Here is a 72,089-nt window from a genome sequence, read left to right as displayed (position 1 = left end):
ATGAACATTGACAGCTTTTCAAGCTTTCTACATATGTTATTTTTTATACTGAATGTTCCAAATAAGATTAAGACAGATATTATAACTGATTATTATAGTCAGTCATTTGAAATGTTATATTAATAATTTAATATTAGTCTTATTACTGAGATTCCTCATAATTTGCAGAGGCAAGATATTATGGAACAGGCCCATAGAACTTTACAACAATATTTTTATAATAAAAGAAGGGAGAATTACATCTCTATATACCACAAAAATTTAAAAATTTTAATGCCAGGGAACTTTAAGTGTAGAGAAGAGGCATGTTTGTGTTCTTTCTACAGGATGCTGAAGGAACATGCTAGCTGCCAGAGTATGCTGATGCTGAGATTTCACCCTGGCTTTCCACCTTGCTCTCCAGCCTTTTGGGGCCCCTCCTGGGTCTTTTGTTGCTTTTGTCATTTGGCCCCTGGGCCTTTAACAGATTGACCAGTTTTGTTAAATCACAGATTGATTCTGCCTTGACAGACATGGAGGTAGCAACCTTCGGCTTTCAGTTTTCCACCCTTACTGCAGGCACAGAACTTTCTTGGTTCCCTAAGCAGTAGAAATGCCAGGGAGGGTGACCTCCGGCTCCTAATAGTGGCTGAGGGCCATAAGCTGTGGAGTAGCCAATGACGAGAAATATTGTGGTGCCATGAGCCAGATGCACACCGCCTCTTGGCTGCAGGGTGACTCCATGACGGGATTATTGTGAGTCCGCTACCTGGATGCCCGTCACACCCACCAAGGGCCTGATTAAGCCATTGGAGTAGGATGTGATGCCAGGAGTGGATGCAACTTACATAGCCTAAGGCAGAGGCCCTGCCCTACTAGGATCTAAAAAGGCCTAGTTACTGCGGTGCTGGACGTGGGGGCAAAACCACATAGCCTAAAACAGGCTCTCCACCGACCCTCTTTCCATAGCCACCCCTCAACTTAAGAAAGAAAAAAGGAGGAGATGTGGGAAGCCGTCCTGAGCTATTCGGACTAATGCTTACTCATGGCCCTAAGGTGGTGGCTGCTAAAATATAAGAGCAATTAACTAGAGCCTCTCCTTGAGCTATCCGTGTGAGAAGATCCCGAGAATACCACAAGATGTTCCTGCCCAGTGTGAGAAGATCCCGAGAATACCACAAGATGTTCCTGCCCTAGCCACGGAATGTACCTGCTGGCGTTATCTCTGGGTGTCCTCTCCAGATGACCAGATGACCTCCTCACTTGCTTCCTGCTTCGACCCCTAGGGGTGTCTCTGCCCTTCCCTCCTTTGGCTGGTGTGAAGGTTATTTCCTTCTCTGTAAGCCTTAAAACCCACTTACCTCCCCGACATTAAACGAAGCCTTGACATAACCCAGATTGACTCTGACTTTGCTAGCGTGCTTGGCTTCCTTTCTCTCTTCCCCCCATTTTTGACCCTCAGGTAGTGCCTCTTCGGGACCCTGGAATAACTGGACCTGCTGGACGGGTCAGCTCTGGGTAATGTAGTCTCCATCCACTCTCATCAGGTTCAAGAAGCCTCTCTGATGACCATTGCCTTAGCAGGGCATCATTAGACCAGTCACTGTTTGGCCACCCCCATAAGTTCTGAACCACTATTGCACCAATACATCTTGCAGACAGGAAAGGTTGTAGGTCAAAGGTTATGTGGCTGGGTTGGTGTCCTGTAGTAGGGTAGTCTCACCACTGGACGCCCTGCCTGCTTACAGAAGTTAGCCAGATCAGGCTTTGTAGCCTTCATAACAAGGAGTTCTTCCTAGGGTCATCCTTATAAGTTGTGGAAATTTTCCACTGCACCAGGTTTCTATATAGCCCCCTACCAAGTACCCCAAGTTCCATTCATGTCTTTCTGTACTGTCTCCCTCTGCTGTTCTCTCCCTCACGGGATCTCCTACTCCCATCCACACATGCCCTCAGTCCACTCACAACATCTGTCCCATTTCACCTTCCCAGAGCCATACATTCCACCTAGAGCCCTCCTTGAAATTTAGCCTCTCCTACTCTGACACTTTGACGGCAAATTTTAAAGGGGTGTGATTCAAGGAACTCATAAGTCAGAGTAGTTATATATGGGATGAGAACTATTGAATCCTGTCTATTAGACCTCTGTCTTGGTGCATGAAGACGTGGTTATAGAAAAACAGTACCTTCATTCCTCTGTACTTCAGGTCATGGGGCCTGAGAATTGAAACATTTATTTGACTTGAGTGATATCACTGTAATATTAATAGAGGAAGCTGCTCTGCAAGAGAAAATACCTAAGAATAGCAACTTTTTTCATTGTACAACTTTTTGTATGTTTAATTTCAAGGTATGCAGATTTAGATAATCTATAGTAGTAACATAATTTTAGTATGGAAGAAGGCTGAAAAACCAGGTCATAGTTCTTTACTTAATTGCGTCTGAATATATACAGACTCTTCTTCAGTTTAAAAAGATTGAAACTCTCCAATCCTCTATGTGCATGTATGGATGGATAAAGGTAAGAGGAAAACATACTACATTGAATAAATTGTCAGTAAAAGTAATTGACATAATTTTGTGTTCTCTTTGTAACACATGAATTTCAAGTTTCTAACCTGATAAATTTACATTGGGGTTTTATATGGTACTTTATTAGAAACACGATTTCTCTCCTGTGAATACAGGGAGGACCCATACGCGTGCCAGCTGACTATATCTGGGATATTGCTCTGACTGGGAAAGCATGGACTCTTTCTGAGACTTGACTAAGTCTCATAGTGTGGGGCTTAGGAAAGCGGGCTGTGATGTGTGGCACAGAACTGGAGAGCTGTGTGGCTGCTGTCATAGTCCTCGTTTGTCAAGTGTTGTTCCAGTTTCTAGTCCTTAGTGGTATTCTGCCAGCATGTGGTCATCACCTATGGTGCCAGGTTCTTACTGCATGCGTGATATAATGCTTGGCTTTTCAGTGATTACTGAAATCCTAACCAGGCCACTTGTGTAGAAGCGGACTTGTGCTGCAGGAAGTTAAGCTGGAGAGAAATCTTACTATTCCTGCTCTTCACTTGGACTCAGTAACTGAGCACCATAATTCTAAACTCGTGTGTGGCTTTTGGGTACTTTATGAACCCTTTTATAGTAACTCAGAAGCAAGCAACTGATCGAATTAATATATTCCCATCAAGAAGTGATTCTGTTAACCTCTCCTACCCTGTCTACTCCACGTGTGCTTTATGAAGGAAGGGCTTTAGTCATTGTTCAGGTTGCCCCAAGTAGCAGAGGTACAAGTTCATGAATGTGCAGGGTTTCTGTGAGCCTTAGCTACTTGCAGTCTTTAAAACAAAGAAAAAGAATAAACTAAAACACAACAACAAACCCCTAAACTCACTACTCAACCAAACCACAACAAGAACACCTCCTCCACCCCAAGAAGGCACCCTTCTGTGATTCTTAGTTCTGGCTTGTGTGGGATTCTTGCTGTTGCTGTTGCTGTTGTTTTTCAACATCAACAGGGATTCTCTGTGTAGCCCTGGCTGGCTTAGAACTTAGAGATCAGCCTGCCTCTGCCTCCTGAGTGCTGGGATTAAAGGTGTGCACCTCCACCACTACCTGAATACCTTCTAAATTTCTGAATTAAAGGAAGGGTTTAAATCGTAGACATTTCTTTTGCTATTTAATAGTCTCAATTTTTTTAACATGACTTTGACAGGAAGGATACAAAGATACAAATATAATTAGGAAAACCAGGGAGAAAAAAATTAGTGCCACCATGTATGTGGTTATTTTATGAACCTTTTGTTTAACATCTTTTCATTATATACATGCACATTCTCTGTCTCTCTCTGTCTCTCTGTCTCTCTATCTATCTACCTATCTCTATCTCTATCTCTATCTCTATATCTCTATCTCTCAAGTTTGGAACATTAGAGCTACTTTAAATGATTATGCTGTTTATGTTGTATGTTTTTGTGGTCTTAAAACACAAGAGTGCCATAGATGTGTCTTTCATTAGCAGGATAGGGAATAAAATTCAGTGTGTGTGCTAAGTACTCTCATGCCTAGGGTTAGTTTCTAGAACCCTACTCTTCTTTTATTTATTTATTTATTTATTTATTTATTTATTTATTTATTTTTATTTGATATATTTTTTATTTATATTTCAAATGATTTCCCCTTTCTTGGCTCCCTACTCCCTGAAAGTCCCATAAACCCTCTTCCCTCCCTCTGTTCTCCCATCCACCCCTTCCCACTTCCCTGTTCTGGTTTTGCCCTATACTGCTTCACTGAGTCTTTCTAGAACCAGGCCACTCCTCCGTCTTCTTGTATATCATTTGATATGTGAATTATGTTTTGGGTATTCCAATTTTCTAGGCTAATATCCACTTATTAGTGAGTGCATACCATGATTAATCTTTTGAGACTGGGTTACCTCACTTAGTAGGATGTTCTCCAGCTCTATCCATTTGCCTAAGAATTTCATGAATTCATTGTTTCTAATGGCTGAATAGTACTCCATTGTGTATATATACCACATTTTTTGCATCTGTTTTTCCGTTGAGGGATACCTGGGTTCTTTCCAGCTTCTGGCTATTATAAATAGGTCTGCTATGAACATATTGGAGCACGTATCCTTATTACATGCTGGGGAATCCTCTGGTTATATCCCCAGGAGTGGTATAGCAGGATCCTCCGGAAGTGACATGCCCAGTTCTCTGAGGAACCGACAGACTGATTTCCAGAGTGGTTGTACCAATTTGCAACCCCACCAGCAGTGGAGGAGTGTTCCTCTTTCTCCACATCCTTGCCAACACCTGCTGTCTCCTGAATTTTTACACTTGATCTTAGCCAAAAGGCGGAGAAGCGATTGTGAATTTTTAATCTTAGCCATTCTGACTGGTGTAAGGTGAAATCTCAGGGTTGTTTTAATTTGCATTTCCCTAATGACTAATGAAGTTGAGCATTTTTAAGATGCTTCTCAGCCATCCGAAGTTCTTCAGGTGAAAATTCTTTGTTTTAGCTCTGTACCCCATTTTTTTAATAGGGTTATTTGGCTTTCTGTGGTCTAACTTCTTGAGTTCTTTGTATATATTGGATATTAGCCCTCTATTTGATGTAGGGTTGGTGAAGATCTTTTCCCAATTTGTTGGTTGCCTATTTGTCCATTTGATGGTGTCCTTTGACTTACAGAAACTTTGTAATTTTATGAGGTCCCATTTGTCAATTCTTGATTTTAGAGCATACACTAAAGGAGGAACTTTCCTCCTGTACCAATGTCCTAAAAGGTCTTCCCCAGTTTCTTTTCTATTAGCTTCAGTGTCTGGCTTTATGTGGAGGTCCTTGATCCGTTTGGAGTTGAGCTTAGTACAAGCAGATAAGGATGGATCAATTTGCATTCTTCTGCATGCTGACGTCCAGTTGAACCAGCACCATTTGTTGAAAAGGCTATCTTTTTTCCACTGGATGTTTTCAGCTCCTTTGTCAAGGATCAAGTGGCCATAGGTGTGTGGGTTCATTTCTGGATCTTCAATCCTATTCCATTGATCTGCCTGCCTGTCACTGTACCAATACCATGCAGTTTTTAACACTATTGCTCTGTAGTATTGCTTGAGGTCAGGGATACTGATTCCCCCAGAATTTCTTTTGTTGTTGAGAATAGTTTTAGCTATCCTGGGTTTTTTGTTATTCCAGATAAATTTGAGAATTGCTCTTTCTAACTCTATGAAGAACTGAGTTGGGATTTTGATGGGTATTGTGTTGAATCTGTATCTATATTAATCCTGCCAATCCATGAGCCTGGGAGATTTTTCCATTTTCTGAGCTCTTCTTCCATTTTCCTTCTTCAGAGTCTTGAAGTTCTTGTCATACAGATCTTTTACTTGTTTGGTCAGAGTCACACCAAGGTACTTCATACTGTTTGTGGCTATTGTGAAGAGTGTAATTTCCCTATTTCTTTCTCAGCCTGCTTATCCTTTGAGTACTGGAAGGCAACTGATTTGCTTGAGTTGATTTTATTACCTGCCACTTTTCTGAAGTTGTTTAACAGTTGTAGGAGTTCTCTAGTGGGGTTGAACTCTACTCTTCTAAGAGAGAGTAGAAGATGGGAAAGAAGGAGAAAGAGAGGAAGGGTAAGATGTGAGATAGACAGAGAAACTATCTTTTTAATCTAGTCTTGTACTATTGTATAACAATTGATTCAGTCAGTTCTTGGTTATTAGACTATTTTAAAAATAAAAAATTGTACTGCAGTATGAATGTCCTTGCTTGGATTTCTATACTTTCTTCCTAATGATGAATTCATGAAAGTGATATTGCTTAGTAAGGAGGCCTAATTTCTGCATTGATTTAAATACTGGGGGAGTGAGTTTGGGGTGTAGGTCAGTCAGTAGAGTATCTACCTAGCATGCGAGCCTTGTGTTGGAGAGTTAACAATATTACTAGTGTGGTAGAGCATGCTACAGGAGTCTAGCACTTGAGAGGTAGAGACAGAAGGGTTAGAAGTTCAAGATTACTCTTGACTTTTTAGCAAGACTGAGGTTAGCCTGTGCTACATGAGATCCTGCCTGATTGAAACACAAAGGATGGGTTGGGTGATACGTCTTTTCTGTGAACTTCATGTCCATATATGATTTCTGCAGTAACTATTTAACTGGTAGGCAACAGGGCTGCATTTGGTCCACAAATTGCAGTTTAATTTCCTCTCATTTGAAACAAATTCAAAGCTGATTAAGGGTGGAGCTTCATCCCAAATAAGCTGTAAGCTACTTTTATATCATTGCATATTAGAAATCTCTTCCAATTTCAATTGTTTAATTGCTCGGTGGTTTAATGGGTGGATCCCTTTCTTTCCAAATGCATCACAATCTCAATACTTATTTTCAGATACTTGTTAAGGGGAGGGGGGGTTCAGACAAGCCCCTGTTCTTGAGCCTCAGTCAATTTCATTTGAGAAGCTATTGATGTGCGTTCATATTTTCATACACTTTATATTTCAGCACAGGGTAACAATTTGAGGGGTTAAAAAAGACCACTTTAAATTACATTGTAGGGGAGACATGTCCATTTCCCTCACTCTGGAAGATTTCTTCATGGAATTGGGTTCTAGGCATATCTGGGAATAGTAAGGTTAAATAAAAGTTTTAGGGCGGTGGTGGCACATGCTTTTAATCTCAGCACTTGGGAGCCTGAAGCAGGCAGATTTCTGAGTTCGAGGCCAGCCTGGTCTACGGAGTGAGTTCCAGGACAACCAGGGCTCGAAAAAAACAAACAAAAAAAATGTTTAGTCAGAAAATAAATGATATCATGTCCACATCTGATGAGACCCATCTCAGCAGAAAGATACTACAGAATTAATTATTGAACTTTTAGTACTATTCACATAGCTAATGACTTTTTTTGCATTCCAAGTTTATATAAAACAGCAGTTATTGGTCTATTTCTGCCTTAGAGGTATATGTTGAGCATCAGGTAGTTAAAATAATTGTCTTTTGTGCCACTATGAATTTTAAGAGATTTATGCATTATTTCTTGAATATATTTTGATTTACTGATATGGAGAAAGCTATGAGGTAGGTGCATTGGAGGAATAAAGCTGAACAAATGAGTTATTGCTCTTAGTAATAGAAAACCTGCCTTAAAATTTAAGGATGGCCAGTGAGTGCCTACCTAATGTGACTTAGAGAGCTGGGGAGGAGGAGAGCCCTTTCTCCTCAGCATCAGGCGATCTCGTATAGTAGTTGTCACTGGAAAATACAGAGACTTCTAAAGCAGAATGTGTATTTGTGTGTGGGGGTGTGGGGTGGGGGAGGGTGGAGACAGCCAGAGCAGTCTGTCCAGTGAGGAGAGCCAGGCCAGACATCAGAGGCATCGGATAGACTCACTAGATTCTAGACTAAGTATTCTTGAGGAAAGAGAAAATAAAACTGAAGAACAGGTCAAATTTGGATTCTTCAAGGTCTAAGAAGAACTTTAATGGATAATTTGTGGGGAACATTCCATTTAATGTGGGAGAACACATGTGACCATTGGTGGGTGTGGCACTGGTTTAAGTGAGGAATGAGCCACACTTATAAGTTAAGTGGTTATCACTTAACATTTGTGCAAGGGCCTAGTGGATACGTTGTAGAATTGATTATCTACCAGGCAGTAAGGTACAGCGAGGAGACTGAAAACCAAGATTGGACAGACTTTCAAAATCAGTGGGTTTGGGAAATAGGGAGAAGACTTTCAGTTATGAAGTATGGCTCTGAGTAAAATTTCTTAGTGAGATTTTGGTGATAACTTTGCAAAATGTAGTGAATTAGGGGTATACTTTAGCAAAGAACCAAGTGCAGCACACAGCCCTAGTTTGTTTGATAAGCGAGATACTAACTTGATACCTAAAAACTTTAGAGGGAGCATGACAGTTCAGGTTAGCATTTACGTGAAACAGAGAGGGTAGGTTCGGTGTATCTGGAGGTAACAGATGAAACCTAGGTAGCACATACCATTGAAAGATTACAGAGGGAAAAGGGTGATTTGTAACATTACTTATTATTAAGTGTTGTCAGATAAATGTGAGGTAACTAACACTCAGAGACACACAGACACAGACACAGACACACAGACAACCTGACACACACAAGCACTTACTTGTGAAGTATTCTGTTTCCAATCAGCCTTCTTTCCCTTTAAGTTTTCAAAGCTACTAGATTTCAGGAATGAAGCGTGTTCACTTAGGGTGAACATACAAGAATATGTCCACTGGAAACTATAAGAAACTCCTTCTTGTTTTATTCCCCACTTCTTAAAATCCTTGGCAACAAAGATGTCACTGGTGGGACGCATTTTCCTGTGTCCTTTATCTAGCTGCAGAATACACAGCTTTTCATTTCCATTGCCTTTTCACACCCACAGAGATCGGTGCATTTGCAGTGGGCATACAGCATATTTCATAGAAATCAGTTTTGTACCTATGTTCTCTTCTTAGTTCCTTGGCAGGCTTTGAGGGAGGATTGGACCATGGAGAGTCTAGTTTGTGTTTTAGTTGACAAAGTTTCTACAGTATGGAACAGCAGGTCCGAGTGCCTCTGCATCCTTTCTCCTCTTAACTTTTTTCAAGTTCAAGTTTCGTATGCATCTTAACTTTTTTTCAAGTTCAAGTTTCGTATTCAGAGGAAATCAGCTAGGTCCATTATTCTCTGGGCATAATTTCTTGCTCTTTGGCCACAAGCTATAGTCTCTGGCTCTCTCATTCAGATAACTGGGTCTCCTCTGATTAGTGGAACCCCTCTTTAGGCACAGTCTTGATTGTCAGCTTTAACTAATTAATTTCAAATGGGGTGTCAGGGTTCTTCAGAAGTGTTTGCATCTCCAGTCAGCCATTTGTGTGTTGAATCTAGTACTATTTGCCGTCTCTATTTTATTTCTTAAGCCATCAACTGCTACTTTATTTTTTAAGAACAATCAATTATTCATGTAGATGGTTCAGTGGTAACTTGTGTTCTTTGTGCTCCTGACTTTGAGATGTCTTCCTCCCAGCCCCATTCCCCAGGAAGAAGACTCGAACTCAAAATATATTTATAAATACACTCGTCATATAGTTAGGCTCATTTCTCACTTATTTATAACAAAAATTAAGCAATTTAGTTTAATTGATATTCGGCTGGGAGTCTGTTTACCTTTGTTCAGATAACTTGGGCTTGTTTTGTCACATTTTCCCAGGCGAATCTTCCACCTGGCACTCTCCCAGAATCCTTTCTGCCTCTGTATGCCCTGCCTCCTACATTGTGCCTAAGCTATAGGCCATCAGACTTTAATTTACAGGTGCCTTATCCATACAGATAGAAGATATTCTCTCCACACAGCCCTCTGGGCTTTTCCTTCCCAATAAAATTTTTGTGTGAGATTTTTGGGCTGTGTGACTCTGTAGAATTCCTTGTCTTCTGATTGCCAGGTTACGTTTCTATCCCTGCTGTAACATGTACAGGGGGTTCCATCTCATATGACATGGCCTGAACTCAGATTGTTAGGTTACTCCCACATCTTTTGTGTCACTATTGTTGTAGCATATTTTTAGTCAAGATATTAAAATATTTTTACATTTCTTGGTTATGTAAGCGTAAGTATTTTGCATGAATATTTGTGTGTGTGTGTGTGTGTGTGTGTGTGTGTGTGTGTGTGTGTGTGTATGCAGTGCATACCTATTGGGTACAGAGGTTAGAAAATTGTTTCCAAGTCCCTTGAAAATACAGGAAGTTAGAGGCAGTTCTGAGCCATCCTATCAGAGCTGGAGCCCAAACCAAGGTGTTCCAGACAAACAGTCAATGCTATTAATCACTAAGCCAACCTCCCAATCTGTCTCTTGTTTTCTTTCTGCATCAACTGAAAGATACTTAAGGCATAAGAAATAGTATTAAAATAAAATAGATGATCTCTACTTTCTTACTTTGGACATTACACATAGAAAAACATGATCATACAGGTTACCTAAAATGAAGAGCCAAGATAACATGCATAGGAGAAAAATGATATTTAGATATATTATATTTGCTCTGTTTACTCTTTGGTGTTTATCTCTGACTGATTTTAGTGAATCACTCTAAGTGATTATTCACTCCATGAAGATTTGCTAATTTTTACTGTTCAGGAAAAAGAGAAATAATAGCACATTTAGATGTATTTCAAAGATATTTACTACAAATTGGAAAATGGTTTCAGAATGTCATTATAATCAAGTTATGCTTGGCTCCAAAATGATGAATGTAGATATTTCCTTCCCTTGATTTCACAGTTTATGGTTTTCCTAATGTAACAAAGATAACTATTTTAACTAAGTGTAGGATCCAGAATATCAGCTGCCAATCATGAAGCAACCACTTCAGAAGCACTTTACCCCGGTTATAATTGAGAGTGATTGTTTGCAGGGCTGAGACTGCTTGGTGAACAATTAAATAGGATGCATTCCATTGTCATGGTGCTAAATGAATGACATAATCCATGTCCATAAAGAGGGAAACATTTTGTTCAAAGACTCTCAATAACAATTATAATACAGGCTTCTTCAGAAACAACTTCCAGTATATAAGACAGCAAGGGAGGGGTCAGAGAGGAAGAGGACAATGGAATTCTACCCTCTGGAACAGGCAGTAGGCAGGGAAAGATATTTTATTAATATACAAGAATAGTTATATGGAATCCATTGATCTTAGATGGATTAATTTCAACTCTCTGAAGTATTCAATAAGTTTTAATAAAATAATGTTTAAGCCTATATTTAGAAGACATCCTAAAAATTTTAAAAGTTACAACTTGTTGATGCTAATAATAATAATCCGTGTGTGTGTGTGTGTGTGTGTGTGTGTGTGTGTGAATCTCACTTTGTAGCCCTATACAGTAACTCACATGTAGATCAGGCTGGACTCCATCTAAGTGATTTGTCTGCCTCTGCCTTCACTTCCAGGATTAAAAGTATCTACCAGTACTCCAGGACAAGAGCATCAATATTTTAAAAACCCAAAGAATTCTTTACCAGGGCTTCATTAATAGTTTATTAGAACTCTATTCATTGAAAATAAAATTGTTAATTTTAGAGGTTTTCATCTGAAAATTGCATGGATAGGAGAGGAAATCTGAAACAATATTACCTTCAGTCACTTTCCTACACTTTTATACCTTTCATGTATACATCTTTAGAAAACGTTTTAGATCATCACTAATCATTTAAACTTTTACTTCCTTAGAAATGTACAATTTGTATTTACACATCTTAAGCTACTTTTTAGACCCTCACAACTTACTTGAGCTTGAACCCTTTTCATCCAATCATTTACCAGGAAGCAACAACTTTAAATAAAGTAATAGTAAAATAATTACTTTGAAACTTATTTTGTGAGTTTGTCTCTTTAAGAGGGAACTAGTTCTGCAAGGTAGACTGTGTTTGCCTTTCTCAGCATGGGGCCTACAAGTTCTAGAAAACTGTAGGTAGAAGCCCCAATTATATGACTTAACAAGGCAGCTAGTGCCTTGGTAAATAAGCTTATGTGTTTGCCCTGTTAAAGCTATAGTTTCTAAGTCCATATGCTCAAAATTCTGAAAAGAATAGCAGGAAGTATTATCTAAATGGTCTCTGTTTCCACAAAAATTACAAAGACTTGCAGTCTACCTAGATATTTGTCCTGGTTTCCATGGTCAACAAGATGGTTTCCTTGGCCAGCCTTTGGCTTTCCTACAGGAAAGCATTAAGTTTTCTGTTCCTGCTCAAGGCAGCATGGACTTTCAGCTCCCAGAACCAGAAGGTCTAAGAGAGTTTCCTATAGAGAGAACACACTAGGGAAAACTGAACTTATTTGAAAAGGCAGTGTCAACAAGTGTCCACAGTCTTGACAAACCCTGCTGGAGAGAGAAGCTTGTGCACAGTTCAGTCTAGTGGTTACCAAAGTCCAGGTACACTGTTATCATGCCCATTGGTCAATTAAATCTCTGAAGAGATGGAGGATCATGTATTAAGTAACCCCCATTTTAAGTAAACTTTACTTGTTTTATGTAACCGCCAGCGGCTACATGTGAACCAGGTTACCTGTTGAAAGAATCTTGGGGAACAGGGACACAGACAAGGGATTTGAGTCAAGCCTAGGATTCTGGTCAAGACTGCTTTTAATAAATTGAAGACAGGTTTTATAGACATTTGGGGGATCGGCCAACCCCCCAGAAGTCGGTAGCTTCAAAGGCGGTGCTGTGAATCTTCTGGCTCCAGGTCTCAGCGGGTCGTCTGCCTTCTGCCTGGAAGCTCAGGTGAACGCCGGCCTGGGGGCGGTGTCGATAGCCGAGGTGTGGAGTCCCTTTGTTTGTAGAACAAAGGCCGGAGGTAGCCATCGGAAGAGTTGGGTGCCCGCTAGCCAACTAGTTGCAGGGGGGGGAAGGGTACAATTCCCCCTTAATTATTAAATTTAAAACCACTCAGTGGAAATGATTAAGTTCATCCAATGGATGACGGGCATTCATCAGTGAGTGAAAGCATTGGCCACAGCCCCCTTAAGTGTTACCGACATCTTTTTTCAGGGGGGGGGCTAGACCGCCTTTTTCAGGACGGTCTTACGATGTCAAACCCCCATGCAGCTGGGCGTGCTTTTCAGGGAAACTCGGAGCCAGGAATTTTTTCCCTTTCCCTTGCAGTGCCTCGCCTCGCACCTCAACTGATGCCCATGTTTGTTGTGACAACAAACACGCATGATTCCGAGTATCAAGCAGCCTCATCTCCGAGGACTTCCACTGGCAGAGTAAATTCTCTGCGGCTAAGCGTTGGCTAGCTGAAAAGGCAACCCATCTTCCACCTAGGGCCATTGCTGAAGGAATTTCGTCTTCTGAGTGTTATCTGCTTCAAATATAAAAGGAGATTAAGAGAACCTGTCTGGTTAGTCTTGGGAGGTCAAACCGGTTTTTGGTTTAATTGAAATTCAGTGGCCTCAGGGAAGAGCCCTGGCCGGCAACTTAGTTTGCATGAACACAAAGGAACTATGCCTCCCCAAGCAACTGGGAGGTGGCTTGAAAAACAGCCTTTGAATTAATTATACTTACCTACAGTTTGGGGGTGGAATCCACTCAGGCAAAAGGCCTGGCTTGCAACTTAATTTGCAAGGAGACAAAGGAACTATATCTCCCCAAATGAGTGGGGCGGCTTGGAAAACAGCCTTCTGACCTAAATATACTTACCAACCGTTTTTGGGGTCGAATCCACTTGTCTTACCAATCTTTCTGGCAACCAACGCGCCTCGTCCTGTTCTTGTGAAAAAACGCATACCGCGCCTCTTCCCCATATCAAAACGGGGTCTGGGCCTTTCCAAGAATTATTTAAAGGATCCCGCCACTTAACCATGGCGTAGGAATTGGAAGTAGCCGGATGCCAATGCCTGTCAGCGGCAGACTGGCCTTCCGCATCCGTTTGGAGAAAATTTAAAACGAATAAAACAAAGGCAAGATGTGACTTTGGGGACCGAGGGGGATATAAATTTCCCTTCTTAGTTTTAATAAGCCAATTTTTAAGCGTGCGATGGGCGCGCTCCACTATTCCTTGCCCCATTGGATTATAAGGAATTCCAGTTTTAAGTTTTATATTAAATTCTTTACAAAATGAGATAAAGTTCTTACCAGTGTAGGCTGGTCCATTGTCTGTCTTAATGACCTTGGGTACTCCCATGGTATTAAAGGCTTGTAAACAATGATCAATTACATTTCTAGAGGCTTCTCCGGTATGCAGGGAAGCAAAAATAAGTCCTGAGCACGTATCAATGCAAACATGTATAAATTTTAATTTCCCAAACTCCGCATAGTGAGTTACATCCATTTGCCAAATTTGATTGGGCACCAGGCCACGTGGATTAACCCCTAAATGGGGCACTGGTGCTAAAGTGAGACAATTAGGGCATTGCTTTACGATCATTCTAGCTTGTTCTTTTGTGATCTTATGGCGGAGTCTCAACGTATGACTCGAAAGATGAAATTTATCATGATCACGTTTTGCCAATTCTATGGGTGTGAGTGCCAAGACTTGACCAATTAGTGCTTTGTCAATGCATTCATTGCCCTGAGCCAGAGGTCCAGGGAGACCCGAGTGAGATCTAATATGTCCTATATAAAAAGGATTTTTTCTAGCAAGAATGATACCTTGCAATTGTGAAAACAAGGATCCAGCTGGCGTATTAAAATTAAACATGCCACAGGTTTCTAGTTGCGGTATCGAAAATGCAACATAAGCACTGTCAGTAAAGAGATTAAACGTACTATTTACAGTTTGAAAAACACACAGCACTGCTGTAAGCTCTGATAACTGAGCAGATAACCCAGGCGTTTCTACGACCACCTGTTGATTGTTAACACGATATCCGGCTTTTCCTTTTGATGAACCATCTGTGAACACTAGGAGTGCATTCTGCAGCGGCTGTAGAGATGTCATTTTTGGAAATACGACCTCATGCATATTTAAAAACTTTATTAACTTGTCTTGAGGATAATGATTGTCTATACACCCTTTAAAACCAATCTGAGCCAGCAGCCAATCTGTGCTATGCTGTTTTAGCCATTCATCCTGATTTACACTGTAAGGTTGTATAATAAAGTCCGGTTCCTTACCGAAATAAGTCAATGCCTGCTTTCTACCAAGCATAATTACTTGGGCCACTGCTTCAAAATATGGCAAGATATTACGCCTAGAAGACACCCTCAAATGAATCCACATCAGAGGAGCCTTTTGCCATAATAATCCTGTAGGCGAATGAGTAGTATTAAAAATTAGCAGATGCAGAGGTAAGGAATAATCTATATAGGTAATAAATTGGTTCTCAATAGCCTTCTCCACTGTCTGTAAGGCAAAAAGTCCTTCTGAAGTTAATACCCTAGGGGATGTCGGATCGGCATTTCCTTTAAGAATATCAAATAAAGGTTGTAATTCCCCTGTGGTAAGTTTTAAATACGGCCGAAGCCAATTAATGTCACCCAATAATTTCTGAAAATCATTTAAAGTTTTCAAATTGTCCCTGCGGATAATTATCTTCTGGGAAAAAATTGACTGGTCCGTAAGTTTAAAACCTAGATAGTTATATGGCTCCTGAATCTGAATCTTCTCTGGAGCTATCTGCAGCCCTTTAGCGACCAGGGCTTGCTGCAAATCTCTAAAACATAAAAGCAAGGTCTGAGGATTTTTTCCTGCAATTAGAAAATCATCTGTGAAATGGATAAAGTAAATATCTGGCCATTTCTGTCTCACAGGTTGAATGGCCTGTGCTACGAATTTCTGGCACAAGGCGGGGCTGTTTGCCATGCCCTGGGGAAGCACGGTCCATTCAAACCTTTTCATAGGCTCTGCAAAGTTAATAGAAGGAACACTGAACGCAAACCTTTTGCAGTCTTCAGGGTGCAAAGGAATGGTAAAGAAACAATCTTTTAAATCTATGACTATTTTATGAAACCCTTTTGGAATAGCCACGGGAGATGGAAGACCCGTTTGTAAGGTTCCCATGGGCAACATTGTTTCATTTACCTTTCTTAAATCCTGTAACAATCTCCATTTGCCGGACTTCTTTTTAATTACGAATATCGGCGTGTTCCATGGAGATAATGACTCTATCAGATGTCCTGCCTCTAACTGTTCCTGCACCAAAAGCGAGGCAGCCTCCAATTTCTCTTTAGTTAAAGGCCACTGATCAACCCACACTGGAATGTCGCTAAGCCATTGAATTTTATCGGCGTGGGGTGCAGGAGAGATAGTGGCCATTACTGAAAATGCCCCAGACTTCTAGAGTTAGGGTTTGCCTGGGGGTTTTTAAACCTACTAGTGCCTTGTCCTTCATATCCAAGCCCCCGAGTAGGCTCGGATTCCTCCGACACTGTCTTTTGCTTAGAGGCAATTTCATTAGGATTACACAGAATTAAATTCATCTGAGATAACAGGTCTCTGCCCCAGAGCGTGGTAGGCAACTTCTGCATCACGAAAGGCCGAATTTGTCCTGAATTTCCATCTGCATCTTTCCAAGTTAGAAGTCTAGCGCTCTGTTTCGGATTATTTGCATAACCAATTCCTTGCAGATGCGTTAGGGTCTCTGTCAAAGGCCAATTAGACGGCCAGTCCTGTCCCTTAATAATTGTAACATCAGCTCCCGTATCTATTAATCCTTCAAAACTCTTTCCTTCAATAGTCAATTTAAGGTTAGGTCTTTTATTAGTAATAGACTGAACCCAGAACACTCCGGAGGAGCCAAAGCCCTCCTCCCCTCTCTTATCTTTAATGAATTTGGAAGGCAGTGCATGTAAGGGCACCAAGACTAACTGGGCAATTCTTTGATTAGCTGGAATACTTATGACACCACGAGAGGAAGCAGCCATAATTTTAATTTCTCCCTCATAATCACTGTCTATGACTCCTGGATAAATCTGTAGTCCCTTCACAGTAGAACTGCTTCGTCCTAACAACAATCCCCAAGTACCTTCAGGTAATGGCCCAAAAACTCCCGTGGGCAAAACCTGAACTCCCATCTCTGGAGTTAGTACGGCATTGCAGATGCAACAGAGGTCCAGCCCTGCACTTCCTGGTGTAGCTCTGGTGAGGTCAAGGATGGATTTCCTTGGCTCGGCAGTAGCTGTGCCCCACAGACAGTCTGATGCATCGGGGCCTGGGGCTGGCCCCTCCCCCCGTTTCCCGACACGGGTCTACCTTGGAAGTTATTTTTTGACTTGTCTCTCTTAACCCATTGATTTCCTTTTCTACACTTATGGCACGTTCCTGGTGGACCACCTGATTGCCCGTTTATACTGGGCTTATTATCAGGACAATCACTCTTAAAATGACCCAGACTACCACATTTAAAACATCTCCTATTTCCTCGTCTTTGTGACAGAATTCCTTGAATAGTTGTTCCCTGCAGCGCTGCAGCTATAGCTAAACCCTGATTATAAGAAGGACCGATCTCAGAACAAAGGCGAATGTAACCGGCTAGGTCTGTCTTTCCTCTCTGGGGTCTAATGGCCTCTCGGCAGGCCGCATTAGCATTCTCATAGGCTAGTTGCGTAACCAGCGGATTCTCTGCCTGAGAGTTTCCAAAAATTCTATTAGCCGTTTTCAGCAATCTGTCTACGAAATCCTGAAAGAGTTCGTCGGGAGCCTGTTTCACAGCTGTTAGATTTCCACTAATATCTCCCTTAGCTGGTAACAGAGTCCAAGCACGGCGGGCGGCCACCGCAATCTGCGCATACACTGCGATGGGAAACCCAATCTGGTTATTATTTCCTTCAAATAGGCCTTCCCCCAACAACATCTCCGCATTCCATTCTGGATGGCCTGCTTGAGTGTTAGTGGCAGCGGTTCTTTTGCAAGCCTCACGCCATTCAGAACTCCAGAGCAAGAAATCTCCCCCCGACAACGTAGCTTTACACAGCGTTTTCCAATCCTGTGGAGTTAGATTCGACTCAATCACAGTATCCAACAACGCCTGTGTAAAGGGAGCTGTCGGGCCGTACTGGGCTACGGCTAGCTTTAACTCTTTTATCACCTTAAATTCCAAGGTCTGATATTGTCTGACCACATTGTCCTGGTCTTCTATCTCAAGGACTGGAAAAGCTAAGATTTCTGACGTATCCTGCCCCTCTCCGCGGGCCTGGTTTATAACTCTTTCTAATGGCGACTGGCGGGTCTCCGAGTTATTGTTCTCTCTAGTATTAGAGACCCTTTTTAGCTCCTGTAACTCATTAGTCAATTTCTGCAATTTAATTTCAAACTCTAACTTTTGTAATTGCATATCCTTCTGGATTTCGGCCTCTGCCATCAAGGTCACAGGCGGCGCGGATGGCGCTACAGAGGGCCAAGTTTCTCCATGAACTTCAATTGCTCCTTTCTCGGGATGAGCTATTTTTTTCCTAACCACAGACTCATCAGAACTGTCTCTTTGTTTACGAGACTCAGGTTGTGGAGAATTTTCTATAACAGGGATCCTCTCCACATGGCCTTTTACTTGAAAATCCTCACTTTCATGAATAACACCTAATTCTTCCAAACTCCCTTCATCTATGATGTCCTTAATCAGAGTCCAAAGGCAGAGGGTGATATTGTCTGCCTTGGCTGCCTTTAGCGAATTACCAATTCTCAGCCAAGTTCTCTCATTTAACGTTCGTTTTTCTCGAAACCAAGGACAACAGGAATATATCTGGTCCAAGAAATCTTCTAATCTTTCCTCTTCAAACCCAATCCCTTTTGCCTGAAGCAACTCTTGAATGTTGCGTGCGCAGATCTCGCGCGAACTTTCCTGTCCCATTTTTTCCTATCCTTTTAACCCAAGCAACTCCTGTGTCGGGTGCACACAATATGCTTGAAAAACTGTATCTCTTCCTTGCACTCACAACGATAGACACGAATTCACTAGCGCTAGTTTTAACTTCTATGTTGCTTACCGTGCAGATACCATTAATTTTCACCTTTTTTCTGCGAAGCTTCGCTGGATAGGGCCACCTCAGGAATTCTCTCGTGCCAGGTCTCCCACGTTCAGGCGCCAGTATATAACCGCCAGCGGCTACATGTGAACCAGGTTACCTGTTGAAAGAATCTTGGGGAACAGGGACACAGACAAGGGATTTGAGTCAAGCCTAGGATTCTGGTCAAGACTGCTTTTAATAAATTGAAGACAGGTTTTATAGACATTTGGGGGATCGGCCAACCCCCCAGAAGTCGGTAGCTTCAAAGGCGGTGCTGTGAATCTTCTGGCTCCAGGTCTCAGCGGGTCGTCTGCCTTCTGCCTGGAAGCTCAGGTGAACGCCGGCCTGGGGGCGGTGTCGATAGCCGAGGTGTGGAGTCCCTTTGTTTGTAGAACAAAGGCCGGAGGTAGCCATCGGAAGAGTTGGGTGCCCGCTAGCCAACTAGTTGCAGGGGGGGGAAGGGTACAGTTTTATTTACCAGTTTTAGGATTAACCTTGAAGACACATACAGGAAGCTAAATAAAGTTTGTCATTCATAGGAATGACATAACAGTTTACAAATTAGTGGCATTCATAAGAGTAAGAGTTGATAATTTTATCCCTGTTCAACTTGAGCTTTATAATTTTGAGTTGAAGATTTAAACTGGAGATCTTTTGCCATTAAAATATAATATTTAACTATAGATATGCTGCATAGAGGGCCTGGAAATTTTTCTTGATCCTTTTTACAGTGCAACATTATAGAACATCATAATTTCTTGTATAACTCAGTTTACCCAAACAGCTAAAGCTCAGTAAAGTTAGCAAACAAATCATACGGACATCTATTTTTAAGTCAAATACTTCTTTTTTTTATTTTTTTATTTTATTCGATATATTTTTTCTTTACATTTCAAATGATTTCCCATTTTTTGGTCCCCCACTCCCTGAAAGTCACATAAGCCCCCTTCCCTCCCCCTGTTCTCCCACCCACCTCTTCCCACTTCCCTGTTCTGGTTTTGCTTTATACTGCTACACTGAGTCTTTCCAGAACCAGGGGCAACTCCTCCATTCTTCTTGTACCTCATTTGATGTGTGGATTATGTTTTGTGTATTCCAGTTTTCCAGGCTAACATCCACTTATTAGTGAGTGCATACCATGATTGATCTTTTGAGACTGGGTTACCTCACTTAGTATGATGTCCCTCAACAGAAGAATGGATGCAAAAAATGTGGTATATATACACAATGAAGTCAAATACTTCTAACCAAGTAGATCTTAGGTATTTATCAACCTTACATATCAAATACATATTGTTCCTCAGATTAATTTAGAAGTCTGATATTTAATATCATTAGCAAAGATATAAGCATTTTGAAAAAATATCCCTAAGTCTGTTTGTGTTATCCTGAGTATATCTTTATACCTTTAGGAACTTATCATAATACAGAAATACCCTCCATTATAATTCCAATACTTGGTTTTGTTCCTATATTCAAAATCGAATTGCCTTAGATGGCTTACATTATAGGGTCATCTTAAAATGGTGATGAAATCAAATGGATTAAACCATTTAAACTTAGTAAAGATTGCTGCCAGCTATGTGCTTGCTATTTAATACATCTATTTTTTTTTAGTAAGTCTGATTTTTGAACAAGAGTTGAATCCAAGTTTCATATACAGTATATATATTTTACTGGAAATACATGTGTCCATTTCTCATAGGACTGGGAATAGTCTCACCTCGAAACACAGCTGTATCATTCCTTGGAATATACTTAAAAGATGCTCCACCATCCCACAAGGACACATGCACAACCACGTTCATAGCACCTTTGTTAATAATAGCCATAACAGTGAGCATAATAATATAATATATTATAACATATTATATTATATTATATTATATTATATTATATTATATTACAATATAATGTGTCCTGCCAACAAATTGCGCAGAGACAATGATAGAGACTGAGGGAATGGTAAACCAATGATTGGCCCAAATTGATACCAATCCCATTGGCAATAACCAGTCCTGAAATTATTAATGATACTACTTTATGCTTACAGACAGGAAGTTACTCTAACTGTCCTCTGAGGGACTATCACCCAATGGAAATAGAGGCAAACTCGCTCCCAAACTTTAGATAGAGTTTGTGTAGTCATATTGCAAATTTATCCAACTATGAAGATGCTGAATTTAATATTGTACTTTTATCCACAGAGATGATTCGAAGTTGCATGAACATAGAAATAGAGGAACATGCAGAATGCCCACATTATCATACAGTTTAGGATTAGTGGGGACAACATGTACATTGCACTTTTCAGTGGTTATTGCATTTAATATAAGAATTTGAGTGTTATTCTTGCTACCTGTTGGACACTATTGGTAACAATTAAAAAAAAGAAATGTAGTATAAGTTATTTAGTTCTCTTACATAGCAACAAAATATGGCCAAACTTATCTCAGAATCCATCTACGTCCAGGATGTCTTCTCTATTAAAAACTCAAAAACAAACAAATAAAGAACAATAACAACAACAAAAAAATCAGAAGAACAAAACAAAGAAAAAATGAAATAATCAATGATATTTTCTCTCATACCCTTATTTATTTCCCTATATCATCTATGGTACTCTACAGAACATATCCAGAACCTACCATCTCTTTTTGTAAGGGTACATGATTCACCTAAAAGGAAATCCTGCACTCTATTCTGTATAAGTTATTCTGTATAAAATGTATACTTATTCTGTATAAGTTCAACATGCTGGGGTCTCGCCATTACCAAGATAGATGACCAAGTGAGCTTGCAGGCAAGATTTAAAGCACATTAATGTATTCCAGGATAGGTGACCTCTATCTTACTCCATCTTTAAAGGCATTCATTACCAGGCATGGCAGCTGGAACTTGTTACTGGGGAGGTCTGGAAACTTGCCTAACCAATGTTCTTGCTTCAGGCTAAGTAACTGGGCACTTTCTAGTCTTTGACAAACTGCCTGAAGCCTGAGATTTTTTGTACCTGACTTGCCTGGACTTGCCCAGTTGTTTAGTCTTAGCCTCCTAAACTGCCAGTTTGAAACCTGTCATGGAGTCAGCCTAGCCTTCTCACATGAAGCCAAACACTATTCAAACGATTACAATCTCTCAGTCTGCCATAGCTACTCTTTTTCTTTATTTCTTTACATTTTTCTTTTATCAGGAGTTTTTTAATGCACAACTTCTAAAGTTTCCCATTCTCTCACAACAACAGCACTTTTGCCATACTCTCCTAGTAGTACCTGTGCCTGGGGCAACGTCACCTGAAATTTGCATTTGTTTAGCTCAATGCGCATTTTGTTACCCTTTCTTCTCTGCAGACTCTCAGATTCCACCTTTTCAATTGTTAAACATCTCATTGAAGACTTTGTGACAACTCTGTGTAAACTTGAAACCAGAAAAGCAAGTCTCTGATTTAAAATCACATCTCTTGATGATAGAGATCTTTAAGAAGGACACAAATAACTAACTCCCTTAAAGAAATACAGACCCAGAAATGGACCCACACACCTATGGTCACTTGATCTTCCACAAAGGAACTGAAAACATCCAGTGGAAAAAGATAGCCTTTTCAACAAATGGTGCTGGTTCAATTGGAGGTAAGCATGCAGAAGAATGTGAATTGATCCATTCTTATATACTTATACTAAGCTCAACTCCAAGTGGATTAAGGGTCTCCACATAAAACCTTACACACTGAAACTAATAGAAAAAAAACTGGGGAAGACCATTGAGGACATGGACACAGGGGAAAAGTTCCTGAACAGAACACCAATAGCTTATGCTATTGACAAATGGGACCTCATAAAATTACAAAGTTTCTTTAAGGCAAAGGACACTGTCAAAAGGACAAAAAACATCAACCAACAGACTGGGAAAGGATCTTCACCAACCCTAAACCCGACAGCGGGCCAATACCTAATATATACAAAGAACTCAAGAAGGTAGAACCCAGAGAACCAAATAACCCTAATTAAAAAGTGGGGTACAGAGCTAAACAAAGAATTTTCATATGAAGAACTTCAGATGGCTGAGAAGCACCTTAACAAATGTTCAACATCATTAATCATTAGGGAAATGCAAATCAAAACAACACTGAGATTTCACCTCACACCAGTCAGACTGGCTAAGGTTAAAAACTCAGGAGACTGCATGTGTTGGCAAGGATGTGGAGAAAGAGGAACACCCCTCCTGGTGGAATTGCAAGATGGTACAAACACTTTGGAAATCAATCTGGTGGTTCCTCAAAAATCTGGGCATGACACTTCTAGAGGACTCTGCTATACCACTCCTGGACATATACCCAGAGGATTCCCCAGCATGCAATAAGCACACATGCTCCACTATGTTCATAGCAGCCCTGTTTGTAATAGCCAGAAGCTGGAAAGAACCCAGGTGTCCCTCAACGGAGAAATGGATACAAAAAAATGTGGTATATTTACATAGTGGAGTACTATTCAGCCATTAGAAACAATGAATTTATGAAATTCTTAGACAAATGGATGGAGCTGGAGAACATCATACTAAGTGAGGCAACCCAGTCTCAAAAGATCAGTCATGGTATGCACTCACTGGTAAGTTGATATTAGCCTAGAAACTTGGAATACCCAAAACATAATTCACATATTAAATGATGTCCAAGAAGAACGGAGGAGTGGTCCCTGGTTCTGGAAAGACTCAGTGCAGCAGTATAGGGGAATACCAGAACAGGGAAGTGGGAAGGGGTGGATCGGGCAATAGGGGGAGGGAAGAAGTCATATGGGACTTTCGGGGAGTGGGGAGCCAGAAAAGCAGAAATTATTTGAAATGTAAATAAAAAAAATATCGAATAAAAAAAATAAATACAGCACTACACAGGTTAACAGGTAGAAGCCCTTACAGAGGAAATACAAAAATCCCTTAATGAATGACAGGAAAACACAATCAAACTGGTGAAGGAATTGAACAAAATTATCCAGGTTCCAAAAAGGGAAATAGAAACAACAAAGAAATCAGAAAGGGAGAGAACCCTGGAGATAGAAAACCTAGGAAAGAGATCAGGAGTCATGGATCACCAACAGAATACAAAAGATAGAAGGGAGAATTTCAGGTGAAGAAGATACCATAGAAAACCCTGACCCAATAATCAAAGAAAATGCAAAATGCAAAAAGCTCCTAACCTAAAACATTAAGGAGGACACAATGAGAAGACAAAAACCTAAGGATAATAGGTATAGAAGAGAGTAAAGATTCCCAAGGTAAAGAGCCAATAAATATCTTCAACAAAATTATAGCTGATTCTATCCTTTCCTCATGGGCCCAAGTCAAACCTTACCCAGTTTATGATATCCCTCATGATCAAATTCAACAATTTCATCTGATTTTTCTGTACTGTTTCTTCATAATCTGCTTTTATTATGATTTTCTAACCTATGGCCTTTGTATTTATTTGTTGTCCATTTTACTGATGACAGGACCAGTGTCACCTGGGAACCCAGGAAAAATCACTGATGTAATCTTCCTTCTAAATCAGCCAAGTTCCTGGGGAAGGTGTTGTTTCTACTTTCTGCTTTCTCAATGATGTCTAAATTTAGATGATTAGAAACAAAAGAATGTTTGTGAATAGAAGAGCAATGGAGAATGGAAAATTTTTGCCTCTACCAAGTAAATCTCTATTCATGATTTCTGTGTGCAAGAAATTTCACTTTATTTCCCCCATATTAGATATGATGCTTAGCTGTCATTTTATAATGAAATAAATTCTTTTCCTTTTGACTTTAAAATAACTGTTTTCAACATGACCTCTTTGTCAAAACATTTCAATATTTAGCATTATTCTTACAATGAAAGAAAACCTCACGGAGTTTAGTTTTTGACATAAGGCACACAAATCCTTTTGGACCAGGAACATCCAGACATAAGGCAGTGAAAAGCTTTGGGTGCTTGATGAAGTTGCTATATTCCAGTCCAAGTAAATGGAAAATGAACACAATTCATGAGTACTCATGATAACTGTCTAGAAGAAATCATTTAAGTTTCTAAAGCTGATTCTATTCACTGCAAAAATAAAGATGAAACATTTTAGACACTTAATTTGTACCTAATGCTTATAATACATCTACTTCAAAACTTGAGCTTTTGAGTATGTTTGTGGAAAAGCATAAGAGGGATTTAAGAAATATCAAACAGCTCCATATGTTTAGAATAAAAGAATTCTTTAATAAAACACATGCAGCATTCACTAGAAGAATGTAAAATGATTTTTTTCAGTTTTAAATTGAAGCTCATTTGGATGGTAACAAAAATATGCCTGTATTTTTCCTTATCAATAGATGTGCATGTTAAATACATGGTTGTTTTTATAGATTCTCTGTCTTCTGTTATATATGCGTTCATTTTATGTATATTTTTTTCTGGTAACTGCCCAATATCTTGTATATTTAAAACATTCTTTCTGTATTTCTCAAATACAGAAAATGTGGTATATTTACACAATGGAATACTACTCAGCAATTAGAAACAATGAATTCACAAATTTTTTAGGCAAATGGTTTGATCTAGAAAATATCATCCTAAGTGAGGTAACCCAATCACAAAAGAATACACATGGAATGCAATCTCTGATAAGTGGATATTAATTAGCCCAGAAGCCCAGAATACCCAAGGCACAAATTGCATAACAAATGACTCCCATGAAGAAGTATGGAGAGGGTCCTGATCCTGGAAACGATTGATCTAGCATTGGAAGGGAATATAAGGACAGAGAAAAAGGAAGGAGGTGATTGGAGAAGGGATGGAGAAAAGAAGGTTTATGGGAAATATGGGGAGGTGGGATCCGGGAAAGGGGAAATCTTTTGGAATGTAAACAAAGAATATAGAAAATAAAAATATTAAAAAATAAAAAAACATTCTTTGTTTAATTTTGAAGACATTTTAATAACACTATTGCCAATAAATCATCTAATATTAAAGTTTGAAGTCATATATAATATGTACATGTAATACAATTTCATGTAGGAATGCACTGAACTAAAAGAGTATAAACCAAAACATAGAGAAATGTATGAGTTTGTGTGATTGTCTCTATGATGTAGATATCTCCTTTGATACATTTTAATGAAACCTAGCACTGTTCATAAACAGCACTAATTATATTCTTAGTAGCTATGCTAGTTGATGAATTATCATGATTTTCCAAAACACATTTATTTGGTAGAATTCAGTTATGCCATTTGCAGGTATACTATGTACTATACAGGGTTTTTTCATATAAAAATGTTAGTAGCAATGAGTCATAGGTTCTAGGGGTAACTTCCTTTGGGCTTCCACTGTGATAATTCTTTTTACCTTTTCTGATTTCCTATTTTATTTATAGATGGCTACACACTTACAAGAAGCTTACAGAACACCAAGTAGATTGGATCTGAAAAGAAAATTCTTCTGCCAAATAATAATAAAAATACCAACTGTGTAGAACAGAGAAAGAACATTAAAAACTGCAAGCAAAGGAACCTAAAGTCCAAGCTGTCAGTACTACATCTGACTTCTCAAAAAGGCTCTAAAAGAGAAGATCCTGAAAAGATGTCATGTAGACCCTGAGAGACTACAGATGCCAGTCTCCCCAAACTCCTAATCATCATAGATGGAGAAACATATATATTCCATAACAAAACCTAATTTAAACATCTTAATACTAATCCAGCCCTACAGAGAGAGAATACTGTAAGGAAAACAAGACAGGGAGGATAACTACAGTCAAGAACACAAAAGGAATTAACAGTACACCCAAAAGAAGAGACTCATACACATACCCAGTACCATCTCCAATATTAAAATAGCAGTAACTAACAATCATTGGTCACTCATTTCAGCAACAAGAGACTTGTATCACTAATGAAAAGACAGAGGTTAACAAAACACATTTTAACAGGATTCATCATTATGCTGAATACAAGAGACAAGTATCAAAGGTAGATACTATCTCAGAGTAAAGAGCTGGTAAAAGGTTTTACAAGCCAACAGGAAAAAGAAACAAACTGGAGTAGCATTTAAAATATTGTATAAAATAGACTTTCAACCTAAAGTAATCAAAAGAGATGGAGTAGGACATTTCATACTCATCAAAGGGAAAGCTCACCAAGAGGAAGTCTTCATTCTGAGCATCTATACCCCAATTACAAGCATAAAAATGTTTATTAAAAAACATTAGTACAAGGAGATAAGAACGGATCAATTCGCATTCTTCTGCATGCTGACCTCCAATTGAACCAGCACCATTTGTTGAAAAGACTATTTTTTTCACTGGATGCTTTCAGCTCCTTTGTCAAAGATCAAGAGACCATATGTGTGTGTGTTCATTTCTGGGTCTTCAATCCTATTCCATTGATCTGCTTGCCTGACATGGTACCAATACTTTGCAGTTTTGATCACTGTTGCTCTGTAGTAAAGTTTGAGGTCTGGGATACTGAATCCCCCTGAAGTTCTTTTGCTGTTGAGAATAGTTTTAGCTATCCCGGGTTTTTTGTTATTCCAGATGAATTTGACAATTGCTCTTTCTAGGTCTATGAAGAACTGGGTTGGGATTTTGATGGGGATTGCATTGAATCTGTAGATAGCCTTTGGCAAGATGGCCATTTTAACTATGTTAATCCTACCAATCCACGAGCATGGAAGATTTTTCCTTTTTCTGAGATCTTCTTTGATTTCCTTCTTCAGAGATCTGAAGCTCTTGTCATATAGGTCTTTCACTTGTTTGGTTAGAGTCACCCCCAAGATACTTTATGCTGTTTGTGGCTATTGTGAAGGGTGTCATTTCCCTAATTTCTTTCTCAGTCTTCCTATCCTTTGAGGATATAAAGGTCACATTTTTAAAACAGTGCAGAAAATCACATACATAAAATAGTAATGCCGAATCCTTGTGAATTTTAACCATCTTTTATCAACCAATAGTCAAGTCAATTGATACAAAATCTTTTGAGGAAGTAATATTTGAATGATGGGTTGACATTATAATAGAGCTTAGTCTGGAAACACACATTCTATCTATTTATACTTTATGTGTTATGTTTAAAATTCAGAGTAGCCTTTATTTTCAGGCTTAAGTATGCATAAAGCCCCAATATCTATCTGGATTTATTTCAATTAATTTATTATAGATTTACTTATACACAGAGATATACAAAACATGAAGAAAGATATATAGAAAATTCAGATTGCAAGAAAAATGCAATAATATTCCCTCTTTTCTCTACCATTGTAAAAGTTCATATGGAAATAAGTGTTTGCCAAGGTTGGTTTCAAAATGTTTTCATCAAGCATGTATTACATGAGAAAATTATAAATAAGAAATTCTGAAGCCCTTTCCTCCACTACCCTGGCTCTAACCCTAAAAATGCCACAAGGAAACATATATAGCTTGTAAACACAACAAGTAGCAACCTATAAAATAAAGAAACAAAATGAATATTTCTTCTGTGGAAGCAAATAACACCCAAGAGGAGTAGACAGCAGGAAATAATCAAACACAGGGCTGAAATCAGCCAAGTAGAAACAAAAAGAACTATACAAAGAATCAAACAAACCAGGAGCTGGTTCTTTGAAAACAACCAACAAGATAGACAAACCCTTATCTTGGGATTACATTCTGTAAATTTTTTTTGGCCAATATCCACATTGAGGACTCAAAGGGCAGACCTTAGATGAAATGCCTTAGAATCAGGGGAGGGAACTTGTGGATCCCACTTCCAGTAGAAAAAGAGGGCATCAAGTAGAGGGGTGGGGTTGCCATGCAACAGTAAAAAATTCTGACCCAGATGAGTTGCTGTCTGAAAGAAATGCAGGGACAAAAATGGAGAAAAGCCTGAGAAAAGGATGTCTAGTGACAAGCCCAAACTGAGATCCACCCAAGGGGAGTCTGCAAGGCCTAACACTATTACTCATGCTGAGTTGTGCTCAACAAAAGGGGGCCTATCATGAGTCCTTTGAAAGACCCACCAAGAGGCTGAAAGAGTCAGATGCAGATATTTATTCTGAAGCAATGGAAATAGACTGAAGACCCCATTGGTTGAACTAGAGAAAAGCTGGAAGAAACTGAAGAGGAGGGCAAACCTATTGAAAGACCTGTAGTCTCAACTTACATGGACCCCAGACCTCTCTCAGACACTGAGCCACAAACCAGGCAGCCTACACCAGCTGATATGAGGCCCCGAGGACATATACAGCAGAGGGCTACCAGGTCTACACTCAGTCAGCCAAGATGCACCTAACCCTAAAGAGACATGAGGCTCCAGGGAATTGGGAGGTCTGGTGGGGTAGAGATTGGGGTATCTCCCTGTTGGAGATGGGAGGAAAGAGGAGGTATTGGATGTAGAACAATCAGAGGCTAGACCTGGAGAGGGATAAAGTCTGGACTATAAAAAATGATTAAATAGTAATAAAATGATGATGATGATGATGATAATTTCATAATATTATTAATAATTTATAATAATTATTGTTATTATAAAACAACTAAGACTAAGATTTAAAAACTGCAAGAAAGAATCAAAACACAACCACTCACTGTACACACCAGTACACCCCAGATTAAGAGATGACAACAAATAGCTTCACGGCAGCTTGTGATTTTCAAGCAGAATATCTTCTTTGTTAACTAGAGGTACCTCCAGTTTGCAATTTTCTGCCTCAATTTTGTAAATTTCTGTGACTACACATAGGCATTTGGCAACTTTATATAATAACCACACAAATACAAAGAAACAAACAAAAATAAAAATTATGTGTATATAGTCATCATTATGCAGTTATTAACATGATATATTCTGAATATTATGTAAATTGTTAATTTCTGTATGTGTGTGTGTGTGCATCTGTGTGTGTGCATCTGTGTGTGGTTATGTGTGTGTGTGTTTGTGTGTGTGTGTGTGTGTGTTTGTGTGTGTGTGTTTGCACACATGCTTCTACTTAGTAGCATCTGTTCTTTCCTTCCCAGTACAAGGACTTACTGGGGGCATCACATTTGTCAGCAAATGGTTTTAACTTCTAAGCCACCAAACTAGTTCAAGGCTTGGAACTTTAAAAATCCAGTTGAGGTTCATAAATGGAGCCAGGTCTCACCTCAGGACATTAGTGCACACCTATAATAATTCCACCACTTTGGATATGGAGACAGGAGGATTTATAGTTTCATGATAGCTTTGTCTACATAGCAAGACCCTTACTCAAAACAAATTAAAAATGTCCACCATAGTAGATCACTTCTGAGATGTCAGTACTTAATAAGCTGTGACAGGAGGAACACCACAAGTTTCAGTCTGAAGTATCCAATTACTGTATGTCATAAAACTTCCCTTCTCATAAAGAGCCAGACCACTCCTTTTTACTATTTCTTAAACTTAACTAATGCCCATCCACTTGATTGAGAAGGGTAAAACCAATGTCTACAATGAGGAGGCTGTGCCACATAGTTCAGCCTATTTGTCAATTCCCCACAGGCAGCCTGCTGATCCATGAGGTCAGTCCTGCTGTGAACCTTGTTAGAAATTCCAGGAACCACATTGGAAGATGTTCAACACCCTCCTGAGGAGGATCCCATGGTTTCTCACAAAGATGTAATGCCAAATGGGATTACCTCAGAAAGGTATTATTCATGGACTTTATCATATCCACTTAAATGAAGAGTATCAACAGGGCCCTGTTCAACTTTTCACAAGGTAATTAAAGACCCAAAAGAATTCTCTCAGCAGACAGGATCTCCTCTCTCTACAGGGCATTCCATCAACAAGACAGAAAGCAAGTCCCTGAGGCTATAGGCACCTTACTGCTGTTCTGTGAAATTCCCACTTTACCAATGGCTCCCTAGGTGGATACAAGAAAAGAAATATCAGAATCATGGAGAGAGGGAAGGAAGAAAATAATGTGGTTTGGAGAACATCTTGAGACTCTTCCTCTTCCTCACCCATATGGATTAGGGTGAGCCTAAATGGAACCTGTGATGCTATTGTCTTTTCCTATTCCTATTTGGGCTGGATCCTGAGAGGGCTATAGGCATCCCTTTTATTCCCTTTGGTCTTTCTTCCAGCACATTCAAAACACAGTATAGAATACAGAAAGCAAGCTTAGGAGAGAGGAAGTTTAAACAATCTTTAGTTTATCAAGAGTGCTCTACTCTGCAGCACTTGGGGTTCCCAGTATAAGCTTCACCTGATGGGGCGGGACCTCAGCAAGCTTCCAGCCAATGGGCGGTCTGGAGGCGGGGCATGTGGCGTGCAGGGCCTATCCCGGAAGTGTGGCTGTGAGGGTCGGGGTGGGGCCTGGGGGCGGGGCGGGGCGGGCTGTGGTGAGAGCCTGGTGCTGGAAGCTTGGTGACCTGGTCCAGTCTCCTGAACCACTCCAGCTGTGCTGCAGCCCAGGGACTGGAGGTCCCTGGGAAGATGTGCGGTGTGGGCCTGAAGGTGAAGTCCTGTGGCCGGGCCTGGGGGGGCGGCTGTGAATGCAGGAGGTGATGCCGGGGTCCGGGCGAGGTGAGGAGCCGAGATGCACGGGAACTAGAGGGCGGCGAGCTCGGGACCGCCCGGGCTTGGGCCCTTCCCCGCTGTGCGGAACCTCGATCCAGGGCAGCGCCGCTGTGGGTCCTAGGCAAGCTGAGGGCCAGGTGGAGCCTGCGTGTGCTCGGGTCCCAGTTTTCCCTGAACCTGCGGCCTGGCTGATGCCGCGGCAGCCGGGATGGAGTCGGGAGAGGCGCCCGGCCCTGCATTCCTGCACAGGAAGGTCGTGGGCTCTTCTTGAGTAGGGTGGTGGGGACTGGACCTGCTGGCCAGGCGCTGGTGTCGCCTTCACTCTACTGCTAACTCTTCCCTCCCCACCTCCTTTGAAGGACTGCCGGCCCTGGTGGTCTAAAACATTTTGTTTAGTTGAGGCAATCCAGTTCTTATAATTCTAAGAGACTTGGCTTTCACTTCTGGGGACTCTTGTTAATTGAAGTCCTGAGTTACTTAGTGTGTTGAGTTTTGATGCCACCAAACTGTTCAGGTTTTGGATACTTAACGAATCTCAGTTCTGTGCCCCTCCAACTTTTTCAAAGAAAGTAAGATGCCTTTGAAAGAGTTGAAAGGGGGCTGGAGAGATGGCTCAGCAGTTAAGAGCACTGACTGCTCTTCCTAAGGTCCTGAATTCAATTCCCAGCAACCAAGTAGTGGTTCACAACCATCCATAATGAGATCTGGCTCCCTCTTTTAGAGTGTCTGAAGACAGCTACAGTGTACTTATATATAATAAATAAGATTAACCATGTTTCCTGTTGTTCTCGCCTCTGTCAGGTATGCCTTGTTGGAATTGACATTTTCACTGGCAGAAAACATGAAGATATCTGTCCCTCTACTCACAACATGGATGTTCCAAATATTAAGAGAAATGATTATCAAGTAAGTACTGATCTCGTTCACAGTGTTTCAGAGTGTATAAATGCCCTCTTTGGTAGTAGTTTTTCAAGACTTGAGAGTAATTTTATAGAGTATATTCCTTACCAGTTACTAGACTCCTCTTATCGTACACATTAGAGAAATAGTGTTTTGTTTTGTTCTGCTTTTGTTAATATTCTGTGCCTTTTATTGTTGGGAAATAGAGGATCATATATCTCAGACTGGCCTTGAACTCCCTATTCAAGGATAATCTTCAGTTTCTGACCCTCCTGCCTCTGCCTGTGAGTGCTGAGATTATAGGTTGCATCTTCATGGCTGGCTGTCCTGTACTGGAAGCCAAACCCAGGGCTTTGTGCATGCTTTAGGCAAGCAACCTACAGTTGTGCTGTTTCTCCAGCCTCTATTCCTGCATCTTAAAAATGCTGTATTGGACCAGTGAAATGGCTGGGTTAGGCACTGTCTGTGAAGCCTTAGTCTGGACAGAGGTGTTCTCTACTTGTGAGCTGGGAAATGCCTATATCTGCATACATACACTCACTAGATAAATAAATGTAAGTGAGGCAGGAGAATCACAAAGACTTAGGAAGGTTGGAATCAGCTGCATTCACTCGATGACTTTCTTTTATTCTATCTGTCTTTTAATTCCTTAAGAAGTTTAAAGGAGATTGGTTCCCATTCTGGATCTCCATCATCCATGCTTACAGTTTGGAAAAGCTTCAAATTTTCCCCTTGTTCTCCAGTCTTCTGTACTGTTTGTAGAATATGGGACTGAGGGGGTGTCCTTTTCTTACCCATCTTCTTAGGCCTAGGCGGTAGAAGAGGGGGCAAGTAAGGATTATGATATTTAGCTGTTTCTATTTTGTGGAATAGTTTGAAGTGCCACGGTCACCCCAGCTGGGTATGGGGGTCCCTGTGATGAGGGTCCTTGATGTCCAGGTGGGTAAGGATTCAGCTGTGAGAAACAGAAACACAGAGGCAGCTTGAATCTGAGGGTATTTTGCAGCTCTCAAGCAGGGGTTTTATATATTAAAAACCAAATGTAGCAACTCTTAGAAACCGTATCCAGTGAAACAATGACTAACACCAACAAAAGTCATTTGGCACAGTAAAATACAAACATCATCTGAGCATTACAACTCTTAAAGTACATGTTTAGTGAATCATAAATAGGACAGGTAACATCATTATTATTAATATAAATCATTAAAATATAACAATTCTAAAAGGATGTATTTAATAGGGCGGTCATCCAAGGCTAATGGCATATTCCCAAGAACAGGTTAATAAATCTATATGTTCAGTGCTCTCAACCGCTGAGCTAACTTTCCTGCCCAATATGGTTAATTATTATTTAGCATCTAATGCCTGATTTTTTGTAAATCTTCAACACATAAATTTAAACTATTTTAATTCTTTAAAATTAAGGCTTTCTCTACCATATGACAAAGCCCACCTCCAATGTCATAGGTGTAGCCATATGAAATTTTATTATTGGGAAAGTTTTCATCTATCATAATAATTTTATAAATGATTTAAAAAGTAAAGCATTGATTTACCTGGAGATATGTTAGTGACCCACATCTCAAGGCATGGTTTCATAACCATTGTTCTTGCATAAGATCATGGTCTAGGCTCCCAAGAACCTGTAACTAAGGAATGAAAGAGAACAGAGCAGAAATGTTGTCATGAGAACTAGGGCTCAGTATGTTTGCTCCAGGGGAGAGTTCCACAACGGGTTCCAGTAGACCTCTTTCTTTTGAAGTTGAATTCTCAGTCTGTGGAACTTGTCAAACAGATTCTCCTGGTGTTGGTATGACATTGAAGGTTATTGGTATTAGGTCTTTGTTGAAGGTCTGATAGAACTCTGCATTAAACCCATCTGATTGATCCTGGGCTTTTTTTTTTTTTTTTTTTTTTTTTTTTTTTTTTTGCTTGGGAGACTATGAATAACTGCTTCTATTTCTTTAGTGGGTTTGGGACGGTTTAGATAATTTATCTGATCCTGATTTAGCTTTGGTACTTGATATGTTTCTACATAATTATACATTTCATCTAGATTTTCCAGTTTTCTTGAGTATAGGTTTTGTAATAGGATCTGATAAGTTTTTGAATTTCCTCAGTATCTGTTGTATGTCTCCCTTTTCATTTCTGATTTTGTTGATTTGGATATGGTCTCTGTGACCGCTGGTGAGTTTGTGCAAGGGTTTATCTATCTTGTTGGTTTTTACAAATAACCAGCTCCTAGTTTGGTTGATTCTTTGTGTATTTCTTTTTGTTTCCACTTGATTGATTTCAGCCTTGTGTTTGATTATTTCCTGCCTTCTATTGCTCTTGGGTATATTTGCTTCTGTTTGTTCTAGAACCTTCAGATGTGCTGTCATGCTGCTAGTGTATGCTCTTTGCAGTTTCTTTTTGGAGGCATTCAGAGTTATGGGTTTTCCTATTAGCACTGTTTTCATTGTGTCCCATAAATTTGGGTATATTGTGCCTTCATTTTCATTAAATTCTAAAATGTCTTTAATTTCTTTCTTTCTTTCTTCCTTGACCAAGTTATCATTGAGTAGAATGTTGTTCAGTTTCCATATGGGCTTCCTCTTGTTTTTGTTGTTATTGAAGACAAGCCTTAGTCCCTGGAGATCTGATAGGGTAAATGCATGGGATTATTCCAATCTTCTTATATCTGTTGAGGTCTGTTTTGTGTCCAAGGCGAGCATATAGTTACTTTTGGAGAAGGTACCATGAGGTGCTGGGAAGAAGGTATATTCTTTTGTTTTAGGACAAAATGTTCTATAGATATCTGTTAAATCCATTTGGTTCCTAAATTGTGTTAGTTTCACTCTGTCTCTGTTTAGTTTCTGTTTCCATGATCTGTCCATTGATGAAAGTGGGCTCTTGAAGGCTCTCACTATTATAATGTGAGGTGCAATGTGCACTTTAGTAAAATTTCTGTTATGAATGTGGGTATTCTTACATTTGGAGCATAGATGTTTAGAATTGAGAGTTCATCTTGGTAGATTTTTTTCCTTTGATGAGTATGAAGTACCCTTGCTTACATTTTTTGATTACTTTAGGTTGAAATTCTATTTTGGAACATTTGCTTGGAAAATTGTTTTCTAGCCTTTTATTCTGAGGTAGTATCTGTTTTTGTGTCTGAAGTGGGATTCCTGTATGCAGCAAAATGTTGGGTCCTGTTTACATATCCAGTCTGTTAGTCTATGTCTTTTGATTGGAGAATTGAGTCAATTGATATTAAGAGATATTAAGGAAAAGTGATTGTTGCTTCCTGTTATTTTTGTTATCAGAGGTGGAGTTTTGTTTATGTGGCTTTCTTCCTTTTGGTTTGTTAAAAGAAGATTATTTTCTTTCTTTTTCTAGGGTGCAGTTCCCTCCTTTTTGAGGTTTCCATTCATTATCCTTTGAAGGACTGGATTTGTGGAAAGGTACTTGTTAATTTGTTTTTGTCATGGAATACCTTGGTTTCTCCATCTATGGTAAAGTTTTTCTGGGTATAGCAGCCTGAGTTGGCATTTGTGTTCCCTTAGGGTTTGTATGACATCTTTTCAGGTACTTCTGGCTTTCATAGTCTCTGTCAAGAAGTCTGGTGTAATTCTGATTAGTCTGCCTTTAAATGTTACTTGACCTTTTTCCCTTACTGCTTTTAATATTATTTCTTTCTTTAGTGCATTTGGTGTTTTGATTATTATGTGTCAAGAGGAATTTCTCTTCTGGTTCAATCTATTTGGAGTTCTGCAGGCTTCTTGTATGTTCATGGGTATCTCTTTCTTTAGATTGGGGAAGTTTTCTTCTATAGTTTTGTTGAAGACATTTACTGGCCTTTTAAGCTGGAAATCTTCATTCTCTTCTATACCTATAATCTTTAGGTTTGGTCTTTTCATTGTGTCCTGGATTTCCTGAATGTTGTGGTTTAGGAGATTTTTGTATTTTGCATTTTCTTTGAATGTTGTGTCAGTGTTTTCTATTGTATCTTCTGCACCTGAGATTCTCTCTACTATCTCTTCTATTCTGTTGGTGATGCTTGTTTATATGACTCCTGATTTCTTTCCTAGGTTTTGTATCTCCAGAGTTGTTTCCCTTTGTGATTTCTTTATTGTTTCTCCTTCCATTTTTATATCCTGGATGGTTTTGTTCAATTCCTTCACATGTTTGGTTATGTTTTCCTGTAATTCTTTAAGGGAGTTATTTATGTCCTTCTTGAAGTCCTCTAGCAGCATCATGAGCTGTAAATTTAAATCCAAATCTTTCTTTTCATGTGGGTTGGAGTATCTAGGACTTCCTGTTGTGTTGCCATGCTGCCTTGCTTTCTGTTGATAATGTTCTTATTTTGCCTCTCACCATCTGGCTATCTCTGGTGTTAGTTGGTCCCTCCTAATAGCAGCTACTAATCAGGGGAAACTGCAGGCACTGAGTTCTTCCTGGTTGGTGATTCTGCACATAATAGAGAAAAGTGCTGTGATTAAATGAAGCAGTATACAAAGTTGCACTCTAACTTATGACCATGGAGGTGTTTTCTGGGACCACATCACATATATTCTCCTCTGCCCATGATCATAGCCTTCATATTATTTTAGAAGGTATGAAGTTGATACTGACATTATCAATTAAATAATTTACTGTATGTTCTCATAAGTTTGTCAATGGTTTTGATGACAGACATCAATGATACAGTTTATTCACCTTGGGGAGATAAAATTTCTGTTCATCCATAAATACTATTCCTGAATATCCACTTCAAAAATTGTGAAAAAATGAAATGTTTAGAAGAGAATAATAGGGTAAATTTGGATTTCACCCCGATCAGTCACTGTAAGCTCCCAGCATAGAAAACATTAATTAGTGTCTGACTGATGCAGGCTCAAAATAGGTGAATGTCCAGGCTGTCTGTCAATCTGTCATCCTTCTTGTTATTTCTATTCAACTCACTTTCAGTCCACACTTGAAAATACTCACAGTTTTTAGAAGATAGTAATCAACTCATTTGAATGAAAAATGAATATATATATATATAAATATATATTTATATATTTATATACTCATAGTGTGCCTTTCAAGTGTAGTTGGTATATGTGAGAGAAATTTACTTTAATTTTTGAGAGTAAAGAAAACTAAAATGAATGTTTTTCTTGAAAGACCATATATGTGTCCTGATTCTGCTGTCTAGTGAATAAAAAGTTAAATTATTTTGAGGATGTCTTTCATGTTATGTTAAGAGTGTTATTAGTTTCATAGGAGATGATCCTCATTATTTCCATTTGCAAGGAAGGTAATTACTTAGCAGACATTTAAATTGGAGATTCCAGATTTATGTATTTCTTCTGAATTTTGGTTCATATATATATGAACCAAATATATATAATATATATAATTGAATATATATACATGTATATATACAAATATATACCATTGTATATATACAATTAGATGTATTGAGGTAAAAAGAAAATATAAGTACAAATGTTTCATTTGATTTGACATGTTTGTTTGTATATGAGTGTGCATGTGTATCCTTTAGTAAATATTATACATTCCCATATTTTGACTGTTATATGGAAATAGTGTGGAAAATTTTCTCTGTAGTATCATGTTTCAAAATCATCACACATTTGAAGAGTATATGTATATGTACATGTATATGTGTATGTATATGATTTTTGATTCAGAGTTTATTTTGTGTCATTTTTCTCCTGAATCTGAGAGAGGCAGTGTAAGTGTCTTCAGTTTTGGACCAACATATTAGCTTAACAGTGTCCAATACAGATTTATATACCCAAGTGAACACACACACAAAATTTGCAGTTAAAAATGTTATCATATTTAATCCCTCTTAAATTAGAGAATTACATGCTGCAGTGGAATAGTGTTGAGCTAATTATTAATTTGTGCCAGGAGAGTTGATGTGAGGACTCACACAGATGAAGCACTAGTTTCCAGGACCTCCTGTTTTGTATGTCAATTCACCCAAGGGAACACACAATATTTTTTTTCTAAAAAGATGTTCTCCCTGCATCAAGTGTATTCTTTTTTTTTCTTTTTTTTTCTTTTTTGGTATTTTTTTTCTTTGATATATTTTTTATTTACATTTCAAATGATTTCCCCTTTTCTGGCTTCCCACCCCTCTTCTCTCCCCATATTTCCCCATCCACCCCTTCCCACTTCCCTGTTCTGGTTTTGCCCTATACTGCTACACTGAGTCTTTCCATAACCAGGGGCCACACCTCCGTTCTTCTTGGACCTTATTTGTGTGTGGATTATGTTTTGGGCATTCCAATTTTCTAGGCTAATATCCACTTATTAGTGAGTGCATACCATGACTGATATTTTGAGATTGGGTTACCTCACTTAGTATGCTGTTATCCACCTCCATCCATTTGTCTAAGAAGTGTCTTCTAAACAATGGTCATATACTTACCTGCAGTTTAGTGTGAATAATGATCCCTCTCTATGTGCCATGACCTCATGCTAAGAGGACACTGCCTTACCTATCCCTTTATACAATGAAACTAAATCTAGGAGCGATTGTTGGCCCTGCCATAGTCACACAGCTCTTAGAACACAGTCAAGTCTTGACATTCCCAACTATCTTCCACACTGTAGTCATCTTCCTGTCACACAAGTGTTCCAGTGAATCATGTCATTCAGAAGGGCAGTCATGTGGAGAATTCCATCTACACCTGCACCCTCATGATGGCACTTGGCTTTAGTAATTTTAATGAGTCTTACTTTTATCAAGATTCGAACCTTTTTTTCTTTTAACATTACAATTCAAAAGAACAGAAAGATCAGTGGTACTATTTTCTGAGAAGGTATTTTACTTGTGATTATACTTTAATTCTGTACTGATATGGGAATTGTAGTTTGTGTTTAATTTCTTTCTTAAAAATATATTTTGCAGACTGTCTTCAACCCTGGTATTGATTAGATGGTCACCGGATACTGCTTTAGATCCTTTTGTCTATCACATATTTCATTTAATGTTGAGGAAGTGCAGTCATTGCCTCCTTTTATATTAAAGTAAACAGCACTCTTTAGTATTACGTTAAATTCCACTCCATAAATGTTACTGCACCATGTCCATTAAAGCCATCTGCTACTTTAATGTCAAGCTGATTTTTGCCTTTTCCTTGTGTATTAGTCACAGAACTTTCCCTCAGAACTTATGGACTGCCTCTATATATTAAGGGAATTTACTGTAATGATGTATGGTCTGTAGTCTAACTAAGCCAACAATGAGTAAGTAGCTGTGAATGGGAAGTCAAAAAATCTAGTAGTTTTTCAGTCTATGAGGCTAGTTTGTTTCACCTGGTCTTCTTTATAAACTGGAATCCTGAAGAAGTAGATATCAACAGATGTGCTGGCAGTAAGAACAAGCAGGCAAAGAAGAGTGAATCTTCCTGCTTCCAAAGTCCTTATATAAGCCTCCAACAGAAGGACTGGCTCAGATTAAAGGTGTTTACCCCCATGCCTAGATTGGGACCTTGCTTTGTCCTAGGCTGACCTTGAACTCAGATCCACTTCCCTTAGATTGTAGAAATTAATAGTGGGTGTGTTCTACCTTGCCTGGGCCTAAAGTTTTCATGGCCACTATGCCTCAATATCTCCATATCAAGGTCCAAGTCAAAAGCCTCAAGATCTGGATTACAGGTGTGCCCTAAATTTCTGGATTGTAATTTTTTTCATATGTAGTCTAATTGACAGCAACCTTGCAACAAAAACCTTCTGAGGACTGGCTGTGTTTCCTAGATCAATGTGTTATTAACTGGCCATACCTTTGGTTCTAAAACATTTTTAAATATTCCCTAATCCAATAGTGCATATTGATAAACTGATTGTCTTATATTTAACACTATGATGGTACTTATAAACTATTAAAGTGATTAGCATGAAATAAGCTACTAGCAAATTTATTTTACTATATTGTGTGTTTTTATTGCATTTGAGCAGATCCATTAATGCATCCAAGAAGAGTATCAAGAAAGCTTTCTCACTGAAGATATTCACTGAGGACATCGCAACCTGTGACTGTATATGTGAATACAAAACCAAAACTGATATTTCAAGTTCATGACTAGGAGTGACAGGCAATTTGTAGAATAATGGAAGAGGGAGACATAGGAGGGTAGAGGAGAGAGATAGGATGAATTTTTGCATATGGTAAAGCTAAGTGGATATGGCATGCACCCATGTTTATATGTGATATGAAGAAAGCAACATGAAGCAAGATTGATCCACATGCTAAAGCAGAATAAAGAAAAAATATTTTTTCTTTTTCTAAGATGACTGAAAGTTACATCAGGTAGTTGCACCATCATACATTTCCATTCCAGGTATTATTTTTAGAATTAAACAGCATTTTTCTTTCTTTTTTTAAAAGGTATTTTCTTTATTTACATTTCAAATATTATCCCCTTTCCTGGTTGCCCTTCGGAAACCCCCCATCTCCCTGCTCATCAACCCACCCAATCCCACTTCCCTGTCCTGGCATTCTCCTACACTGGAGCATTGAGCTTTCACAGGACCAAGGGCCTCTCCTCCCATTGATGTCCAACAAGGCCATCCAATGGTGCATATGGGGCTGGAGACATGGATCCCTCCATGTGTACTCTTTGGTTGGTGGTTTAGTTACTGGGATCTCTGGGGTACTGGTTGGTTGAATTTGTTGTTCCTCCTATGGGACTGCAAAGCCCTCCAGCTCCTTGGATGCTTTCTCTAGTTCCTCCATTAGGGATCCTGTGCTTAGTCCAATGGTAGGCTGAGAGCATCCACCTCAGTATTTGTCAGGCACTGACAGAGCCTCACAGGAGACAGCTATATCAGGCTCCTATAGCAAGAGCTTGTTGACATCAACAATAGTGTCTGAGTTTGGTAAATATATATGTGATGGGTCTACATGTAGGGATGTGTCTGGATGGTCTTTCCTTCAGAGTATGCCCCACACTTTTTGTCCATATCTCCTCCCATGGGTATTTTGTTTCCCCTTCTAAGATGGACCAATGTATCCATACCTTGGTCTTCCTTCTTTTTGAGCTTCATATGGTTCATGAATTGTATCTTGGGTATTCCAAACTTCTGGGCTAACATCCACTTATCAGTGTCTGTTCTCTCATGATTAGGTTACCTCACTCAGGATATTTTCTAGCTCCATCCATTTGCCTAAGAATTTCATCAATTCTTTGTTTTCAATATCCGAGTAGTAATCCATTGTGTAAATGCACCACATTTTCTGTATCCATTTCTCTGTTGAAGGACATCTGGGTTGTTTCCAGCTTCTTGCTATTGTAAATAAGGCTGCTATGAACATAGTGGAGCATGCGTCTTTAATACATGGTGGAGCATCTTCTGGGAATATGCCCAGGAGTGGGATAACTGGGTCCGCCAGTAGTACTTTGTCCAATTTTCTGAGGAACTGCTAAACTGTTTTCCAGACTGGATGTGCTAGCTTGCAATCCCACCAGCAATGGAAGAGTGTTCCTTTTTCTCCCGACTCTTCTCAGCACCTGCTGTCCCCTGAGTTTTTGATCTTAGCCATTCTGGCTATGAGGTAGAATCTCAGGGTTGTTTTGATATGCATTTCCATGATAACTAAGTATGTTAAACATTTCTTTTTTATTGGGTATTTTATTTTTTCTTTAATTATAATTGAAATGTTATCCCCTTTCCTGGTTTCCCCTCCTAAAATCCCTATCCCATCCCCCCTCCCCCTGCTCACCAACGCCCCCACTCCTACTTACCTGTCCTGGTATTCCTCTGTATGGGGCATCGAGCCTTCTCAGGACTAAGGGCCTCTCCTCCCTTCAGTGTCCAACAATGCCATCCTCTGCTACCTATATAGCTGGAGCCATGCGTCCCTCCATATGTAATCTTTGCTTGGTAGGTTAGTCCCTGGCAGTTCTGGGGGCGCTGGTGGGTTCATATTGTTGCTCCTTCTATCTGGCTGCAAGATCCTTGCCATCAGATCCTTGGGTCCTTTCTCTAGCTCCTATATTGGGGTCCTTGTGCTCAGTCCAGTGGTTGGCTGAGAGCACCCATCTCTGTATTTGTCAGGTACTGGCAGAGCCTCTCAGGAGACAGCTAAATCAGGCTTCTGTCAGCAAGCACTTGTTGGCATCCACAATAGTGTCTGTATATGGGATATTGGTGACTATATATGGAATGGAACCCCAGGTGGGTCAGTCTCTGGATGGTCTTTCCTTCGGTCTCTGCTCCACACTTTGTCTATCTTCTCTCATGGGTATTTTGTTCCACCTTTTAAGAAGGACCTACGTATCCATACTTTGGTTTTTCATCTTCTTGAGCTTAATTTGTCTGTAAATTGTATCATGGGTATTCCAAACTTCTGGGCTAACATCCACTTATCACTGAGTGCATACCATGTGTGTTCTTTTGTGATTGGGTTACCTGACTCAGGATGAAATTTTCTATTTCTATCCATTTGCCAAGAATTTCCTGAATTCAATGATTTTAATAGTTGAGTAGTATTCCATTGTGTAAATATACCACATTTTATGTATCCATTCCTCTGTTGAGAGACATCTGGGTTCTTTCCAGTTTCCAGCTATTATAAATCAGGCTGAACCTAGTGGAGCGTTTTCTGGTATATGCCAGGAGTGGTATAGCTGGGTTCTCAGGCCGTACTATGATTTTCTGAGGAACCACCAAGCTGATTTCTAGACTGGTTGTACCAGCTTGCAATCCCACCTCCACATCCTTGACAGCACTCTTGTCACCTGAGTTTTTGATCTTAGCTTTTCTGACTGATGTGTAGCTGAATCTCAAGGTTGTTTTGATTTGCATTTCCCTGATGAGTAATGATGTTGAACATTTCTTTAGGTGCTTCTCAGCCATTCATTATTCCTCAGTTGAGAATTCTTTGTTTAGCTCTCTGAGTTCAATTCCCATCAAATACATGATAGATCGCATCCATCTGTAATAGGATCTGATGCCCTGTTCTGGTGTGTCTGAAGACAGGTACAGTTTACTAATGTAAATGAAATGAATGAATTTTTTAAAAAGTGTCTATTGTTCTAATACTTATATTATTGTTCCATTTTCACTATTGGATTTAGTGTAGATCATAAATTTAACTCTTATGTAGCATGCAGAGCATTGAAGACCATTCCTCCTGTAAAACAGAATAGAATGAAGCTCAGGGATTCACCTTCTCTCTGACTTTTTAAAATGCTAATGGCTACAAAATGTATGTAGAGTCGATATTCTAACATGTCACTGTTGAAATTGCACTAAAAACACAAGGTGTGTATAATGATCACCATGCAATTTGATTTTAATACTTTCTAAGTTATACAAAACAGTGATTAAAGAGAAAGTGTAGTATAAAAGTAATTTCTAACCAGTGACATTAAATAGAATACTCAGTAACTTAGCTAAACCAGATGTGTCCTCAGGACAGAGAAGACCAGAAGAGCAGATAGTCCTACCGGGGAATGCACTGTTGCCTCCGCTGTTTGATTTCAGCTATGGCAAATGCTCAGTATTATAGAAGAGCAATCTTCCTGATGTCTTTCAACACCTTTGTGACTTAGATCCAATTCCTTTACAGTAAACATTTTTACTGATTTTCACCCACGACTCTAGTGCTTTCATATGTTACCCTGCCATAATTATTAACAAACTTGTGTGTAGTTTAGAAGATTGGTAATATATACTTTTTATATTTTCTTTATGTGATGTTGTGTTTATTTCCCTTTTGTCCTTGAAGAAATGTTTTCAGAAAATAAAAATGTTGTTCTAATTTAAATAAATATTGTTCGAGGCTTGTCAATGCCAGCCCCTGCACTGCACCTGTGCTCACCATTGGTCTGGTTTTCGTGAGCAGATAGTGCTCTGTGCTCCATGACATTTGACAGGTATTTCCCTTTTTTTCCTGTCAGGACATCCTGTAGTAATAAGAGAAAAAGGCCCCACAACACAGGGCTTATTCATCATTTCTTCCAATGAGACATCGTGCAAAAAGCTGAAGGAAACATTGGGTTCTAGGGAAGAAGTGGATATAAAATATCACTCAGTCCATGAAGTGGCCTGGATCCTAAAGGTAGGGAAAGTCCTTGCATCATCCACCTTCAGGATTACTCTGAGTCTACATGAGTAGTTTCCTTCATCATGAATTCCCTTGAGTGATAGTACATATATATGAGAGAAATCTGGCAAGGTGAAAGGTTCCTCTGCTATTGACAATGTAAGGAATAAGGACTCAAACAGAAATCCAGTCAGAATGAGCCGTAATGTAGCTAAATATCTTTCATGTGATTTATTCATGTGGCCATGTGGAGGTCACTTCATACATGCATATGAGTGTCCCCTGGTATGCGTGCCTAGTCAGATGCATTTGACTACCAGGCTTCTTCATTCTCTGTCACTCTGTCCTTTTTTCTGAGAGGCAGATTTCTTTTCCTCAGTATAGAGTATAGACTCCTTCATGTATCTCTTTGTTATACATACTCATGATCGCATATCTCTATCTCATGAAGCATTGGTACCCAAATGTGGGTCCTCATGGCTGTGAAACAGGTATTCTTCAGTACTCTGCCATACCCTCAGCACCATAAAAATATAATTTGTATCTTATTATTAAAATTAAAATTCAATTACATCATTTCATTCCTTCCTGTCCCTTGGTCTGAGTTTGTTTCCAGTCAATATTCCACTTCTGTGAAGATACATGGCCAGTTTTCATTCATTGTTATTATCATGTAAATAAAAACGTGTCTGTAAATAGGTTCAAACAACAAGTCCAGTATCCTCGGTAGTATATGGACTAATTGTGTGAAGTTTGTCTTTACAAGATTTACTCATTCCCAGTTAGTGATGCAATCATGGATGATGCTTTGATGAGAAATTGTTTTGACAAGCCTATTATATTGTTGGACTCTCAGATGTGACGCCTTCCCAACATGTCTAAGAGGCCCAATCTCAAAGGAGATTACCTGATTCTCTGGTGTACGATCTTTCTGACTATTTTAACCAATGTTTGGAGCCCAAGGTTCAGGAGTTAGTATGCAATTTGTACACAGTTGGGCTTGTAGCCACAGGATATTTTGTTCTCTGTACCTTGAATAGCTGTGGTTTTCTGTGATACTCTCCATTCTTTACCAAGAGAACCTACTTTGATGTATGGATAAGGGCTACATTATGTGCAGATTTTAGTTTATTTATTTAGAACAGAGTAGGGAATCATGCTTGTTTAGAGAAACAGTACCTTCTTTAGAGACCTTCTCTAAGAGCCATGACCTCATGTGATCCCATGCTTCCAGTGATAGGCATGATTTTCTGATGTTCAGAAATTAGATAATAACTGAATATGGTTGTCTTTGTTATAGTTACCATAACTGTGTATTTCTGTTATTTAAAAATAGAATTTGACCTGAGGTATTGATCTCTCAGGTATGCTAGTTTGCTCAGATGTTCAGTAGAGGCACTTTGACCTAAGAAGAGATTCTTTTGCAATCCAAGCATTTCTGAAAATCTGCTCTTAGTTTTCCTCTTCTGAAGGACAAATTTTACTGACTCTACATATCAGTCAACATTCTCCCTTGGGGAAAGTTGGGAAGCTATGAAGAAAGTTGGAACTAAACTAAATTTTAGAGTTGACTGTGTTTTGAGTAATCTCCATAATGTATCTTATCTGCAAAATATATTTTCTATCTGTTTTTATATTTTAACAATATTGTTTTCTTTTTTAATTTTTTTTTATTTATTTGACATATTTTTTATTTACATTTCAAATGATTTCCCCTTTTCTGGCCTCCCACTCCCCGAAAGTCCCATAAGCCCTCTTCCCTCCCCCTGTTCTCCCACCCACCCATTCTCACTTCCCTGTTCTGGTTTTGCCCTATACTGCTACACTGAGTCTTTCCAGAACCAGGGGCCACTCCTCTGTTCTTCTTGTACCTCATTTGATGTGTGGATTAGGTTTTAGGTATTCCAGTTTTCTAGGTTAATATCCACTTATTAGTGGGTGCATACCCTCTTTTGAGACTGGGTTCCTTCACTTAGTATGAAGTTCTCCAGCTCCATCCATTTGCCTAAGAATTTCATGAATTCATTGTTTCTAATGGCTGAATAGTACTCCATTGTGTATATATACCACATTTTTGCATCCATTCTTCTGTTGAGGGATACCTGGATTCTTTCCAGCTTCTGGCTATTATAAATAGGGCTGCTATGAACATAGTGGAGCATGTATCCTTATTACATGCTGGGGAATCTTCTGGGTATGTGCCCAGAAGTGGAATAGCAGGATCTTCCATGTTTGTGAACAATTGAAACTTTTGTTGTCAGTCAGTATTTTTAGTGAATATTTCTGGGATACATAATCTCTAATGTGTGCAAGCAAATATAACTTCTTTTTTGTTGATATTGTTCACATATTTAACCACACATTACCTCCGCACTGCTGCTAATTTTTCTTTGTTATTGATCTTTTGGGTTATAGCAAGTCACTGGTTATATAATTTAGAAGTCAGCAGACTTCCTTTAATACTTCGAACAACGCAATACCCATCAAAATCCCAACTCAATTCTTCAGAGAGTTAGAAAGAGCAATTCTCAAATTCATCTGGAATAACAAAAAACTCAGCATATCTAAACTATTCTCAATAACAAAAGAAATTCTGGGAGAATCAGTATCCCTGACCTCTTCTGGGACAACATTTTAGGATTTTATATAAAATTGCATGAAATTCTTCTATTAACCTAATGCCACCTTACCATCTATATGCTGATATAGCACCATATATCTCATGGCTTCCTAGCTATCACAATAAAGTCCTGGAAAATTTTATTGCCGAAAAGGTAATTAGGCATAAAATTTAAGCCTAGCTTTGAGAAGCCTTTACAATGAGATAGGAATGTGGGATTATTCTGAGAGCCTAGGTTATTTTGTTGTTGATGATGATGGTTTTGATTTTGCTTTTGTTTCATTTTGTAAAATAAGTAAAACTTTAAATGGTGTTCATCTGGAGAGGAAATGTCATTGGTGGATTTTACGTAAGAAAAATATAAATGCGTATTTGAGCTCAATGACTCAGTGTTTTGTCAGTTCTGATATAGAATATGCTTAGATTAAACCAATGAGAAAAATGCTGTGAAATGATCAAAATCCTGGGTACTGTGTTCAGCAATCAAGACTGAATTCTGATATAATTAGTGTAGAATGTGTGAAATTCTACTCATTTTCAATGTGGTTTATTCAACCAAAGAAAGGCAATATAAAATTAGTGTGGTTAAATATACCGTTGGCCTCTTGATGCTGGTTATGATTGGTTTAGAGAAAATATAGAGTACAATTTTCTATTTGCCTTTCAAAAACTATACTAAAATATCAAAACTTCTACAGTATTGATATTAAATGTTTATTTTGACTCTCAGTATTTGAATTTCTGAATCATTATTAATTGGCCAACTGCCCTTTAACCTGAAAGGAATATATTTTAGGACAGCATAACTGAGAATAAATATTCCTCATATTATATAGGGTCAAATATGAGAAGGTAAAAATAGGATTCAAAAGACCCTGACATGAGAGATCCATAAGTCTCCAGTTTCCTCCACATAGGCATTATTTCAAATACATCCCAGCATAATAAACCTGAGATTGCACTGTTCCCATAGCTTCTGCATTGAGCCATCAGAGACATGGGAATGTTTCTGCTCAGATGGGTTCGCCTGTCTCTAGCTTTTTAGTTAGCCCTTGGTAACTGTGTGTAGGATGGAATCCCACTTAAATGACCAAATTCAAAGGTCATCTTCCCTCCAGTTTCTATAAGGACCCTAACAAATATGCACAGCCATGAATATGTCAAAGACATCCAAAGTTAATCAAGTGACCAATGTGTATAACATACTGGTCATCACAAGGTGAAAACTGGAAAACATCCTCTTATATCAAATTTGGCTATGATGATCTCACTTGAATATCTGATCTTACAATGTTTAAATTTCTTACAAGAAGTCCACCCCTATGATTTATTAAAGCTAATATTTTCTCACAATTTTGAACTACATACTTTTATCCCCCAAGAGTTTTAAATAAAATGTGATTTGTAACCATGCAAAATGACAGAGACCCTCTGTATTTGCCCTGTTTTATCACAGATTTCCTGGTAACATTTTTTTTTAATTTTTTTATTCGATATAATTTATTTACATTTCAAATGATTTCCCCTTTTCTAGCCCCCCCACTCCCCGAAAGTCCTGTAAGCCCCCTTCTCTTCCCCTGTTCTCCTTCCCACCCCTTCCCATTTCCCCGTTCTGGTTTTGCCGAATACTGTTTCACTGAGTCTTTCCAGAACTAGGGGCCACTCCTCCTTTCTTCTTGTATCTCATTTGATGTGTGGATTATGTTTTGGGTATTCCAGTTTTCTAGGTTAATAACCACTTATTAGTGAGTGGATACCATGATTCACCTTTTGAGTCTGGGTTAACTCACTTAGTATGAAGTTCTCTAGCTCCATCCATTTGCCTAAGAATTTTATGAATTCATTGTTTCTAATGGCTGAATATACTCCATTGTGTAGATATACCACATTTTTTGCATCCACTCTTCTGTTGAGGGTTACCTGGGTTCTTTCCAGCATCTGGCAATTATAAATAGGGCTGCTATGAACATAGTAGAGCATGTATCCTTATTACATGGTGGGGAATCCTCTGGATATATGCCCAGGAGTGGTATAGCAGGATCTTCTGGAAGTGAGGTGCCCAGTTTTCGGAGGAACCGCCAGACTGATTTCCAGAGTGGTTATACCAATTTGCAACCCCACCAGCAGTAAAGGAGTGTTCCTCTTTCTCCACACCCTCTCCAACACCTGCTGTCTCCTGAATTTTTAATCTTAGCCATTCTGACTGGTGTAAGATGAAATCTTAGGGTTGTTTTGATTTGCATTTCCCTAATGACTAATGAAGTTGAGCATTTTTTAAGATGCTTCTCAGCCATCCGAAGTTCTTCAGGTGAGAATTCTTTGTTTAACTCTGTACCCCATTTTTTAATAGGGTTGTTCGGTTTTCTGGAGTCTACCTTCTTGAGTTCTTTATATATATTGGATATTAGCCCTCTATCTGATGTAGGATTGGTGAAGATCTTTTCCCAATTTGTTGGTTGCCGATCTGTCCTCTTGATGGTGTCCTTTGCCTTACAGAAACTCTGTAACCTTATGAGGTCCCATTTGTCAATTCTTGCTCTTAGAGCATACGCTATTGGTGTTCTGTTCAGAAACTTTCTCCCTGTACCGATGTCCTCAAGGGTCTTCCCCAGTTTCTTTTCTATTAGCTTCAGAGTGTCTGGCTTTATGTGGAGGTCCTTGATCCATTTGGATTTGAGCTTAGTACAAGGAGACAAGGATGGATCAATTCGCATTCTTCTGCATGCTGACCTCCAGTTGAACCAGCACCATTTGTTGAAAAGGCTATCTTTTTTCCATTGGATGTTTTCAGCCTCTTTGTCGAGGATCAAGTGGCCATAGGTGTGTGGGTTCATTTCTGGATCTTCAATCCTGTTCCATTGATCCTCCTGCCTGTCACTGTACCAATACCATGCAGTTTTTAACACTATTGCTCTGTAGTATTGCTTGAGGTCAGGGATACTGATTCCCCCAGATTTTCTTTTGTTGCTGAGAATAGTTTTAGCTATCCTGGGTTTTTTGTTGTTCCAGATGAATTTGATAATTGCTCTTTCTAACTCTGTGAAGAATTGAGTTGGGATTTTGATGGGTATTACATTGAATCTGTATATTGCTTTTGGCAAAATGGCCATTTTAACTATATTGATTCTACCGATCCATGAGCATGGGAGGTTTTCCCATTTTTTGAGGTCTTCTTCCATTTCCTTCTTCAGAGTCTTGAAGTTCTTGTCATACAGATCTTTCACATGTTTGGTAAGAGTCACCCCAAGATACTTTATACTGTTTGTGGCTATTGTGAAGGGGGTCATTTCCCTAATTTCTTTCTCAGCCTGCTTATCCTTTGAGTATAGGAAGGCCACTGATTTGCTTGAGTTGATTTTATAACCTGCCACTTTGCTGAAGTTGTTTATCAGCTGTAGGAGCTCTCTAGTGGAGTTTTTTTGGGTCACGTAGGTTGACTATCATGTCGTCTGCAAATAATGATAGTTTGACTTCCTCCTTTCCAATTTGTATCCCTTTGACCTCCTTATGTTGTCGAATTGCCCGAGCTAGTACCTCAAGTACAATATTGAAAAGATAAGGAGAAAGGGGGCAGCCTTGTCTGGTCCCTGATTTCAGTGGGATTGCTTCAAGTTTCTCTCCATTTAGTTTGATGCTGGCTACCGGTTTGCTGTATATTGCTTTTACTATGTTTAGGTATGGGCCTTGATTTCCTGTTCTCTCCAAGACTTTAAGCATGAAGGATGCTGAATTTTGTCAAATGCTTTTTCAGCATCCAATGAAATGAACATGTGGTTTTGTTCTTTGAGTTTGTTTATGTAGTGGATTGTATTGATGGATTTCCGTATATTGAACCAACCCTGCATTCCCGGGATACAGCCTACTTGATCATGGTGGATGATCGTTTTGATGTGTTCTTGGATTCTGTTGGCAAGAATTTTATTGAGTATTTTTGCATCGATGTTCATAAGGGAAATTGGTCTGAAGTTTTCTTTCTTTTTTTTTTTTATTCGATATAATTTATTTACATTTCAAATGATTTCCCCTTTTCTAGCCCCCCCCCACTCCCCGAAAGTCCCGTAAGCCCCCTTCTCTTCCCCTGTCCTCCCTCCCATCCCTTCCCAGTTCCCCGTTCTGGTTTTGCCAAATACTGTTTCATTGAGTCTTTCCAGAACCAGGGACCACTCCTGCTTTCTTCTTGTATCTCATTTGATGTGTGGATTATGTTTTGGGTATTCCAGTTTTCTAGGTTAATAACCACTTATTAGTGAGTGCATGCCATGATTCACCTTTTGCGTCTGGGTTACCTCACTTAGTATGATGTTCTCTAGCTCCATCCATTTGCCTAAGAATTTCATGAATTCATTGTTTCTAATGGCTGAATAGTACTCCATTGTGTAGATATACCACATTTTTTGTATCCACTCTTCTGTTGAGGGATACCTGGGTTCTTTCCAGCATCTGGCAATTATAAATAGGGCTGCTATGAACATAGTAGAGCATGTATCCTTATTACATGGTGGGGAATCCTATGGGTATATGCCCAGGAGTGGTATAGCAGGATCTTCTGGAAGTGAGGTGCCCAGTTTTCGGAGGAACCGCCAGACTGCTTTCCAGAGTGGTTGTACCAATTTGCAACCCCACCAGCAGTGGAGGAGTGTTCCTCTTTCTCCGCACCCTCTCCAACACCTGCTGTCTCCTGAATTTTTAATCTTAGCCATTCTGACTGGTGTAAGATGAAATCTTAGGGTTGTTTTGATTTGCATTTCCCTAATGACTAATGAAGTTGAGCATTTTTTAAGATGCTTCTCCGCCATCCGAAGTTCTTCAGGTGAGAATTCTTTGTTTAACTCTGTACCCCATTTTTTAATAGGGTTGTTCGGTTTTCTGGAGTCTAACTTCTTGACTTCTTTATATGTATTGGATATTAGCCCTCTATCTGATGTAGGATTGGTGAAGATCTTTTCCCAATTTGTTGGTTGCCGATCTGTCCTCTTGATGGTGTCCTTTGCCTTACAGAAACTCTGTAACCTTATGAGGTTCCATTTGTCAATTCTTGCTCTTAGAGCATACGCTATTGGTGTTCTGTTCAGAAACTTTCTCCCTGTACCGATGTCCTCAAGGGTCTTCCCCAGTTTCTTTTCTATTAGCTTCAGAGTGTCTGGCTTTATGTGGAGGTCCTTGATCCATTTGGATTTGAGCTTAGTACAAGGAGACAAGGATGGATCAATTCGCATTCTTCTGCATGCTGACCTCCAGTTGAACCAGCACCATTTGTTGAAAAGGCTATCTTTTTTCCATTGGATGTTTTCAGCCTCTTTGTCGAGGATCAAGTGGCCATAGGTGTGTGGGTTCATTTCTGGATCTTCAATCCTGTTCCATTGATCTTCCTGGCTGTCACTGTACCAATACCATGCAGTTTTTAACACTATTGCTCTGTAATATTGCTTGAGGTCAGGGATACTGATTCCCCCAGATTTTCTTTTGTTGCTGAGAATAGTTTTAGCTATCCTGGGTTTTTTGTTGTTCCAGATGAATTTGATAATTGCTCTTTCTAACTCTGTGAAGAATTGAGTTGGGATTTTGATGGGTATTGCATTGAATCTGTATAGTGCTTTAGGCAAAATGGCCATTTTAACTATATTGATTCTACCGATCCATGAGCATGGGAGGTTTTCCCATTTTTTGAGATCTTCTTCCATTTCCTTCTTCAGAGTCTTGAAGTTCTTGTCATACAGATCTTTCACATGTTTGGTAAGAGTCACCCCAAGATACTTTATACTGTTTGTGGCTATTGTGAAGGGGGTCATTTCCCTAATTTCTTTCTCAGCCTGCTTATCCTTTGAGTATAGGAAGGCCACTGATTTGCTTGAGTTGATTTTATAACCTGCCACTTTGCTGAAGTTGTTTATCAGCTGTAGGAGCTCTCTAGTGGAGTTTTTTGGGTCACTTAGGTAGACTATCATGTCGTCTGCAAATAATGATAGTTTGACTTCCTCCTTTCCAATTTGTATCCCTTTGACCTCCTTATGTTGTCGAATTGCCCGAGCTAGTACCTCAAGTACAATATTGAAAAGATAAGGAGAAAGGGGGCAGCCTTGTCTGGTCCCTGATTTCAGTGGGATTGCTTCAAGTTTCTCTCCATTTAGTTTGATGCTGGCTACTGGTTTGTTGTATATTGCTTTTACTATGTTTAGGTATGGGCCTTGAATTCCTGTTCTCTCCAAGACTTTAAGCATGAAAGGATGCTGAATTTTGTCAAATGCTTTTTCAGCATCCAATGAAATGAACATGTGGTTTTGTTCTTTGAGTTTGTTTATGTAGTGGATTGTATTGATGGATTTCCGTATATTGAACCAACCCTGCATTCCCGGGATAAAGCCTACTTGATCATGGTGGATGATCGTTTTGATGTGTTCTTGGATTCGGTTGGCAAGAATTTTATTGAGTATTTTTGCATCGATGTTCATAAGGGAAATTGTTCTGAAGTTTTCTTTGTTGGATCTTTGTGTGGCTTTGGTATCAGGGTAATTGTGGCTTCGTAGAAGGAATGGGGTAGTGTTCCTTCTGTTTCTATTTTGTGGAATAGTTTGAAGAGTATTGGTGTTAACTCTTCTTTGAAGGTCTGGTAGAATTCTGCACTGAAACCATCTGGTCCTGTGCTTTTTTTGGTTGGAAGACTTTCTATGACTCGTTCTATTTTTTTAGGCTTTATGGGACTGTTTAGATGGTCTAGTTGGTCCTGATTTAATTTTGGTATTTGGTATCTGTCAAGGAAATTGTCCATTTCCTCCAGATTCTCCAGTTGTGCTGAGTACAGGCTCTTGTAGTAGGATCTGATGATTTTTTAGATTTCCTCAGTTTCCGTTGTTATATCTCCCTTTTCATTTCTAAGTTTGTTAATTTGGATACTTTCTCTGTGCCCTTTGGTCAGTCTGGCGAAGAGTTTATCTATCTTGTTGATTTTCTCGAAGAAGTCGGTGTGCTCCGGTAAATCCTGCAGGCCCCAGCGGGAGCCTTCAGGTGCCTGCTTCGGGATCTGAACAGCCTGGACAGCAGCACCCTGTCTACAGGCAGTGCAGGGTGTAAGCTGTGCACCAGAGGCCAACGGGGAAGGGGCAGCTTGCACTGGTGAGTCCAGCACTGACAAGACCAAGTAACACCAGTGAGAACTAGATGGCAAAAGGCAAATGCAGGAACGTCAACTAACAGAAATCAAGGCAATATGGCAACATCTGAACCCAATTCTCCTCTACCAGCATGTCCTGGATACCCCATTACACCAGCAAAACAAGATTTGGATTTAAAATCACTGGTCATGATGCTGGTACAGGAACACATGAAGGACATACTTAAAGAAATTCAGGAGAAAATGGATCAAAAGTTAGAAGCCCTTGGTAGGGAAACACAAAAATCATTGAAAGAAATCCAAGAGAATATAAAAGCCAACAAGGAGGAAACGCAAAAATCACTTAAAGAAATACAGGAGAACTTTGGTCAACAGGCTGAGGTCATGAAAGAGGAAACACAAAAATCTCTTAAAGAATTACAGGAAAGCACAAACAAGCAAGTGAAGGAGCTAAGCAAAACCATCCAGGATCTAAAATCAGCAGTAGAAACAACTAAGAAATCTCAAAGGGAGACAACTTTAGAGATAGAAAGCCTTGGGAAGAAATCAGGGGACAGAGATGCAAATATCAACAACAGAATACAAAAAATGGAAGAAAGAATCTCAGATGCTAAAGATTCCATAGAAACCATGGACTCAACAGTTAAAGAAAATGCAAAATGCAAAAAGCTTGTAACCCAAAATATCCAGGAAATCCAGGACACAATGAGAAGACCAAACCTAAGGATTATAGGCATAGATGAGAGTGAAGATTTACAACTTAAAGGGCCAGCAAATATCTTCAATAAAATTATGGAAGAAAACTTCCCTAACCTAAAGAGAGAGATGCCCATGAATATACAAGAAGCCTACAGAACTCCAAACAGACTGGACCAGAACAGAAATACTTCCCGTCACATAATAATCAAAACACCAAATGTTCTAAACAAATAAAGAATATTAAAGGCAGTAAGAGAAAAAGGCCAAGTAACATATAAAGGAAGACCTATCAGAATCACAGCAGACTTTTCACCTGAGACTATGAAGGCTAGAAGGTCCTGGGCAGATCTCATGCAGACTCTAAGAGAACACAAATGCCAACCAAAACTACTATATCCAGCAAAACTCTCAATCACCATAGATGGAGAAACTAAGATATTTCACGACAAAACCAAGTTTACCCAATATCTATCCACAAACCCAGCCGTAAAAAGGATAATAGGAGGACAACACCAATACAAGGAGGGAAACATCACCCCGGAAAAAGCAAGATAGTAACCTTTCATCAAACCCAAAAGAAGTTAAGCAATCAAATTTAAAAAATAACGTCAAAAATGATAGGAAGTAACAATCACTATTCCTTAATATCTCTTAACATCAATGGACTTAATGCCCCAATAAAAAGACACAGACTAACTGACTGGATACGTAAACAGGACCCTACATTTTGCTGCTTACAGGAAACACACCTCAGGGTCAAAGACAAACACTACCTTAGAGTAAAAGGCTGGAAGACAATTTTACAAGCAAATGGTCTCAGGGAACAAGCTGGAGTAGCCATTTTAATATCAGATAAAATTGACTTTCAACCCAAAGTCATCAAAAGAGACTCTGAGGGACACTTCTTGCTGGTCAAAGGAAAAATACAACAAGAAGAACTCTCAATCCTGAACATCTATGTTCCAAATGCAAGGGCACCCTCTTTCATAAAAGAAACTTTATTAAAACTCAAAGCACACATTGCACCTAACACAATAATTGTGGGTGACTTCAACACTGTACTTTCCTCAATGGACCGATCAGGAAAACAGAAACTAAACAAGGACACATTGAAACTAATTGAAGCTTTGGACCAATTAGATTTAACAGATATATATAGAACATTCTATCCTAAAACAAAAGAATATACCTTTTTTTCAGCACCTCATGGTACCTTCTCCAAAATTGACCATATAATTGGTCACAAGACAGACCTCAACAAATATAAGAAGATCGAACTAATCCCATGCCTCCTATCTGATCACTATGGAGTAAAAGTGGTCTTCAATAGCAACAGAAACAACAGAAAACCCACATACACGTGGAAATTGAACAATACTCTACTCAATGATACCTTGGTCAAGGAAGAAATAAAGAAAGAAATTAAAGACTTTTTAGAACACAATGAAAATGAAAACACAACATACCCAAATCCTGGTAACATTTATAATCGAAAACTCTCCAAAATTTTTCAGATTAGACATGGTTGCAGTGTGGTAAGAAACATTATTTTTTCATCCAAATGGAGCAAATATTTCATGTTCCCGAATTCTCCATCTAACATCAGCAACATAAAGAATTAGAACATGGACTCAGCAGCTGCCACAGTGGGAGGACATGGACCCCTGGCCATTGTGCACTGGCGGAAAGTCCAGTGGCTCCTCTTCTCTAGGAGAGTATTATAGGTGTGTATACTTAAAACTTAGAAACATTTAGCACTTAAACTATGAATTATAACAAACAGCAATGAAATATTTACTAAACCATGTGAAGGGAAACTTCACCTGTGGGTTATAAACTCCTATTGTAAGAAATTGCCTCCATATTTTGGTACCTCTTTCCAGTGATCATGAATTTATATAAGAGGTAAATACCAGAAATGAGATTCTGTAATTACTGAAGGATGTGTCACTTACTTTGATATATAGAGTATTGATATAGATGTGTATAATACAAAGAACAACCTTTCAACACCAAATTAGGTTTTCCCTACGTAAAAGATCTGACTGCTCTGAAATTTCCTGTGTAGACCAGGGTGACCTTAAATTTACAAAGATCCATCCTCTCGGCTCAGCTTCTGAGATCTGGGTATAAAGGCATGTTCCACCATGCTTTTCTCTTATGATAGTCTTAACATAGAGCCTAATGTACCCATATGAGAGACATAGACACCATGATCTCAGATATGAGCTCTCGGTTCGGGGGAAGGGGGTAGTAGCGAGGAAGCCAAGTACTGTAGTAGAAATATAGCCAGGCAAGTTGTGTTTTGAAGTGCAGATACTGCTGATAATTTGCAGTTGGCCATTGCTGTTCAGTCAGAAAGTCACACAGGTGAACTAACATGTTGGTACTATTTCATTGTTTGACTCTAATACCTATATGCATAGCTTTCAAGGCAAACCCAGAAATTACTTTGCATACCAGAAGCATGGGCCATATACTACAAGTTATCCAATGTCTTATCAAGCAATGCCATTATTAGAAATTTTATAATACTGATCACTTATTTTCTGTGTATTTGTGGTGAAGCATAAGGCATGCAAGCTATGAAATGGGAGGGTCATGCAAGAACTAAGTGAGATCAATTACAACAAATAATGATTTCCTTGTATTAGATTCAGAGAAACCAGAAGGCAATATGGATATAACACTACAAGCACCTTTTCAAACTACTCTTGCACCAATAAAAAAACAAGTATTTTATAAATTTCCACCCATTGTTTGTTTGGACAGAATGCTGCCTTCTCCTGTACTTATGAGTTTCATTTTGGGTTTCTACAACTGACCTATTTCACATAGATTCTGGGTACCTTTCTTCTAAGTAAATAAATTATTTTATCAAACTGATGAATGTACAGATAACCTATTCATGAGGGTAAGATCCTTTTAAAACAGATATAAATCCCACTGAAGTTTGAGTCTTCTGATTTAAAGAAAAAGGAAAAAAAGAGAAATGATACAGTATTCCCATGAGTTGAACTGATTTCAGAAAAGACCCAAACTCACCAGTTTTTAGAATGAAATGAATCTTTGGAAGTGCCCTATTGATTTTCCAACTGTCAATATCTTCAGCAGTGTTTTGACTCCATAATACTCTAGATTGTACTTTAATATAATTGCCTCTGAGATTACTAAATCTTATAATTTAAAACATTTATAGACATTTATTTGATATTATCAATTAATTAGATATACACATTGTTCTTTGATATATATTGATCTTTTTATGCTACTGGGCTATATAAAATTGGCACCTAATATGGTTTAGTCTATTTTAAATATGCTACTAGATTTCCATTGGAAATATTCTTTCCCTGTTCAGGATCTATTTTAGCACTATGCCTGTGCCAGGAATTTATTGTGCATGTTAACAAGTTATCATGTTAGACACATGAGAATTACTGCCCATTCCCTAGGTTTATTAGAGTAGAAGTTACTGTCATCAATGCCTGTACTCATGTAGTCAATTATAATGAGAGAAAATGTGGAGTAAATCTGTGTTTGCTCATCACTTCTACAGAATGAAACCACTGGAGAACGATTGACATTTGCTTGGGTTCTTAAATGTGACAGCATCTTTAGATGTAGACATTAGAAAATAACAAGTCACAGATGAAGGAAATAAAACTGTCAGTACTATAGTGCATAAAGAAAGCTTTCTTAAAATCACAAATGTTAGGATTCATAATAGAGGCCATGACAGACAGGAAGTAAAAGAGAAATTTGTTCTGTGAAAGAGAACTATCCCAGTAGTAACTTGGAATGGCATGCTTGGGAAAGATATTCATAGGAGAAAAGAAAAAGTAAGAGAACACTGACCACCAAAATGCTTTGGTGAACAGAAGTGTGATTCAGTCTTGAAGATTAATTAATTCCAAGAAACATTGATGTTTCAAAGTTGGAAAAAATCGATAGGGAATAAAATATATTTGGAAGCTAAAACAGAAAAAAAGTGAAATGTCTTCTTCATTCCTTTCAGTTGTAGCTATGCGTCCATTATTGCCATAGCTCTGGTTTACTTTAAAAGACGCATTTGTACTTCAGGTGTTTGGATCTGAAATAACCGAAGCTTGTCCTTATCCCACACAGGATATGTTATCCATAATTGCGGGAAGGGGCCAAAGTTCATATCAAATATTCTGATTCGTACCAGAAAAACCACACTGGTCCCTGAGGGATAAGATTTACTCTGAACTACATATTAACTGTAGTGAAGAATCTGTGCTCATAGTAGCTTCTGTTTTAAAGGTAAGAACAATTTTTGCATCACCAACATTCAGCATCACTCTAGAGATGTGCTTTTTGTCCTTGAGATTGTCTGATGATGATAGTTTTCTTGAACTATGGACACATGACCTCTGAATAAGAGGCATGTTAAGTAAAATTCTTATAATCTCAAAGATTCATCACCAAGACACAGGTGAACACCTTCTCTTGGAAGTTAACTTCCTTATATATTGGAAGGGCTTGTTTTGGCATTGCAAATGTTCCCATTGATTTTATCTCTATGACTGTACCATGTCAATTAAGAACAAAACAAGAAATATAGTGCTAAAAATGTGTTTTACAAAATTCATGCCTTAAATCATACTTAACAAAAAAAACTATTCCTAAATAAAAATAGTTCAAAAAAGCTGGTCCATCACACACTTACAATAAGTTTTGAAAGATTTGAGTGTTGTCCTCTGTCCAGTAGATAAACTTAATTCTTTTCCTTCTCTACCAAAAAAAAATAAAGCATCACTTTTACATTAGTGAGATATTGCCATTTTAACCCCATGTCAAATAATGAAGAATTACCCTACCTACTTCTAAATAGTCTACCAAGCTTAAGTTACCAGTGGGCAGCAGTAAGTCTGAAGCAAATATCACTGTTTTATTTTTATTTGGGCCATGATCTGAGTTTGCCTCTCAGTAGATTATAGAGCTATGGTCCCAAACATCAAAAGAAAAGATAATGCTCTGAGAATAGGCATGGTTAATAATATTAGGCAAAGTTACTGAATGATCCATCCTTGGCCCTGGAGCTTTCAAAGTGTGTCTGGCTCTAATTGCCAGAAACCTGGGACCATGTCATGGGGAGGAAAGTGAAGATCAGTAACTGGAGGTGGCCATGAGTTTTCACAGCAATTTAAAGGTACGGGAACACCTGGGAAGCTTCCATTTGTCTTATTTGTAATCCTTGGTACAACATGAAAGTTAATTGTGGTATTTCATGAGCAAAGACACTTTTCTGTCCTCAAACATGCTGCTGCTTACAATTAATTAAATAGCTGATTATTTCCACATTTTAAGGAATGGAAGTGAAACTGTAAGACCTTCTCACATGTAAAGCAGGGTGTTGAATAAGAAAGTTCACCACATTCCAAGTATGTCTGTATACAGACGTATACTTGTATATTACAACTTTATACTCTGTGATCAGAAAGACAAATTGACCCAATTATACAACAGGAAGGAGGTATTTTCTGTCGCTGCCATTGTTTAATTGTTGCTTAATTACAGAAAGAACACTTACAATTTTTGTATGTTTGTTTTGTTGGTTTTATATAGTTACTGTTTCTTTTTTCCTTTATTTAGCTGTTATTAGAATTATTGCACATTTATTTATTTATTTATTTATTTATTTATTTATTTATTTATTTATTTATTTATTTTACATCTTGAATGTTGACCTCTACCTCCTCACCTGTTACAGAGTCTTTTCCCTTCTCCCCTGAGTGTGTTAGGGATCCCATGTGTTATCCTTGCACCTCGACACATCAACTCTCTTCAGGGTTAGCACATTTGCTCCTACTGAGGCCAGTTGGTGAAGGGCTTCCACAGACAGCCAAAAGCTTTAGGAATAACCCCTGTATTTGACTTTGTTGGTCTTCCTGTAGACTCCTAATCTCCACCAGTGCCCTGAATCCCTTCCCTAACTGTTCCATAATAGTCAAAGTGCCCTATTCAGTGTTTGCCTGTGGGTCTGTTTATCAATTTTAATCAGCTGCTGGGTGAAGCCTCTCAAAGAGCAGTTATAAAAGGATCCTTTCAGGATGGTCCACAGAGAAGCTGGCCTCCTTTGAGACAGACAGAGCTTCAGGCTATGAACTGGAGTGCAGTTCTCTGATTGCTGGTAGTAGTGTGGACTGGAAACCAGGAAAAGCACTTAGAATAGACAGTAGGGTTATTTCACTGATAATGCAGCCAGAACTCTGCATCTTTGATTCTAGTTTTAGGTAAGACCACATGGGCTTCTGCCTGTAGTGTCCACCTTAGAGGCAAGTTTCCAGTTGGTGATAGGCTGAGAATATCTTAAGGAAGTAGGGTCTCAACCAGTTGTTCTTAGCCTTCCTAATCCTCTGAAATCATGCTGTGATCATCCATAACCATGACATCATTTTGATGTCATTTCATAACTGAAATTTTATGTATAATACTCCATAACTATTATGGAGTATTATGCATACTCTATGGAATATCGATATACAGGATATGTGACCCTCAAAAGTATTGTGGCACACAAGTTGAGAATCACTGGGCTAAACTGCTATTTTTAAACAGAAATGTTTCTCAAATACTTTCTAAAATGTACATTGATCATTAATTTTCTTGTGATTTTCCTCATTAAAAAGGATTTCATTAGAAATAGTTAAGGAAGCTTGCTTTCATCTGATTTATATGAAATTTGGCTTAGTGTCCTTAATGACCAATCTCTGCTTGGAAAATTTTCTGCTATACAAAGGTATTGATACAGTAAACACTTGGGGAACTGCACATAGTTAGAATCAATGTATTTTCAAGGTACATTGGTTTGTATTTACAGGATTATAAACTGGACCAATGTCCCATGCCAAGAGGTTTCCTTTGCTCAAACATGTATATTCACTTTATAAACCGGTGCATTTCTCAAGCAAGAGTGTTGTACCATGTCTGTAATCCCACCACTTGAGGGTCTTCTACATTATAACTCTCATGGTTTGGAAGACAGAGCATGCTACACAGTTGTGTGCAGGTCAGACTAAAGTATTGGTTTGAGTTCCTGTGAGACAAATTAAAAGAAGTGTGTATGTATAATACCTGTGGGTTATTGACATCCTAGTATTATTACCATGGTATTGTGAATATTGCACATGTTAAATATATGTCATTGATTAGAACATGAAGCTATTACTGAGTTCCCCTTTCTCAACTATAACTACCTAGAGAAGTCTGGGTCAGGTATAGCTACTTCTGTGAATCATTTTCCTGTACAATATTCCATACAATGATTTCTTTGGTAACAGGAGCTTTGTTCTCCCATTTCTACCCAAGACTTCAGCATCTCTGCCTTCCCTATAGCAGGAGCTGTTACACCTGCATTGTGTTGGGTCACTAGTGTGCTTTCTGCTCCTTGTGTTGCAGAGTGTTGCAAGAGTATTACATGGATTCATACTACAATAGATATTAAATATGTCCCCATGGGGGTTGGAAAGATGGTTCCCTTTTTAACAATACTGTTTCCATACACAGAACACACATGACCTGCAACAATCTTCATTCATTCTATTTCCAGGGAACCTGACATCTTCCTCTGGGTTGTGAAGGTAGCAGATATACATGTAGTACTGAGAAATTCATACATGATTTTCAAAGTTTCCTACAATTCTATAAGGAGAATTGATTTGAAGAAAATATTTAGGGCAATTCTTCAGCTATATATTCTTATTTATTTTGAATTCTGAATATACTATGAGCTGGTCTACAAAACATTTATGCTGATCTTTTTTTTATTCGATATATTTTTTATTTACATTTCAAATGATTTCCCCTTTCCTAGCCCCTCCACTCCCAGAAAGTCCCGTAATCCCCCTTCTCTCCCCCTGTCCTCCCACCCACCCCTTCCCACTTCCCCGTTCTGGTTTTGCTGAATACTGCTTCACTGAGTCTTTCCAGAACAAGGGGCCACTCTTCCTTTCTTCTTGTACCTCATTTGATGTGTAGATTATGTTTTGGGTATTCCAGGTTTCTAGGTTAATATCCACTTATTGGTGAGTGCATACCATGATTCACCTTTTGAGTCTGGGTTACCTCAGGGCAATTCTTAAGCTGTATATTCTTATTTATTTTGAATTCTGAATATACTATGAGCTGGTCTACAAAACATTTATGCTGATCTTTGTATTCAGAATTTTGTAAGCAACATTAATTGTAAGACAATCAACAGTAAAATTTTCCTTTTTTATGTATAGTATTCTACTGAAGATGCCATGTACAAATTACATCCTGCTAAAACAGCTCATCTCTGTGCTATTAAAATGAAAACCTCTATGAGGAATCACTTAGACACCTACACCTTATCTGTCCGCGTAGCCCCTCATGTGCTCTGGGATCCAACTTTCTGAACTCATGATTTGGGAGTGACCTCCCAAAATAGGTAAGGGGATATGATTATTCCCTTTGGGAACAAAGTCTTCATTGTGATCCAGGAATTGGGAATGTCTCCGAAAGGTCACTGAATTAAAAGACAAACTAGGATTGCATTCTTCTGGAGTTGGAGTGTCTGTTATATAATATAATTTGTGTTCTTTTAGCACTCGCTCTTACTTCTGCAAAATAGAATCATGTATGTTTGAATTATTTCAGGTACAGTATAATGTACCTCAGTCTTTTTTCAGTAGCTCTTAATTTTACTATGAAGCTGCATGCTTTGATATTTTTGTTACTTTCATTATTTACTTTATATCCTGATTGCAGTACCCTCCTCTAAGTCCCATCCTCAAAACCCCTTCTTCTGTCAGTTTAATTTTAATTTAAAACTTTACTTAATTTATATTTAACTTTTAATTTTGGGTGGAAGTTTCCAGGGGAAAGAGTAGATGTGGTCAGACTAGAAAAGGAGTGTTACTGGGTGGCATGATGAGAAATTCACAGAGAATCAATAAATACCATATGTTTTGAAAAGGAAAAAAGTTAGACAACCCAAAAAAGACAATAACAAAAGAAGAAAAGAAAGCTAGGGTTCTCTTTAACAACTAGCTTCCAGAAATAAGGTCCACAGGAAGAAAGTCATACTAGTATTACTCAGAAAAGAGTAATATAGGCCAAGAAATAGGTTCCTCAATTTAGAAAGTGTCTTAATTTATTACTGTTGCTATGATAAAACACGGATGAAAAGCAACCTACAGAGGACAGGTTAACACTTCACAATATACTCCTTGTTACAGTTAACTCCTGAGGAATGTCAGGGCCCAAACTGAAGAGGAAAGAACTGAAGCAGAGGCTGTGTAGGAGTGCTGCCTCATGACCAGCACCCCATACCTTTCTTTATCTCAATATAACTCAAGGGTGGCACCATCCTGCAGATCTTGTCCTTACAAACTCCATTGTTAATCAGGACAATATCCCATAGCCTTCCCTAGACAATCGGCCAATCTGGTGTTGCAGTTTCTCAACTAAAATTCCTCTTCTCACCAACTTGTCTTAGTCATTTTTCTATTGCTTTAATAAAGCACCAAGATTAAAGCAGCTCATAGAATGAAATACTTATTTGGGAATTAGATATCCAGAGAGATTGATGTCCTTCAAAGTCATGACAGAGGAGCATAGCTGCAGGAAGGTAGGACAACCAACAGGAAGCAGAGAGCTGGTGGCTCTCATCTTAGGCAGCAAACACGAAGCACAGAGAGTACACTGCAAATGGCACCTGCCTTCTGTGACCTTAAATTCTAATCAATGACAAACCTCCTATGAGGAAGCCAAGCCACTTCAAATACCCAAAAGTTGTCACAAAGATGGTGTCATATATTGTGATGCCTGCAGTTACACGGCTATCCCATTCAAAGCATCAAAATAAAACTTTGCCTCTGTCCCCAAACCCCTGCAAAAAAATCACCAATTCAAGAAACCTTGGAAGTCATTGCTGTGATTCACCAGTCATTATGGCAGCATATCAGTTCTGAAATGTTACATTGCTTTAGTAGTTTGCCCATTCTTTGCAATATATATGAAATTTTAACTAGTTAGTTGCAAAGAACTTAGAGTCTCCATTTCAGACATAGACTTCATTTCACAGTTTCATATCTGCTTGTAGTTACTGCTACTTTCCTTATCATTTTGGACATCAATTTTTTAAAGTATGTGAAATGACAAGACAATCTTTTTTTGGCATTGTGGTGTTACAGATATCTATCATACATATCATGATTGAAAACTGTGTAGATATATTTGGATAGAATAACAATATCATTGTGACCATAACCAAAAGAGGTAGGATGACATAAAGACATCAGTAAATACTGCTGGTAAGTCACCTGTTATGATAAAAAAAACATAAATGGCCACAGTGGGAAACCACAGTTGCTCATACTACAGAAGTAAAGATTTCATCTGATGCTGCTCCTCAGGTGGAAGGTCCTACAAGTTAAGAGAACTTTTAATTAGTTATCACAGGGAACAAACAATAATATCATTCCTTGATTTCATAAATTTGTATATATCAGAACAGCATTTTAGTATATCATGGTATTAAAGCATTGGAAAATATTTTAAACAACACTTAAATTATGTGGTTATATGGATATATACATAGGTAAGCACACAGACACACATATATACATACATACATACATACATACATACATACATACATGTATGTATGACAAGGGAATTCTTTTTTTAAACCCTGTAAGAATTCCAGAATATTACTTGCTATATTTCTATCCTTTTCTTCCCATGGTCCATAAGTCATGTAGGATAACTTAGATATGAAATTATTTTTAAAAAGGTTCACTTAGAAACAATTATTTGATTTAAAAATGCACTAAACTTACTACAAGATTAAACCATGTGCCAGCAAGCTGTGCTATCCTTGTACAAAAACAATGATGTTTGAGAGATGATCTTTCCAAATGCCTAGCATTTGGTATAAATATTAATTTGCATGGGATCCACGACAACACATATGTGAGAATCTTAACCTGCAATATTATTCAAATTCAGATATAGTGTTAACTCAAGTAATTCTTTGTGTAGATTCTTTGTTCATAAAATATACTGAAAAACTAGTCTTATCTGAAATGGGGTGAATCTATCATCTGAGAATGTTTGTACAATGAAATTTTTATGTTTCCTTTAGCAGGAAAAAATGAAACAACTTCAACATATATCTTTTCACAATGGAAATTTCCTCATGACTGAAGAAGTTGCTGGTCATTTTATTTCAATGTTCCCTTCTACCTCCCTCTTAACCACAGCAGAAGAGATTATTACGAGAAACAACTTCAGTTTTATATTTAACCATATTGTTACATAGTTTCACTCACTATATTTATTTTATGTTGTGTATTACACATTCTTATCTATTAATATTAATAAATGGTATTAAATTATGTTATTGCTTAGACTCCAATTTGTCTGATTTATGATTCTCCATAGTCTTTGGAAAATGGCATTTTCAGTATTCTCCTTCACCTCTGTTACTTAGGCACCTGTATTCCTGTGACAGATCCATGTTAGTATTTGTTTCTTCCAAAGTTCCAAAAATGGGCATTCTATGTACTGCTCAATAAATGAAAGGTAGGGATTTATCTGCCCAAATTCTTCCATATTGTCACTATAAAATACTCCCCATGGCTAAGTGTCAACTATTTATTTGTACAATAAATTCAGACTCACTCCTGTGCATTGGAGCAACACTTTTTTAAACAAAAATAATAATAATCCTATTTCTGTAAAATGGTACTCTAGAAAATTGTTTACATTAGGAAAAATAGCTCATTATTTGAGGTCTCAAGATATCAAACAGCACTTGTGATGTCAGGAGGTTGTAACTAGTGAAATCCTTTACCTAGTTGAGAAGCAGAGGATGATGAATATTCATATGCAGTAAGCTTCTTCCTTTTATACATTCGACGAACCAGGAAAGGAATTGTAGAACCCAGTTACATTGTTAGTTTGCCCATATCAGTTACGTAAGCAGAGACATTAATACATTATATATATCCTGAGTTTTGCAAGCAAATGGATGAAATTAGAAAATATCATCTTGAGTGAGGTAACTCAGACACAAAATGACACACATGGTATGTAATCAGTAATAAGTGGATATTAACAAAAAAGACAAAGAAATACAGAATACCAAAGATACAGTCCACAGAACTCAAGAAGTTAAACAAACTGAAGGTGAGGATGGCTCAGTACTACCAGAGTAAGAAGAAAGCAATCACAAAAGGGTAGGGAAAGAACTGGGAGGGAACATGGACAGATGGGAGCTTGGTGGGGGGGAGGGGATCCTGGTCTGTTATTGGGTGACAGAAAAGGACTGAAGCCCTGAGGGCCAGCAGAAAAAAATAGTAACAGGCAACTTCAGGAAGTAGGATGTTGTGGGGGGAGCTTGCAGAATGTACCAGAGACATGCGAGGTGAGAGGCTTTCAGGACTCAAAGGGCAAGACCTCAGATGAAATCCCTACAGTAGAGAGAGGAAACTTATAGAGCCTGCCTCCAGCAAGAAGACAGGGCATCAAGTGAGGGATAGGGTTGCCATCCCACAGACAAACTCTGACCCACAATTGTTCCTGTCTGAAAGAACTGCAGGGATGGACATGAAGAGGAGACTGAGGTAAAGAAGGACCAGGGACAGGCCCAAAGTGGGATCCAGCTCAAGTGGAGGCCCCAAGGCCTGACACTATCCTGAGGCTATGGAGATTTAAGAATAAGGGTGCCATCATGACTGGCCTCTGAAAGACCCAATAAGCAGCTGAAAGAGTCAGATGCAGATATTTGCACCCAAGCAATGGACAGAAGCTGCTGACTCTCATGGCTGAATTAGAGGAAAGTTAGAAGAATGAGAACAGGAGGGCGACCCAGTAGGAGAAAAAGCACTCTCAATTAACTTGGACCCTGAGGTCTCTCAAAACACTAAACCACCAACCAACCAGGCAACATATACCAGCTGATACGAGGCTCCCCACACATATACAGCAGAGGACTGCTGGGTCTGGTTTCAGTCCAAGAATGTGCACCTAACCCTCAAGAGACTGGCTGCCCCAGGGGATTAAGAGATCTGGTGGGATGGAGCAGGGGGGTGTGGTGAGGGTGTTAGGCACATCCTTGTGGAGACTGGGGTTGGAGGGGGAGGAGGTATGTGAAGTGGAACAGTCAGAGTGCAGATGATGAAAATAAAATCTGGAGTGCAAAAATAGATAGATATTCTATCTATTTTCTTAGGAACCACCAGACTGATTTCCAGAGTGGTTGTAGCAGCTTGCAACCCCACCAGCAGTGGAGGAGTGTTCCTCTTTCTCCACATCCTTGCCAATACCTGTTGTCTCCTGAGTTTTTAATCTTAGCCATTCTGAGTGGTGTGAGGTGAAATCTCAGGGTTGTTTTGATTTACATTTCCCTAATGACTAATGCTGTTGAACATTTCTTAAGGTGCTTCTCAGCCATTCAAAGTTCTTCAGGTAAAAATTCTATGTTAAGCTCTGTACCCCATTTTTAATAGGGTTATTTGGCTCTCTGGAGTCTAGCTTCTTGAGTTTTTGGTATATATTGGATATTAGCCCTCTGGGCTCAAAGCCAGGGCTTGAGCAGAGAAACAGGAACAAAGAAATGCATTACCTTGCCACCAGAGAAACCTCAGAGGGAGGACCCAGCTGTAGTTTTCCTCCTCCCAAGTGCAAAATGTGTAAAGTGTAAACAGAAAATAAACCTGCAGTTTTAATTGAATCATCCTTCTGCCCCCCAATGTCCAGGGATAGACAAGTGTAGAGACAATCCTGGCTTTTCTATTGCCTACCTGCTTGTTCAACATAAGCGATGGGGTGTATCAAGAAGGGACCAGCTTCCTTTCCTTATAGCTCTAGGGTAGTACTTGGAGTCATTCATTCTCACAGCTGCCAGTGTCCCCAAAACTAATTCACTAATTGATCAGAGGCGTTGTTCACTCCTCAGCCTGACTTAAGACTAATAAACACCATCTATCTGTTGATTATGTGGCACATATACACTATTTATATAAATATATCTCTATGTAAAAAAAAAGTCAGGCATTGTTCTAATCAGCCTTTATATGTGACATTGTTGCTTTTCTTCATAGCTTTTACTATTTTGATTCCTCTGCACATGTAATATTTGAGTATTGTGTGTCTACTTGATGTTCTGTATGCTTTTAATCCTTTCACAGGTATCTCTTATTTTGGGGAATCTGTTTTCTGACAAATCATATACAAACAGTTAATTCATTGTATTCAATAGAGTCAGTAAACACTAAGACTTATCTAAGGTCTCTAGGTTTTAGTCTTGAGTGTCCCTCCTCTCAGGTCTCTAATATATTCTAGAGTTTCCCCTCAACTTCCAACTTCCCAAGGTTGCCTGTTTGCATTCCTTTTGCTAGAAATCAGCATCTCATTTCCTCTTTCCTGGTTCCTCTCCCTGAAAGTCACATAAGCCCTCTTCCTTCCCCTGTTCCTCAATCAAACCCCTCCTGCTTCCCTGTCCTGGTATCCCCTACACTGCTGCATCGAGCTTTGCCAGGACCAGGGGCCACTCATTCTTTCTTCTTGGACATCATTTGTTATGTGAATTGTGTCTTGGGTATTCCAAGCTTCTGGGCTATATCCACTTATCAGTGAGTGCATACCATGTGGGTTCTTTGGTGACTGGGTTACCTCACTTAGGGCGATATTTTCAGTTCCACCTTTTTTGCCTAAGAATTTCATGAATTCATTGTTTTAATAGCTGAGTCGTATTCCATAGTGTAATTAGGCCACATTTTCTGTAGCCATAGTTCCATTGAGGGACATCTGTGTTCTTTCCATATTCTGTCTATTACAAATGAGACTGCTACGAACATAGTGGAACATGTGTCCTTATTACATGCTGGGGAATCCTTAGGGTATATGCCAAGTAGTGGTAGCCTTTTTAACAAATGGTGCTGGTTCAACTGGAGGTCAGCATGCAGAAGAATGCAAATTGAGCCATTCTTATCACCTTGTACTAAGCTTAAGTCAAGTGAATCAAGGACATCCACGTAAAACCAGACAGACGGAAACTAATAGAAAAGAAACTGGGAAGAGCCTTGAGCACATGGGCACAGGGGAAAATTTCCTGAACAGAACACTTATAGCTTATTCTGTAAGATGAAGAATTGACAAATGGGAATTCATAAATATACAGTTTCTGTAAGGCAAAGGACAGTGTCAATTGCACAAAATGGCAATCAACAAATTGGGAAAACATCTTTAACAACCTTACATCCAACAGAGGACTAATATCCAATATATACAAAGAAATCAAGAAGTTAGACTCCAGAGAGCGAAATATCCCAATTAAAAAGTGGGATACAAAGTTAAACAAAGAATTCTTACCTGAGGAATATCGAAAGGCTGAGAAGGACCTACAGAAATGTTCAACAACCTTAGTCATCAGGGAAATTCAAATCAAAACAACCCTGAGATTTCCCTTCACCCCAGTCAGAATGGCTAAGATCAAAAACTCATGAGACAGTAGGTGCTAGGGAGGATGTAGAGAAAGAGGAACACTCCTCCACTGCTGGTAGGAGTGCAAGCTGGTACAATCACTCTGGAAGTCAGTCTGGTAGTTCCTCAGAAAACAGGGCATAATTCCTCCTCTCCTTGAACAGGTATTATTACTGATGTCTATCTATCTATCTATCTATCTATCTATCTATCTATCTATCTATCTATCTATCTATTTATCTCTCTATCTATCTATCTATCTCTCTATTTACACACACACACACACACATATATATATATATATATATATATATATATATATATATATATATATATATATATATATCATCTATCATGTCACACATATTTTTATGAAAACCCACATACACGTGGAAACTGAACAATACTCTACTCAATGATACTTTGGTCAAGGAAGAAATAAAGAAAGAAATTAAAGACCTTTTAGAACACAATGAAAATGAAAACACAACATACCCAAATCTATGGGACACAATGAAAGCAGTGCTAAGAGGAAAACTCATAGCCCTGAGTGCCTCCAAAAAGAAAATGGAGAGAGCATACATTACCAGCTTATTGACACACCTGAAAGCCCTAGAACAAAAAGAAGCTATTTCGCCCAGGAGGAGTAGAAGACAGGAAATCATCAAACTCAGGGCCGAAATCAATCAAGTAGAAACAAAGAGAACCATACAAAAAATCAACAAAACCAGGAGCTGGTTCTTTGAGAAAATCAACAAGATAGATAAACCCTTAGCCAGACTGACCAAAGGGCACAGAGAAAGTATCCAAATTAACAAACTTAGAAATGAAAAGGGAGATATAACAAAGGAAACTGAGGAAATCCAAAAAATCATCAGATCCTACTACAAGAGCCTGTACTCAACACAACTGGAGAATCTGGAGGAAATGGACAATTTCCTTGACAGATACCAAATACCAAAATTAAATCAGGACCAACTAGACCATCTAAACAGTCCCATAATGCCTAAAGAAATAGAAGGAGTCATAGAAAGTCTTCCAACCAAAAAAAGCACAGGACCAGATGGCTTCAGTGCAGAATTCTACCAGACCTTCAAAGAAGAGTTAACACCAATACTCTTCAAACTATTCCACAAAATAGAAACAGAAGGAACACTACCCAATTCCTTCTATGAAGCCACAATTACGCTGATACCAAAGCCACAAAAAGATCCAACAAAGAAAGAGAACTTCAGACCAATTTCCTTTATGAACATCGATGCAAAAATACTCAATAAAATTCTTGCCAACCGAATCCAAGAACACATCAAAACGATCATCCACCATGATCAAGTAGGCTTTATCCCGGGAATGCAGGGTTGGTTCAATATACGGAAATCCATCAATACAATCCACTACATAAACAAACTCAAAGAACAAAACCACATGTTCATTTCATTGGATGCTGAAAAAGCATTTGACAAAATTCAGCATCCCTTCATGCTTAAAGTCTTGGAGAGAACAGGAATTCAAGGCCCATACCTAAACATAGTAAAAGCAATATGCAGCAAACCGGTAGCCAGCATCAAACTAAATGGAGAGAAACTTGAAGCAATCCCACTGAAATCAGGGACCAGACAAGGCTGCCCCCTTTCTCCTTATCTTTTCAATATTGTACTTGAGGTACTAGCTCGGGCAATTCGACAACATAAGGAGGTCAAAGGGATACAAATTGGAAAGGAAGAAGTCAAACTATCATTATTTGCAGACGACATGATCGTCTACCTAAGTGACCCAAAGAACTCCACTAGAGAGCTC

The 72,089-nt window shown here is 38.8% G+C and overlaps 2 long non-coding RNA genes across 2 annotated transcripts; both read left to right on the top strand.

Moving 5' to 3' along the window:
• The first annotated feature begins 31,272 nt into the window (after positions 1-31,272).
• LOC127667619 (uncharacterized) lies at positions 31,273-56,358 on the top strand. The gene is made up of 7 exons (XR_007973902.1): positions 31,273-31,436; positions 32,232-32,336; positions 35,709-35,773; positions 40,293-40,675; positions 43,179-43,316; positions 44,240-44,400; positions 56,327-56,358. It is a non-coding gene; the product is annotated as an uncharacterized LOC127667619 (long non-coding RNA).
• Positions 56,359-56,379: 21 nt separating this feature from the next.
• LOC127667620 (uncharacterized) lies at positions 56,380-63,322 on the top strand. Its single transcript, XR_007973903.1, has 3 exons — positions 56,380-56,536; positions 58,941-59,099; positions 63,065-63,322. It is a non-coding gene; the product is annotated as an uncharacterized LOC127667620 (long non-coding RNA).
• The last annotated feature ends 8,767 nt before the right edge of the window (positions 63,323-72,089 follow it).

This window comes from Apodemus sylvaticus, chromosome 17 (assembly GCF_947179515.1).
Source record: "Apodemus sylvaticus chromosome 17, mApoSyl1.1, whole genome shotgun sequence".
Lineage (NCBI taxonomy): Eukaryota > Metazoa > Chordata > Mammalia > Rodentia > Muridae > Apodemus > Apodemus sylvaticus.
This window is presented reverse-complemented; position numbering and strand designations above follow the sequence as displayed.